Raw genomic sequence first — 72,089 nt, 5'->3', positions numbered from 1 at the left:
ACACAGCTCGGTCGCTCCGGTCGGCACGAGGAGTAGTTCTAATCTCTACACATCGGCATGGGGGAGACAAAGGTCATTAGTGTCGGTCTTGTAAACTAGGAAAAACAGAAGTTTCAGGGGAAATGGTGCAAAAGGGAAATGATCTGCTCATGAAGAGGGACATAATGGGAGTTTCTCCATGAAGGCAAAGCATGCGGGGTTCACTGTAGAGGTCCTCCAGGATCAAGGAATGGGGAGTATAGGGACGGTGACAAAATTCTTTGTAAAAATTATAAAAACGAAGTTCCCAAAATAAATTGGCTTTGCCGACCAACAATTTCCATACAAAAAAAAAATTATACCAAAAAACAAAACTTATAGAAAAAACAAAACTGAGCTTGCAAATTTTTAAAGACTTCATTTACTAGAAATATAGAGAGTATACACAATGTTTCACTTAGGTAGAAGAAGTGTCTTGTGATGAATAGGAGGAGCAAGAGCGTTGCCTTGACAATGAGCACCTTGGCTCCGAGCATTGAGACGACCATGCGTTTGACAGCTGTATCTTTTTCTACGATGTCCCTGCCTACGTAACTGGGAGCTATGAGATAAATAAATGATGATAATTGAGCTCCATAGATGGGACACTAATGTGCCAATTACTCCAAAGTGCCAGAATTATTGACACCAGCCTGAAACCATCACTATTTGGTTACTAGTGGAGCAATTAAAATTACAATGCGAGGTACTCTACCTGCAGAGGGTGAATTCCCTTGTGATTTGGAGACATCCACCTAGTGTTTCCGATAGATGGAAAGGAGATAAAATATCCTAGTTGACAAAAGGTCGAGTAAGTTTAGGCTAGATGACCATCCTGATCCCCGCAATGCCCATGTAGATGCAGGAGTGCATTGGAGAAAAAATAAGAGGTGTAGAGAGATGTATACACACCACCGTCAAGAAAACCAAAGAATGACCAAGGAGGGGCTAACGAATGCAAACATAGCTGCAATGAAAATTGATGACATGATAATTAAGGGCCGACATATCCTACAAAGTAGAGGGGTAAAGAATACAAACTTGGTGTACCCGTTTTTGATCTAAATATGGAAGATTCCATGCTCTGTGGTAGCCTCCTGGTCACAATTCAAGGTTCTAATCTATGCCATTATAGTTGGCCATCATTTCCCTATAATTCAGAGATGAACAAGTGTACCTTCCTACTAAATTTGTTAATGCCCTTGGTGTGTGAGGAGTTATCATATTGTACCTGTGCATTCAGATGCACATGCGATGAGGAAGGTGGCTGGAATCACCATTCAAGTTGATAATTGGCATGACATTTAGCCGATACTAGCACCAGCTATGGGGGACAAATATCACATAAATTTTTACCATAGATTGCGATGAGATGAAGTATTGTGTAAATTAGAAGATCCAATGTTCAAATCCCTTCGAGTAATCTAGTCTATGGAGATGAGGACTACATAAATTGACTTTGTGCCATGCAAACACAATAATAACTCAATTGCCCATTTGTTTATATATATATATATATATATATATATATATATATATATTAAAAAATTTATCAATTAAACCACATTTATAAATAATTTAAATTTATAAATTACTCATTTCTTCACTTTAAATGTATAACATTGTGTTTTAGGGGTAGCCTAATAAACATTATATTTTTATATAAATTTTTAAATTCAAACAATCACCCAAATTTAAACATAATTATAAAATTTACGAAAATGTGTGTCCATAATTGTGAGAGTGAACATATAAAAACATGTAAGAACTACAAATAAAAATCTTAAACAATTTTATAATCTAAATTTTTATTTTAATAATTTATTATTTGAAAATTTTATAATAATACTAATAAACTATTTTTGATAATTTATTTTTAAATTTCATAAATAATCAAATAACTTCTTAAAAAAAATGCATGTTATTAATCATCATACCTACTACTCATATGAAAAATGAATGGTAGATTATGTCACATATATTTGGATGATACCTGAAACTTCAAGAACTATCAAGATTTCTTATGTAGTTAAAGATTTTCTCTGGACTGAGATCTTCATTTCGAATGCTATAGTGTCATTGGCAAATGGTCGACCTTGCTGAAATAGATTGTATGGTCACTCGGCATTGGAGACATCTAGGGTTATTGGAATGACGTGTGTGACAATTAACATTGTAAGTGACATTATCCATGGTAGCTATTCACATCTGTCTAGCAGCTTGTAGGGTAGTTATTAAGTTAAGTAATGATTGGTATAATAATGAATAATGGACCCAATACTTTTCTTTCATTCTATTAATTGAATTATTTACTAAGAAGTACTATAATATTTATTCTCATTAGAAACTGTTATTTTATTTGCTTGGTAACATTATTTTTTAATTTCACCGTTAGTGACTGTAACTAAAAATAGTGGAAATTTCATAATATGTTGCTTGTGCTCGACCGAGCTTGATAGATTTGGACTAATAGAAGACTCAATAATGTAGATTTTGATTATTCGAAGACCTCTCAACTTTATTTGATTATATATGGTTGGATTATTTTAATACTATTACAATACATAGGGGTGTTTTAAGACAATATTTAAGACAATTTTTGGGTAAATTATCTTAATTTGAGACAAAGAAAACTTGTGTATTCTCTTAAATATTGTCTTTAAGTGGGTGTCTCAAATTAAATTGTCTTAAAATATTGCCAGTGTAAAGACAATATATAACACAAGCATTTTTGTCTCTCCAAAGACAATTTCATTTTTGTTACAATTTCATTTTTCATCTCTCTAGAGACAATAGTTGAGATTAAAGACATATTATTTCATTTTTGTCTCTCCCGAGACAATTTCATTTTTATCTCTCTAGAGACAATAGTTGGGATTAAAGACATATTGTCTTTAAAGAGACAATGTATTTAATCCCAACTATTGTCTCTCGAGAGAAAATAAAAATTTACATTCAAAGATAATACATCATCACTTCTGTCTCTTTAGAAACAATATAAAATAATGAATCTAGAAAAATATCTCACCATTGAAATAAACCAATATTAAAAGTATTTAATTAAAAATAAACTACAATATCATTGATAAATTCATATTAGGACACATTGAAATCGGACCACCAACCTCTTGCTTATAAAGCAAGTGCTCTACCATTGAGCTAGCACCCTTTAAAGAATTATGTGAGAATTATGGTAGTCCTTGAAATTGCATATATAGGCATTGATTTTAAAACTATCAATTGCACCAAGAGTGGAATGTCAATAGAGGTGAAAAGGAACACCAATAGAAGTGGGAATGTGGAAGCCAATAAGCAAGTGAAATATATGGAAAGTGAAATTACAAAAAACTCAAAGGCACTATATCAATCCTTTTTACCCCATCTTGCTTGCCCAATAAAACTTTTGAAGTACCTATTCCGGCATTTTATAGGCTACTTGAGAAGAAAAAAAGACAGAAACCAATGTGACCCGCTGCTAGAAATTTATCAACAATTGCAATCTTCTTGGAAGGTAGTAAGTCAATATTACTCCAAGCTTGAACTTTTCTTTTTTAAAAATTGGCTATTATGCATCTCTAACAATCAATAACTGAAAAACTATTTACTGAAGGACCTGCCCAAATAAGAAATAGTCTCCCCAAGATTCATAAGCTTTCATTTATGATTTAGACAAGTAGGGAATTGACCTTGGGCAAAATGAAACCCTATTTTTCCCTTTATAACAACTACTCTTGCTCCTTTTGCAAAAAGGACTGAGAAAAAATTAGTACCCTCCATAAACTGTTGAACAACAAATGTGTTAAATTTGAACCATCTGCAAAGTGGAAATTTGGGTATATTACAATACATATCCTAAAATTTGATATCGTATGGATAACTTACATAAAAGAAATAATGAAAATCTTTTACAAGTGAAGTTTTCGTGGTTGAATTTCAATTATCCAACACCTTTATTAGAGGCAGTAATACTTCGATATTTTTTCCAAAGAATATCTAATATTCAGATAATTGGGTGGATATTAAACACATTTATTAGAGGTAATAATACTTCGATATTTTTTTCCAAAGAATATCTAATATTCAAATAATGAGGTGGATATTGAACACCGTTATTAGAGGTAATAGTACTTTCATATTTTTTCCAAAGAATATCTAATATTTAAATAATGATGTGGAGATTGCAAGTTACCTTTAAAATGGCGTTCATCAGTCAATCCAGCCACTGAAATGGTATATACATCAATGCATGTTTTGTACATAGTAAAAGTGGCCAACTTTTAGGATCTCTTTTTGGTGGACAAATTCTTTGATTAGCCCAATTATCTTACAAGGGTGTGAACAGCTTCACCTAACACTCAATCCATTCCCTACATCCTATCAACATCTAACACCATTTTGTGATCTTTCTTCAAGCATGTATCTAATCTTGCAAAAGCTAAATATCTTCCGTAAGATTGTATCTAGATACAAAAAATCTTGTTGCTCTTTTCTTTCTTGTTTGACAAACAGAAGAAAAGAAACAAAATTTGGGAAAAACTATCTTCTCTAATTCTAATTGTGTCCTCTGTCTCCAGGTCACAAGATACTAGAAATAATTGAAAACATTGGGGCATGAAACTAGATCACAATAGTGCTTGCCAACAGCAAGGTTGGAAGTACCAAGAAAATACAAATTTTAATTACCCGTGTGTTCTCAAAAATATTGCTTGGGATTTGATCCTAAATCTTGCAAGGTCAAGGATCAACATTTTGTTAGTTTAGTGTTGATCATCTTCCAATGCTTGGAGTATACATTTTCGATGAAAGAGGCGAGATATTTGGAATCAATTGGTTTTCCTTGTAAGAGACAATCATATACATATAATTATCTCTTGTTTTAGTGTTGCCAAAAATCCTGAAAAGAACAAATTCCATCATTGAAATGATGATACCAACTGACAACCCTTACAATAAGTTCCCTCCATGCAATTTTAGAAATGAGTTTGGAAGTAGTATGACAATCACCACAAATGCAAACATTATTGATGATTCAAATAGGCATTCTCCGAGGAATACTAATAAGCCCAAAAACAATCACTAATTCTCACTATGATAGGATAAAAATTGTTCTTTCTACTCATCCTCTACATTGTGCAAAACAAAGTTTGTATTGGGCACATTCCTTGCCTCCTTCATCAACTTGGTTAATTCCTCTAGCTTCATATAGATCACTTTTATTTGTGGAAGCCTTCTGTCTTTGATAGTGAAACTATGCACCCTACCTTTGACCTCAATCCAGCTGAATCTTGGTTACTTCTTTCAATCCTTTCTCTTTCATATTTTTCCTTAAATTTGCAAGACAATCCCACCTATTAGCTATAACATATATATTGGACAAAATATCATATGCTGGAGCATCTATTCCAACTTGAGAATGTGTTTTGTTTCTTGTTTACTTAAATCCACATTTCCATGGATTCTACAAGAAGACAACAAGGTCTGGCATACCAAAGCATTTGCTTCAAACAACATTTTATTTATTAAGTCTTCAGCTCATTCAATTTCACCGTCTTTCTAATGTTGCATGTTGTCTGCCACATGACTATAAGGTATGGTCAAAATGACCTTATATTGTGCACTGGATAATCTGGCTAAAGCAAACTTCAGTTGTGTGTGTTGTGATGTTGAGACTCAAGAGAAATAGATGGAATGGTATCAAATGTCTGATGATGGCGTGGAATGAGGGAACCATTAGAGTGGGTCTAGGCATAAGCATAGTGCAAGAAATAAAAAGGATAAATAAGAAGTTGATGAATGAATCCATATGAAAATTAATGATGACGAGGATAGGCAAGAAGATCATAGTTGAATCCATGTGAAAACCACAATTCTGGATTGTATTCTTTAAATGCAGGAGCTAACATCTGACTACATAAAACCTCCATGATTGTATGCAAGAAAATGCCCTGGGATTTCTACGAACCATTTTAGAATGCAAAAAACCTTGGAGAAGATTGCTACATCTTCTCACTCACATTTGTTTTATTTTATTCAACTCCCCAGTTCCTCTGTATCGTCATTCTTCAACCTGCATCTTTCATTAAATAGAAACAGGTTAAGCAAGAAAATTATTATATCGAATTGACACTATGGAAATTCACTAGAATAAATATGATGTTACATGTACCTTTCGCTTTTTCTCTGTGCTATGTTTTTCACAATATGCTTTATGTTGAACCCTTCCACCATGAGTATTCACAATCAAGTAAAACCCAAAGTCGCTTGCACATAAAGCATGAAAAGTACTTTGGTAGTGGCCAAAATTGAACTGTGAAAACAAAAAATATTTTTGTTCATTAGTGCATAAACAAAATATAGATTCTGTGAGAATTACCAAGGACAAAACAATATACTAACCTAGAGAGTGTTATTATAGGTTTCAAACTTTCATATACACTGAATCCTAACCTTCAAACAAGAACATTGTCGATGAAAAATATTGCATGGAAACATATATCATTCTCTAAAAAGTATTTCCTCAATTTCATAACATATCAATCATTAATTTTGACATTGGATAGATACACCTTCATCAATATGTTAATGACCAAACGATTAAGTGAGATGTTAATAGAGGTCTCTAACAACATCTGTGATGTCCCCAAAAAATTGTAATTATTTTATTTATTGCAGTAAAACAAAAGCTGGATCTTATTATTATTATTTGAATTTATGTATTTAAGATTTTATAATTATGAATGAAACAAATATGGAGTGTTAACAAATCTTGTAACTCTCTCATATCAAGAAGTTGGGATAGGTAGTTACCTAACCCTAAATACTTCCTTGAATATGAATTATCCAACAAGGGATCAAGAGGGTAATACTTGAGTACCTGAGAGAATAAAGGAGAAAAAAGGAGAAAAAAGGGAATGTTTGTCATGCTAGAAGGTCAGACGGTTTGAGAGGTAAGTCTGGTGGTGACCAGATAGTTTTGGATTATGTGACTTATAATTCTTGCAAGAAGGCATTTGTCTTGTGAGGAAAATCTCGGGGGGGCGGGAGGCTTGGATCTGAAGCCAAGTCTCCTAGTTAGGAGGATAAATCTAATAATATATACTTGTGACTTCAACAGGAAATTGTCATAAACACTGAATCTAGGTAAGTATTTAAACTACTGTGTTTATTTTGGTTGTGAAACCGTATAGGAAGAAATTAAAGGTTGAGGAATATTAACACTTAAACTAGATAAATAGGTGGCCTAAAGGCACTAGTCTGGACTGTGTTTTTATACACCTATATATGGTAAGGATACAAAGATAAGCCATGTGAATAGTAGAAAAGAAATAGTACAAATTTTAAAGCTAGAAAATAGTAAGTACAAAATTAAGGAAAATCTTTTTCTTCAGTTACATTTATATTTTAACAAAAAAAGAAACAAATTACTAAACAATAGATTTTTAAAATCGGATACAAATAGTTAAATATAAATGATCTAATAAAGTGAACCTGCTCCAATCTGGAGAACATTGTACCGACAAGGAAATTATTTAGTGGGCCGAACACAGTGGCCTCAATCCCTATAAATTGCTGAACTGAATTTAACAAACATAGAATCTCAATAATTCATTTTATAGGAACGCGGCAGGTCACCAGAGACAGAATAAACAAAGAGGCAAGACAGCCTCAAATTATCCGTAGCTGAGAGGATTAGAACCCTTCATGCTTAAAACAATTCCAACAAGGATGGTAATACCATATTCGAGTCAAAACCACCCTCATCAAAGCATATAATTAAATGCTCGGTGGAGCTAGAGCCCAGAACAGAACCCCAGGCCAAGATTGTAAAATAACTAAATTGAAATTAGCCAAAGAAAAGTTGATAAGAACTAATGCAGAAATATAAATACAGAGTGCTAACTGAGATTTTGATTCCGAGACAGATTAGGCTAATCGACCATGAAATTCAAATGCAAGTGAACGAGATCGTTTAGGGCCTGAACTGAAATTTAAACATTACAAGAAAATCTAAAAGCGAAATCTAGAAATGAAACTCATCAACTATACAAGTGAAATTTCAACAAAAAGTCTAGAACTAAAATATTTAACTATATATGAAAATTTACAATGAAAATTTAGAGTTGGTAAGTCATAGCTGGTAACAAAATAAATAACGAGTTCGACTAGGGTCGAAACCCACTTTAGAGCAACCTCAAGGGGTTTAATAAGATAAAACATCACAATGAACCCGAAAAGAACCCTCGCCAAACTATGCTACTGTCAAATAATTATTATTTATTACATTCACGAAGGTTTGCCTCAGAAAGGAAAAGTGGATCTTCAAACCCAGAATCAACCAACGAAGTAATAACTTCATCAAAAACAAGTTGAACGCTTAAAGGTCTAGACATTAACTCTATGGAGGGCACTCAAGAAGAGGCCAGAACCAATCAAAAATCCATAACCGTGACCGTTCAAATCTTGCCGCTTAAAGTCTACTAGAGGAAGAGAGGAGTCTTTCAAATACTTAAAGTAGTAGCTAAGGCCAGAACACAAAGCCATGATAGAACTTTGAAGGAAGCACCTTGCAATGATACCTTGAGTGCTAAGGTGCCTCCGGAGGAACCTGAAACAAACCACGAAATATCGTTACCATGATAGCAGTATAATGAAACAAAATTTCATAGGGTCAAAGCTTAACGAAAAATGAAAATACCTATGAGGGCTGCACGATGGGTGGAACTTGCAATAGGAATAGAGTCATGAAACTGCTCCTTAGCCGGAGAAGCATGGCATAGGGTAACCTGCATTGATTTCATGGAGTAAGACAGACACCGGAAGGCCAAACCAAGCACATAAATGTTAACTGAACACAATGAAACCTTACTATTGAAGGCTCGAAAATCATTGCCTCAACAAGGGGGATAACCACCCGGTCTGGACCTTGGGACAACTCCTTTTCCGTTTGGAATAGTGGCTCCGACTGGTGATGATGGGACTAGTTTCCCAATATATTTTTATGCTTGTGCTAACGGGATGATGTTTTTGAGATTTTTGGAGTAATACTTAACCTCAAACTAATCTAATTTAACTAATAATCACTTGCATTTTGTCCTAATCAAAAATATTTATCTAGCTATAACTATCCCGGGAGTAACATGATATATGTGATCTAAAATGATGTCTGAAAGCAATTGATAATAAATATCATTCAATTACGATAAGAAGTGAATCCGTTTAACAATGATCATTTCCCATAAAAAGTTAGCCGAAACGATATGAGTGATATATCACATAAAAATCATTCATGTATTTAGCATAAATTATAAATCATCATCATACAATAGTGCAATAATGACAATCTAAAATTCAAAGATTCATACATAAATAATTTGAAGATAATGTATTGCTTGATGCATAAGTAAAAAGAATTCAGAGATAAAAGTACCATTTATAATACATTCTACTCATGTGCTCCAGCAATATTGATCTACTTTCAAATCATCCAACATCATCTAAGAGTACAGAAGGGCAATTTCAGTAGAAGATGTCAAATTCAAGTAGAAAATAAATCATGTTCCATTAATTTCACTAGAACTTCCTCAAAGGGAACAGAACTGCATGTTTTGAAGAATGTTTCTAATAAAATTTATGGACCCCTCTCTAAATGCATGAGAGGGGTTTAAATACTAACCTATGAAACTAAAGATAGATTATTACAAAAAAAGTTGAGGAGGTTTAAATGACCTGCCTCAATTTAAGCAAAATAAAACAAAAATAGAGATGTGCATAATGACTAATCCTGCATTCGATCTTTCAGATCGCAAATATCTAGCATGGTTTTGAGGAGTATAGGTTGGTCGAATTTGGCTTTTAGTTGTCCTATAAACACTGCATTGATGAGCGTTGGCACCATTTTCTCGGTAGAAAAAATTAGGCATTTCAGGGTCATACATTGGCTGTGTGGTTTTTCCAGATATTGCCATTAAGCCTCCCAGTTTATCCAGGTCACTTGCCTAATTTCTTCTGGTCTTTGTTCTGCTACCTGTTTCCACTGTAATTCAAGTTGTTTTGGATTCGGAAGGAAACCAAGAGTGGTCTCTTCCACAAGGTTAGCACTATGCAAAGTTTCATTTACACTTTCAATGATGTTTTTTTCCACTACTTTTTCATCCTCTGTTGCCTGTTCTACCTCTTTAAGCCAAGAACCCCAACTTACAAATAAGATTTCCTTATGTGATTCATCCAGTTTAGACATGTCGGCTCTTCTCCCATTCTCAAAATTTTTCCAAGTTATGAAATCTAAAATCTTTTTAAGAATTTCATCATATTCAAGTCACATTTCCATAACTTGGCTTGTTAACTTGTCGCTTACTTCACAGTGAGAGTTCCACTGTGAGATTTTTTAGCATAGCAATTCATTTTCGTGTGTGAGCTGGGAGTTGAGGCTGAGTGCTTTGGTGATAAATTGATCAATCTTTGGGTAGTCCTTATGCAAATCTGTTATGCTCTATATATGTGCCTCCTTACCTGCCAAGCTGCTTTGATGTTCTATTTGCATTTGATGGAACTCCTGGTGTAGCTTAGCCAATTGTATTTATGCTTGTTGGCTAGTTTTGGCTTGTTGTAACTGTTGTTCTAGTGAAAAAAATTTGTTTTCTTTTTCTTTAAGAAACAGTTGTACTTCTATTGCTTTGTCAATGGTTGTTGTATTGTATGCACCTACAAACTGTGAGAGCCTGGTGAGGTTGGCCGATGGGTCGGTGGATGAGTCTTTCCAGAGGACATCCATCAACTCATTGTCTAGAGTGGTAGCAGTTGTGGATTCCAATTTTCCTTTCTTTCTCTGTCTCTTAACAATGACCTTGTGTTGTGGGTTGTAAAATACATCAAGGGGGGGAATTTCTTATATTCTTAAAACAATCCCAGAGGTGGGGGTAAGAGGAATGTGTTCTATTTCTTGAGTATTCACAGTTCCCCCTATTATAATTTTTGGAGTTGTTTCTTGATTTGTCATTTGCTTCTCTGGTGCTTGTTCCTCTGTGTTGATTTTTCTATTGAAATTATCCCATTCCTCTTACAAATCAATTACCAGAGGCTTTAATAGCTATATAGAGGGAGTATGGGTTTCAGTCTGCTTGATGGTCGAAGTCTGTTCATCTGTCTTTGCTGTAGATTGGGCTATATCCTTGAATGATTCCTTGCTTTTGCTTTTATTTTCTGATGACTTCTCGGATCCCATGGTAGATTTCTCTCGAGATTCCTTTGCAGAATTATTTTTAGATTTTTCCTTAGAGTCACCATCTATGCTTACATTGGGAGTGGGCTCCCTTATTGGTTCAATTAACAATTGGTCCAATGGGACCTTTGATAATCTCTTTTCTCTGTAGCTATAAAATGTTTCAATACCCTCTCGATCAAAAAGTATCTGTGCCATATGCTTCACTTCTCTGAAGGTATTCTTATATAAGAAAACATCATCAAATGGGTCCTTCTCATCGCTGAATATCTTTATTTTGACCATATTAGTAAAATCCTTAACAATAACAAATGGGTCATATTATCTTCTAGGGAACTTAGGTAGTTGTAGAGACAACATATTATCTACTTCCCTGAACGCATGTCCAAGGTCATGTAATGCAAACACTTCACATGATACAGGAAATTGAGGCCAAATGGCCTTCTTTGACTCCTTCAGTTTTTTGCTCATCCCTCCTTCACTGCATGTCGGATAGGCTATCTCTCTAGCCATTAATTTATCTGGGACATAGAAAGGGAGAACATGGGGAGAGACGATGCTGCCAAATACTCTGATATATGTAAATGTCTCTTCCCCGAACCATCGGGCTACTCAGAGGATGTCTATCGTGGTTTCTTGGGAGAATCTGGGGGCATCTCAGTTATAAATTTGTTTATGATACGAAGCATAACCTCGTGACAAATATTGAAAAAATGTGGTTCAAAATTGGATTCCCATATGTCTTTGTGGTAGATGTGAATAGGAAGTGGATCTTGAATACCCCACTTCCATCCCATACGAGGGAATTTAGAACCAAAACAAATAGTGTCCATAACATAAGCACAAATGAAAAACAAAGGGTAAACCCTCAAAGAAATACTCCTTTTCCTTCTATACTCTGTAATTACTTTAGCTAAATTATTAGACAGGATTTGTGCCCAATCTATTATTGTTGCATTAACGGCTGCATCTATTAAGGGAAACCATTATGAGGAGAATTTTTTGCTGTCGGGTTTGCCAAATAGTCTACAGAGCATAGCCGTAGAAAAACAGAAAGGGGAACAAACAGATGCGGTGGCGTACATACCATTTTTGTCTTTCTTGATTCTTTCTTCATTATTTGACCAATTCTTTGTGCAGTCCATTGGGTCCTCATTTTCTCTGACGAATTTCTCAACAAATTTCCTGTTGTAGGTAACCTGTGGCTCTGGTAGGTGGTACATAAGCCTTAGGTTATCTGGAGTGAAAGACCCTATAACTTCCTGGCCTCCTGTTTTGAATTCTCTGTCAGATATATCAGCGTCGTCAATGATTCACTTAACCATCTTGCTATAGGGGATTATTTTTGGTCGAGCGGCTATTCGGTGCAGAAATGAGGATGCAAGCTCAGTTATGGAAGCATCAGAGAAATCATGCCCATCAATTGTAATCGTTGTGTCAAGAATACTTGGTTGTTCTTCCTCCAGTAACTGATACATAGCCTCCCATGTAGACGTCCCTGCTTCCCTATTACATGTAGTATCTGTAAACAGAGGAGTCATTTGTGACTTCTCAGAGGTAGTTGCTTTCCCTTTCTTCACCATTGCTTCTGGCTCCCTGTTTTGCAGCTTTTTCCTGAAAGTTTCAAGAGGAGCAGTTTATCAAATAAAAAATGATACTGAATGTAAGAATGAATCGATGAAGAAAACCAATAAAGGTGATAAAGGTGTTTTATTTGAAATCACGTAAGAAGATATCAAATCACTCTAAATGTCCTTTCACACATAAATGCAGTTAATTCTTCATAAATGCCCACTAATGATCCATTATCTTTTAACTTGAATGTCCATAAATATTCACATCGTAAATTAGGAAACAATCTCCTAGGGTGGTGAGCCTTCAAACTGTGATAATAGTGATTTTTTGCGATTTGCAAAGCAATATCGCAGATCGCTATATCACATAATTCGTTTTTGTTTAACTTACCATTTTTTAAGTTTGTGCAAAATGAAAGATGCGAGAAACAAGCGCCATCACTTGTCGGGCTTCTTTTTAACGAATAATATACCTCTACACACGTTGGTGGAAATATTAAGAGGTGGGTCCAGATTGAGATCGCATTTCTCAATATCGGCATATAATAGGTTGAGGCTTGTGTCATATGATTGAAATGTGATGCAAGAAGGCTATTATAACGTCACAATTTTGCAAATTGCAAGCTCGCAGATCGCAATACTTTGGGGTAACCTCTTAAGAGAAGTCTTTTATAATTTGCGATGTGAGACTTTAGCTTTTTTAAAGAAGCTTTAAGGACTTTCTAACATTATGATTGTTTTTCAATATAGATTTCTTTTTTTATTGTTTCATCATAGATTGTGGTGGGTTAGAAAGGTATCGTTTGTGATGCATTTCATGCTAAATAAGAAAATGTAGCATTTTAATGGTTTTATAGGTTTTTTTTGATATCTTGATTTATTCGAAAAATAAGAGAAATACCTACATACTAGAATTGATTTTTTGGGTATATACATTTTTTGAAAGGGTCCCCATTTATTAAAGTAATATTTTACTACTAATGTTAATAAACGGGGGGGGGTGTTGTTGACAAGCACAACAATTGGCGATTCACTTGGAAGAACCAGTTATCTCTGAGAGTTTTTTGAAATTTCTAAAACTTCTAAAATAAAGACAGTTTTGAAAATAAAATTAAATTGCATGGAATACAAGGTAAGTAGTACTGCTCATTTATCAATAAACAACATCTTATCTAACTATCTTTCTTTTGATTTCCCTTTTCTCATAGATAGTCATTTTACCTACATCAGTCATTACTTGGTTATAAAGATAAAAGCAAAAGAATCTCGTTAGACTAGTTTTGGTATACTCATTTGTCATAGGTAGAGCCTCTACTGCCAGCAGGCATTCATAGCCTCGACAGGGTTACCTGTTACCCAACAATGATTCAGTATCCCACTTAAGTAATAATGAAAATTTAAAGATAAATACTTCAGTATACTTGATGCTTTTCTTATTTTTTGAAGTAATTCATTCTTCTTTTATTTCTTAAAGGACAATGTCTTGGTTTGGTGGCCAAAATTGACAATGCCATTCACTTGATTTGTAACTGAACTAAACAAGCTAGCTCTTGATGAGACCCCTTGTCTTTTGATTAATTAATCTCAAGCCATTACCATGTTTTGATATTCAGTATTGGTAATGTTAGTTAGTTATAATATTATAATCATGGTAAGCCAACCCTTGATGTGACCTCCTATCTTTTAAGTTTAAAGTATATTTTAGAATCACTCTAAAATTGAAAGCTACTTAAGTGGGGGGAACCATTGCCTCCTTAAGAGTTTATGGACGAAAATTGTAGAATTTAAAGATGCTTTTCCGCAAAGAAACTTTTCTTTGTTATTGATACTTTTCCTGACTGATGTAAAGAAAATTTCTTTCCGAAGCTAAGTTTTATCAAAGATCAGATAATTTAATAGAAAAATGGGCAGTTTTGGAGCTGTAGCACTCAACTATTTATTTCATGAATGAAGATTAATTTTCATAACCATTTCTACTTATACAAGTGAAAAGGAAAATTAAAAAGAGAAACTATCCTTCAGTAAAGCCAAACGTAAATGTTTTCAACTTGTATTATTATTTCAAAAGAAAATTAACTAAAGAGTATACTATATAGTGATCAGAAGATATCATCTTCTATGGAAAATATTTCTTTAGGACCTGCCCATTAACAAGTATAGGTTCTTTCTTACCTGCTAAATCTTGTAACAGAAAATTTGATGGGCCTATTAGCTCGACAATCTAGAATGGGCCAAGCCACATTCATTGGAACTTAGTATGCTTGTCTTTCTCTTTGTGGGCTTTATCCCATTTTAACACTAAGTCTCCGAGTTGGAAATATTTTGAAGATAGAGAATTTGAATCAAAGGATGCTTTGACTAACTGTTGATAATGTGCATGGGTAATTCTAGCTTTTTCTCATTTCTCTTCAAGTTTAAGGATTTGTAATTGTCTAAGTTGCATAGACGAGGAAGGAGTTTCTTCGATGAATTGAACTAAGGAAAACGAGGGAATAGTTGTGTTTATTGGTAAGATAACTTCTTTCCCATAAACCAGATTAAAAGGAGAAGTGTCGATGGAGGTTTTCTGAGTTATTTGATCTGCCCATAGAGCAAACACTAAAGATTTATGCCAGTTCTTTTGACTTTGATCAACAATTCATTTAATAATCCTGATAAGGTTCTTATTTGTGGATTCAGTTAACCCATTTCCTTGTGGATAATAATTAGCAGAATATTTAAGTTTAAAGCCTATTTTAAGAGCAAACTCTATCATAGCATTGCCTGAAAAGTAAGATGCATTATCGAACATTAAGGCAGAAGGTAAACCAAACCTACTGATGATAGATTGATCTATAAATTAAATAATGTTCTTAGAGTTGGCTACCTTGAGTGGAATTGCTTCAACCCATTTGGTGAAGTAATTAATGGTTGTAAGGATATATTTATGCTGCTTAGAAGAGTGAGGAATGATCTCACCTATTATGTCCAATCCCCACCGTTCAAATGGCTGATCAATGTGGACTGGTTGTAAGGGTAAGGCTAGTTTCTTCTCTCTTCCAGCAGCTGTTTGATATATCTTACATTTCCTTACATAACTGTGTGAATCTTTGAATAGGGTTGGCCAGTAATAGCCTGCACGTATAATTTTATGTGTTGTAATATCTCCTGCAAAGTGTCTACCATCCGGTCCATCGTGAAGTTCCTACAATACTTTCTCTGCTTCATATTTCTCGAGACATCTAAGCAAAACAGAATCATAACTCATTCTAAACAAAACATTGTTGATAATTTGATACTATTTAGCTTTCAACCTCAAGGCTCTTTTCTTTGTGTAATTCAAATGTGGAGGTGAATATCCATTTTTTAAATAGAATATTATATCAACATATGTTGATTTAGTGTCAGTAAGGCTTACCTCACAGATTTGTACCTTGTCACCTGAATGCTATGATTCTGACATATTCGATGCTCCTACCAACATCCTGCAAAAACTTTGACCTTTCACAATGTTTGCTGGTTTGATTTCAATGTCATATTCTTGTAGAGCAGTAACCCAATTTGCTCTTTTTTCACCCACATCCTTTTGTACTAGAAGATTTCTTACTGCTGGGAATGGTACTATCACCTTGGTGTGGGTTTTGAGAAGAAAAGGTCTGAAGTGCTTTATTGATTTGAAAATAGCATAAGCTTGTTTTTCAACGTCTCAGTAATTCAATTCAGCTCCCTGTAAATTTGAGCTAAAGAAAGAAATCGGGGCTTCGACTTTGTCTAGATTTGCTTGGGTCAATATGGCTGCGTATGATTTCTTGGAAGCAAAAGTGTACAAAGTGAAATGATTGGAAAAATTCAGCATTGCTAAGGAGAGAGTGTTTATGATTGCTTGTTTTATCAAGTTAAAAGATTTATGTTCCAACTGACCCCATGTAAACAAAGAATTTTTCTTTATCATGGCTTGAAGGGGTAATACAATTCTTGAGAAGTCAGGGACAAATCATTTGACAAAAAAAATTTGACCAAGGAAGGATTGCATCGATTTTTTGTTATGGGGAAAAGGTATTTTAGAAATTTCTTTAATCCTATCAGGGTTAATATGAATCCCTATTTTGGACACAATAAATCGAAGGAGTTTTCCTTCACTTAAAGTGAAAAAAGACTTCTTGGGGTTAAGGGAAATCCCATACATTTGACAATGTTCAAAGATTTGTTTTAGATCTCTCAGATGATTACTACGTTTTTTGGAATATATAGTTATATCATCTAAGTAGATTACCATTGACCTGTTTACTAAACCCTTGAAGGCAATGTCCATGGCTCTTTGGAAAGTAGCACCAGTATTAATTAGTCTGAACAGCATGTTTTGATAGGCGTAAATGCCCCATTTTGTTTTGAATGTAGTTTTCAGTTGATCATCTGGATGGACTAAGATTTGATTGTAACCTGAGAAACCATCTAGAAAGGACATTAGTTCTGAGCTTGCAACTAATTGCAATATCTATTCCATAGGAGGCAATAGAAAATTGTCCTTTTGGAAAGCTTTATTGAGATTGCGAAAGTCTATATGATGCAGGAGCATACAGCTAAGGGAGGTCATGGCTGGAGTATTTTTCTTTGCAGATGGGAAGGAGTTTCAATTAGTTTTTTTTAAGTTCCATTTAAATTTCTAGTTAATAACATTTAGGACTTTACGCTAAGTTTAAGGTTGTCCCAACCCATTGTTTATTTTTATTTACTGTTCTTTTTATTTTTAATTTATTGTTTCAAATTAATTTTAGAATACAGAAAAATATGAACAGTTATCAATGAATAACTAAAATGTAACTACTGACAGTTTAAATAACTGTACAATAATCTTTAAGAAGGATGGAAAAAGCCACTGTAATCATCCATCATAGTATTGAATAAAAAGAAGCACGCAATCATTTTGAGAAGCAAGAAAATGTGAGTCCATATATTGCAGCCTAATGTTATTTCTTTTTTTCCTCCAAACTTAATTAATTAAGTTCATCTACCCATTTCATAACAGTGATAGAGAGCGAGAAATTATCACAAAGGCAAGAAGAAAATATGGTCGAGTTCCATAAATCATCATAGAGGGTTTGCAGAAGAGTAGAGTATAATTACCAACAAAGAAAGAAACAAGCATCTACGGGTCAAACAATGAAATAGAGGTCATCCATAACAGTGTCGAATATAACTACGAGTTCATAAGTTAACCACAAAGCCGACATAATTACAATTTCATAAGTTAACAGCCCGGAGGCATAATGTTGGTTCCCTATAATACTAGTGATTACCCCATTACTATTGTAGTTATACCCCTTATTAATATTGTTGTGCCCCTATTGCCCCCATATTGTTATTATTGTGCCCCATAGAATCCCTCTACTGTTATTCCTGTGGCTTTATATTATTATTGTTAGGTCGGTTGGGTTATATTGTGACTCCTTAGACTCCTATATATAGAAATGAGGTTTTTTCATTTGAATCATCCAAGAATTTTTCATTTATGTAATGTAAAGGAGGTTTCCACGTCGAAGAGGCTGAATTCTAAGGCGTTGATCTATCTTTTCTACCTTTTCTTGAGCTGGTTTCATAACATTTGGTATCAGAGATTTGGATTCTAGGGTTTCGCTGCTCCAAACAGGTCATCGTGACATTTTCTCTATAACTTTTTTTCTGCGACGTTTCAGAAGCTAAAAAAAAAACCATTTGAGAAGACATTGCGTTGAATCTCGTGTCCGAATTTCAAAGCTTTTTGCAGTAGACTCTTGAATTACATTCCAAACAGGTGACCTGAAGCATTGGATTGAAATTTCGTCATTGTAGTTTCTTGTATGAAAAGACGAAATAGTGACTCGTGGCATGTCTACAAGTTCGCTCTACTGAACCAAGTCCAGACTGGTTTGGATCATAGATTGCAATTTCAGGATGATCCATCAGAGGCAATATCGAGCTCCTACAAAGTGAAAACAAAGTGCCATTGACTGAACCAAAACAGCTCCTTTATCGCCAGATGTGTTGGGACCCACGGATGCAACTCGATGAATACCATGCTCTGAGAGTCCAAAAATGTCATTTTTAGCACAACTCGGATCCACGTAAACCTTACACGCCACATCCTCGCACCGATATCTCCAACCACCGCAATGCATGTAACCGTGGCAGGCACTGCAAGTGTACGCTTTTCCCTTTAAATCACCCGTCAGAATTTTGAGTTTGTGATTTGTGTGCCCACCGTAGTCGAGTATTTTAGGAAGCGCCATACACAAGGGATGGAGCCTTGTGTTATGCCTTTCAGTTTCGAACACAAAACCTTTCATCACCTCGCAGCAAGCACTGCAGTGGTGCCTCAGAAACGTCTTGGAACGAAACTTTATGATCACGTCGCTGCGAAACTGGTGTTGGAGGGCATCTGGGAGAGCGGCGTAGTTCTCGTGCAGAGTGAAATTCTTACACTTAGAACCAGAAGAAATCTTACACTTGTAACCACTGTTGGCTCCGTATTATTTGCAGCCGCTGCATGTGTACACCGGAAGACCCTCAAAAAGCAAGAGCTCATGCTTATGGCGGGTGGCGTTAAACAATACTTGCTGTTCATCATCTCTGGCTGTTGGATTTGGATTTGGCTCCGCCATGAAGGAGGCGCAATCTCAATTAATGACAGACCTATTTTCCCTCTCACTAAATGCAAAGGTGGACGATATTGGGATCGTTGGGCCAGAATTATGGCTGCATTGGCTTATCTATATAAATGGGGGAAGAGCAGCTTTCAACGCTTGTGCTATATTGCTAATAAACAGAGGTTTTAAATATCAAAGTATACTTAGACATGTTAATCTCCCAGGTTAAAAAATAACAACTGGATCGTCATTTTCAACCTTTTAATCACTCCATATAAAATAATCGAATTATTAATATATATTATGTATGAAAATATGGTGTAGCTCTGAAATATTTACGCCGTAAGGCATTCCCTCTGAAATGAACTCCCCCAAATGCCTTTCTGTCCTAATCGTAGCCGTTAGATCTTTTGTTAGACGATTGAACAAAAATCAGTCGTCTGATTTAATAAAAAATGTTTTAAAACATTAAAAAACCTTAAAAAACGTTTCACTTTCCACCTGACATTTGTGCGTCGTGCCAGAGAGTTCGTGGAGTTTATGGAAGGAAATAAACTACAAAGCTAAAACCATGGCAATCTCAGATCCCGCCATGTCTACTTGCTCTACTCTCAATCCCATCTCAGATCATCGATCTTTCTCGCCAGATTCCCTCCTTCCGCCTACAGCCCACAACACCATTCTTCTTCTCAATTGCTCTCAGAAGTATTCTGAGCTGTGTAAGAATACTTCTGTGGATTGCCAGGCTCTGTACAGGAGTTGCCCTGCATTTGATGGGCTTTGGGAGCAGGTTCGAAGCTCCTCGTCCTCGCCGGTTTGCTGCGCCACGGATTTCCAGAGGCTGGGGAAACGGAGCTTGAAGGATTTGCAATGTTCGCATTATACGAGTGTGTATAGGAAAGAGGACAATGACGCTGTTGGGTCATATGGAATTTGGCTATCCTTCTCTTTTCCAGATCGTGGATTGGACCTCAGACTCTATGATGAATGCCAGAGCCCTGATGGGGACTGCGGGATCGCGCTAAGATGCATATGTTACCCCAATGAATGCAGTAATCTTGCCCACTCTCGACATTTTGATTTTTTTTTTTGAAGAATTGATTTCTAAAACATGAATTCTCATGGTTGATAAGCAATGGGAGTAGTTTCAGGCATTTTATTTTTATCAAACATTTGGCTGAATAATTATGCTTCAACCTGGCAATTAAAACTCTGTATTTGAGTTTTTGTACCCATGATCTGTTTCAGACAAACAAGACCCATTTTATCTTTTACAGTTCTCAATGGAACCTTAAACTGCCATTGCAATTTCAATTTGCTGTTTCAGCAATCATACCTGAAATTGTTTGAGATTTTGTAGTGAAAAGTATACTGTTAGCTTAATATCTAATAGATAGGAAGGGCTTATGAAGTTTATCAATGTCGTATTGTTAAAGCAGGATAATTCACAATTTTCCAGATTCAAATTCCAGATCCGAGCAAGTGAAAGATTGGGTTTGACCAAAACCAGCACAATCTATTACTGTTTATGGAAGAAGCCAGTTTGGGGCATAGCTTTAGCAATAATGGCTTAAGAGGTTCCCTCCAGAGTCCACACCTCTGTTGCATGATGAATATAGTGCATCTTTGCTGGATATTTGCAAGAATGGTGTTTCAAGAGTGCCTTGGGTTGTTAGGACAGACCGGAGTGAATGTAAGTGCCACACCGTGGTGATGGAAACATTGTAAGAAAATAGTGTGGACCTCCCTGGCCACAGTGAAATAAAATGTTGGTTCTAGAGCTTTAGCCCTGCACTCCCCAGCTGAAAAAGTAAATGCATCAAATCTTCCTACAATTATACAATTATCATTATTATTTATTTGCATACTAACACAAATTTTGTTGGATTCAATATACTTACGGTTTCGCAAAAAATGTCTATTATTTTCCTGTCAGTCCCCTGCCCCACCTCCAAAATAATGTTGTTGGAGTTCTACTTATTGCCCGTGGGAGAGAGCAATCTCTCTGTCGAGGAAAAATCATCTAGGTTGGCATGCACAAATGCAACAACACTATTGCAGAGATAACCACAATCTGCAAGCTTTGTTGGTGGTGGCACCTGCACACATTCAATTCTACTAAACAAAACCATTTTGTTCTAGGGACGCTGAAGACTTCCATTATGGGTTCCGCAAACATTCTATTGTGAAATTTCTAAGCCTTTCTAAGCTTGATCTACCATTGTGAAATTTCTAAGCCTTTCTTTGCAGAAACCTATGACCTGTGAAATTCCACAAATCTGGCTTCAAATTTTAACTTTTTGCAACACTGCATACTTCAACTGCAACATTGCAAATACTCAAACTCCATTATTATGACATTTTGTGTAGTCCCTAGGGAGAACATCTTCCCTCCAACTCACTGAAGAGTGGCTCATACAAAAATGGCCACTCAACATTTTAAGAATCCATGTCATGGGAAAATATTGGATTGGTCTTATCTCTGGTGCCATTTCCTACCTCACCAGCTATCAGTTTTCACTTCTATCCAATCTGCTATTCGCTGTCACTTGGATCACTAACTTTTACAAGCTATGAAGGATCCTTCATTATAGGCCTGTGATGATATAGTGTTCAAATTACGCTTCAGTTTCCAAGCATGTGAAATAGTGTTCCCATTGTAACTTCGCAGGAAGATATTAGCGAGATGAAAATGTAGATTTCAGATCACATGTTCATAGAGAGAGAAAAAAGTAAATTGTTACTTTGTTGCTCTAGAAAACATTTAGAAACTACATTACTTATTTTATTTTAAGTAGCATAGATTCATTTTAATTTAGAAATATCAAGTATCAAGCAGGATATATAAGTTGTAAAGGTCAATTTTTTTTCTTATTTTTATATATTATTTGCAAATTATTTAGAAATATATTAAAAATGAAAAAAAGAAATGAGAATGGATTCATCTTAATCCCAAATCTCTAAACAATTAAAAATATATATAAAAAAATCTATCCCTCTCAATTTTCAATAAATTCTAAATTTATATAATTTAAAATAAATAAATTTAATATTATATTTAGATTATATTATTTTATTTAAAATACTTAAATACTATAAATAAGATAAACAAACCTCAATCTTTTTGGACTAGCCTCTACTATAAGCAAACCATTTATAAATAGGATAAAAGTGGAAAAATAAAATAACATGTCTGTCTTAATTCCTGATTTTTAAAACAACAAAAAGTTTGCGCCCCTTTTTTTGTTTTTTGTTTCTCTATCCCTCTCACACTCTTCGGCTCAATTGATTCAAAGTTACTGCACATCATTTAAAATGGATTCGTTTAAGTACATTATATTAAAATTTAAAATGGATTCGTTTAAGTACATTATATTAAATATGATAAGGTGGAAAAATAAAATAGCATATCTTTTTTTTATTCCTGATTCATTTAAGATAGATTCTTCCTTAACTTAACCAGAAAAATAAAATAGCGTATCTATATCTCTAAAAATTTATACTTGATTTTCATTTTTTTACTATCCCTCTCGCACTCTTGGTACTCAATAGATGCAAAGTTACCATATCCACTCTATCTCATATAATATGGATCCCTCTGAGTCACATTAGATAAAAGGTTAAGCTCAATTTATATTATGTTATTTGCAGTGGTTTTATGATGGATCCCTCTGAGGCACATTAGGAAAAAAGTAAGATCAATTTATGCTCAGTTTATTTATAATAGTTAACAATGTAAACTATGAAACGGGAACTATAAACTCAAAACGGGAACTCTGGCCAAAAAACCCCAAAAAAACATCAAAAACAGTGCTCAAAACGAAAAGTGTGTATACTGGAACGATGTTTTTATTTTTTAGGCGTCAATTTTGAACATGTTTTAAAATTGGCAGTGACTACAAAATTTACTATGAAATTTTCGTGCAAAATATAACTTCAAAATGAAACTGATGACACTGGAACAATGATTTATTTTTTAGGGTCAATTTTCAGTATTTAAAAAAAATGCTAATAAAACCAAATTTCTATGTGTCAAACAAAGTTGTTTATGCGGGAAAAAACACACTAATGTTTTTGGTAGAATATCATTTTTCTTTCCTAAGTATAAATTTAACATGTTTTCAACCATAACATGCTAGATACAAAAAAAATTGAAATTTTTTCAACTATAAAATAATAAAAAAACATGACATTATGAACAAATTACATCACTAAATGCATTCAAAAGTCATTATTTGTATATTGAATAAAACATATTTTATATCTCTAATTTAATATTGCATTGTAGATATTTTAAACAATAAAATTTATCATAACTAAGACATATAATCCAACAACATAAAAATGCCTCATAACTTCTCATTTAACACCATATGGAAAACATTAATTTTATTTGAAGATACGATGCATACATCAGTTATATAAACTGTCTTAAACAACTATTCAAAATCACTCATGTTTTCTGGCACACCATCAGAATTCACATCTTCAGATGAGTGACTGGATGCTGACGACGATGTTCCATATTCTTCTCTTTCATCAACTAGTGCCCCATCTGAGTCCACATGCATGCCCAACATTTCAGGTCTCAAAATTCTTCTAGATCTACGACTGGTTTCAGGTGACTCCCATGTCAACACTATTCCTTCTGGTAACAACCTTTTTAGAATCTCTATCGTCTTGAAGCGAAGAGTTCCTCTCTTTGTTAAATTGAAGTCATAAACAAGTATGTCTACATCCTCCAATTTTAATATGTCTGTGCGGCGGCGATTTACATTTGTACCCTTTCTTTTTCTTTTTCCGCCATTTTTTTTGTCAACTACCATCTCTGGCTTATACACACCATTGAATGGGTGTGTATTTGTGGCATACCAATGTACTTCAACATTTGTAACATCCTCATTTTCTGTAAAGACCTTTATAACTTTAGCAACCTAAAATGGATAGCCATTGGGATCTCCATCTGCTAGCACTGCAATCATGCAACCCTCCTTAATATCCTGTACTGAACCCCTATAAATGTCTTCCATGGCTTCACATTGTGCACGAGATCTTCTGGAACCAATATACATCTCTCTTTCCTCTGCCTGTGAAGAATTAATAATACCTTGAGATTGTTGATGTTCAACAATGTTTACTTCCTCATGTTCATTCGACACATTATGTGGCCAAATAAATGGATTTTTCAAAGGTATATCTTCATTTATTGTTGTCGAAATGATATCACTTTGATTATTGAAAAACGACTCCCACCAAACAGAATCAGCAATGTCAAAGTACTCATATGTATATCTAATACATTTTTTAATTTCTTCCAGGCAATCGGAATAATTTATAGCCCTGTTCTGTCTACGTGCATTCTGAAATTCACCAACTGATTGTAATAACAATATTTTTGATGCAAATATTGGATGATCTGGAATGAACTTCAAAAATTTCAATCCTGATGACGGTGCCCATTCTGTAGTAGTTGAATACTTCTTGCCCCATATTAGTGTGTTCCCATCAATTTTTTTGATACGAAATTGATGTTGGAAGCTAATGTCATTAAGTTGTTCAATGCATCTCCCCTCACCATATGATCCCAGAATAAACCTTCGCATGTCAATAGTTTCTTCCAACACATCAAAAGTAGGCTCTCGCATGTATGATTTCTTAATACATTCAATTAGTGATGGCAAGCTACCAACTTCCTTCCTCCTCAATGTGACTGAAAAACGGTTGAACATCTGATCAATATGGTCATGAGTGTGCCCAACAAGAAGGAAACCAACCTTTACCTTCTGAAAAATTCCCAATTCAACAAGCATGTTTAGATATCCAAAAACAACCTGATTTTTGTTTTCACGGCAAGTGTTGTCCAATTGTAGATACAAAACTTCAGGAAGATTACCAGACCAATGAGAAATCACATCATGAATTATAGTTATGGTCAGATTTGCATCATTGTGAATATTTGGAGCTGTGAAGTACACCCTTGGCAACATTTTCCCATTGAAGACCATACAACCGACCAAGTGAAATTGAATAAAGTTTTCCTCCTGTAAATTTTTGGGTGTGTGAACAAAATGTGGTAAAAGTGTTTTCTTCTGGTCCATACCATCAATTATCAAACCCAAATATTTATTCGGATTATCATAGCACTTTTTTCGATGCTTGTACAACTTCTTCCTTTCGTTTGTTTGTTGTTCGCGATGCTCCAGAAGTTGTTTGACAATTAAATCTACACAACATAAAAGAGATTCATTAAGAAATATGTTTTCATAGTTGATGACTATACAATTTTAAAAGTTAAAGTTATAAACGCTTACCTCTTTCTGAGCCTTCACTTTTGTCCCTTTTTTATTTAAGAGAAGCACATGTACTGCAAATCCCCATCCTTGTCTTCTTAGGAATACGGACATTGTTGAATTCTTTCTTCCATACCTTCACAAAATATTGATATGTAATAAACTGGCCATGTCCCTCAGCACCTTCTGCATATTCTTTGTATAAGTTGTAGATTTCTCGTCTTGAAAAATTATTCAGGAATATGTATTGTCTCTCCATTTGGCATACACTCTCCATGCTTTGAAAAGAAATCTTTCATCCATGACATTGCAATATTTGATAATGGACCAAAGTGTTTTTTATGACGTACTTCTGAATAAAATGTGGGATCCTTTTCCAAATTTTCTTGAATTCTCGAGAGACGAAAATTCCCAATCGAATGAAACATTTTGAAACCTTTTCTACAGATTAAAAAAGTCCCAATATGATAATCATAACCTGACAATGTAGATTGCATGCACCCAACTAAATATGAATTTTGCATGCTTTTATTCATTGACAAATATCTCTTCCTGCTTTCTAATGCAAATTTGAAATCCATATGTTTCAAGCAATCTTTTTGGCAACATTCACTTGAAATGAGAGCACTGATAGAACTTCTTCTCGTCAGATATTCTGCTCTACCCCTTGTATAACTAGAACAACTTGCATTGATACGAAAAGGCCTGCTCCTACTCCTTGATACAATGTTTCTTGGAAACATCTCCATCATTTGATCATCATTTGTATAAGGATTTTCATCATCACTAAGAGGAATGTTATCCACACTATGATCATCCTTGCTTTTCAAATATTGACTTGGGGGATATTCTTCATCTTCTGCTTCTTCAGTGCTACTGTCGTAGTCCTTAGAATTCAGACTGAATGGAAAATCTGACTCGATGTTTAATGGATATTCTTCCTCATATGCATTGCCAGTGCTACTCTCATAGTCCATAGAATTAGGACTACGTTGAAAATGTGACTTACTTATTGAAGATGCTACATCCCGTCCTTTGTCACTGCTACCTTTATACTCATTAGAATTAGGACTAAGTGCATCATCATGTCCTTCATCACTGCTGCTCTCATAGTCCGCAGAATTAGGACTAAGAGGACACAGTGACACTCTATTATTTTGAAATTCATCATCACGCTCTTCATAACTATTGCTCTCATATTCCGCAGAATTAGGACTAAGTGGACACTGTGGTACTCCAATATTTTGAATTTCATCATCCCACTCTTCATCACTGCTGCTCTCATAGTCCTTAGAATTTGGACTAACTGGACACCGTGACACTCCATGCTTTTGAAAATCAACATCATGCTTTTCATCACTACTGCTCTCATAGTCCTTAGAATTAGGACTAAGTGGACACTTTGACACTCCATACTTTTGAAAATCAACATCATGCTTTTCATCACTGCTGCTCTCATAGTCTTCAGAATTAGGACTAAGTGGACACCGTGTCACTCCATTCTTTTGAAATTTGCCATCATGCGCTTCAAAACTGCTGCTCTCATAGTCCTCAGAATTAGGACTAAGTGGACACCGTGACACTCCCTTCTTTTGAACTTCACCATTATGCTTTTCAAAACTGCTGCTCTCATAGTCCTCAGAATTAGGACTAAGTGGACACCGTGACACTCCCTTCTTTTGAACTTCACCATTATGCTCTTCAAAACTGCTGCTCTCATAGTCCTCAGAATTAGGACTAAGTGGACACCATGACACTCCCTTCTTTTGAACTTCACCATTATGCTCTTCAAAACTGCTGCTCTCATAGTCCTCGGAATTAGGACTAAGTGGACACCGTGACCCTCCATTCTTTTGAACTTCACCATCATGCTCTTCAAAACTGCTGCTCTCATAGTCCTCATAATTAGGACTAAGTGGACATCGTGACACTCTCTTCTTTTGAAGTTCACCATCATGCTCTTCATCACTACGGCTTTCATAGTCCTTAGAAGTAGGACTAAGTGGAATATGTGACTCTCTATTTATATGAAATTCTCCATCCCCTCTTTCATCAGTGCTACTCTCATAGTCCTTAGAATCAGGACTAAGTGGAAGAAGTGACTTTCTATTCATAGTGGAAGAATTCCCGCTATGTTCATCAATATGAATAGAGTTGTTACGCGATGCAGAGGTTGATGGTGTATAAATCGAAACTTCACTATCAGAACAATCCATCCCTTTCAAATAGAAGATGTTGAATGATACAAATGGAGAGTCTCCTAAAGATATTATATAGCTTAAAGAATGGAATTTTCCCTCCAAAAAAATTCGCGAAAATATTTCCCTCCAAAAAGTTTCGCGAAAATATTGCCCTCCAAAAGATCTGTTAAATTTATTTACCTTTATTACTTTGTTCTACAATTTATTGGAAAATGTAAACTAAATTTTTTTATGAAATCATAATTAAAATTGTACACTACAACTTCTACAATTATTATAATAGTTAAACCATATAATATTCGCTTTCCAATACTACAATATTCACTTTAAAATATTTTAAAACAAATTATCCCACATTCAACCTGTTGTAAAACAAATCAATAATATTCACTTTATAATATTGTAAAACAAATTATCCCATATTAATTGTACAGTAAAACATCCCTGTAACTTCACTTACATATTAAAATTTCATTATCACTACTACTAACATCACATCCAGGTTTTTTGAAAATCGTTGAAAGAGGTCGTGAATTTTTGGAGCAGCTAAATCGTTGAAATAGGTCGTGAATTTGTGGAGCAGCTAAATCGCTATCAACAACATAATCAACGAAGAATTCTCGTAATTAAAAGGTAAGTTAAATTTTTTTCTGGAAAACTTTCATATTAAATTAGTTTCATGAAAAATCGTGAGCATGGTGGGCCCGGTCAACCTCATTTTCTTAACACCAGTGGGTGCTCCACACCCCCCCTCGCCCGCCCGCCCGCCGGCCCCTCCAGGCACCTTAACAGCGCCCCCCCTCACCCGCCTGCCTGGCCCCTCCGGGCGCCCTGACAGCCCCCCCAAACGCCCTCCCCAAACGCCCTCCCCAAACGCCCTGACCCACCCGCCCCCGCCCGCCCCGACGCGCCCGCCCGTTCGGCCCACCCGCCCATGGGCGCCCTTACCCGCCCACCCGTTCGGCCCACCCGCCCACGGGCGCCCTCACCCGCCCGCCCGCCACACCTGCCCGCCCCACCCGCGGACGCCCTCACCCACCCGCCCGCCACACCCGCCCGCCCCACCCGCGGGCGCCCTCACCCGCCCGCCCGCCCGCCCCACCCACCCGCGGGCGCCCCCACCCGCCTGCCAGACCCACACCCGGGCGCCCTCAACCGCCCGCACGACCCACCCACGGGCGCCCTCACCTGCCCACCCGCCCGACGCCCGCCCGCCTCACCCACCCTCTGCCATCGGCCTCACCCGCCCTCCGCCCGCCCGCTTCACCCGCCCTCGGCCTCACCCGCCCGCCCCTCGTGCAGGCGCCACCCGGGCCGCCCGCGCCCTCGCCCGGCAGGCAAGGTTGCCCTGCCTGCCGGGCGAGGGCGCGGGCGGCCCGGGTGGCGCCTGCACGAGGTTGGGCGCCCTTGTGTAGGCGCCACCCGGGCCGCCTGCGCCCTCGCCCGGCAGGCCGATTCTGCCTGCCGGGAGAGGGCGCGGGCGGCCCGGGTGGCGCCTGCACGAGGGCGCCCAACCCTCGTGCCGGCGCCACCCGGGCCGCCCGCGCCCTCGCCCGGCAGGCAGGGCGATTCCCGTAATCGCCCAGCCTGTCGAGCGAGGGCGCGGGCGGCCCGGGTGGCGCCTGCACGAGGGGGGGCGCCCTCGTGCAGGCGCCACCCGTGCCGCCCGCGCCCTCGCCCGGCAGGCAGGGTCACCCTGCCTGCCGGGCGAGGGCGCGGGCGGCCCAGGTGGCGCCTGCACGAGGGAGGGCGCCCTCGTGCAGGCGCCACCCGGGCCGCCCGCGCCCTCACCCGGCAAGCAGGGCGACCCTGCCTGTCGGGCGAGGGCGCGGGCGGACCGGGTGGCGCCTGCATGAGGTTGGGCGCCCTCGTGCAGGCGTCACCCGGGCCGCCCGCGCCCTCGCCCGGCATGCAGGGCGGGGCGCCCGGCAGGCAGGGGCCGGCGGGTGAGGGGGTGCGGGGTGTGCGGGTGAAGGGTTGCGGGGTGAGGGGGTGCGGTAGGGAGCCTGGGCGGAGGGGGGTTCGGGTGAGGCAGGCGGGTGGGTGAGGGCGCCGGGCGGGGGGCGGGCGAGGGCGCCGGGAGGGGTTGAGTAGTTGGGTGAGGGGTGCATGATGGGGTGCGGGGTGGGTGGGTTGGGGGAGAGGTAGGGAGCCCGGGCGGAGGGGGGTTCGGTTGAGGCGGGTGGTTGGGTGAGGGCGTTTGGCGGACGGGCGGGCGAGGGCACCCGAAGGGGTGAGGGCGCCAGGAGGTTTGGAGTGGGCGGGTGAGGTGGTGCGGGGTGGGCGAGTGTGGGAAGAGGTAGGGAGCCCGGGCGGAGGGGGGTTTGGGTGAGGCGGGCGGTTGGGTGAGGTTGCCGGGCGGGGGGCGATTGTTGATTAAAATTTGTGATAAGTTTGCGTTGTTACTTTAAGTCAATATGTTTTTATTATTTACTGATTTATGTGTTTCTATTTTTCAGGAAAATGGCATCAAAGAGAATTTCAGTGAATCTTTCTGGACCAAAGACTCATAAAGGTGCATCTAAAAGAAACATTGGTGAACGAACTCCACCTCAGCTCATGACTACAAATCTATCAAGTGCCTCAAGTGATAAGAAGATAATTTCAGACTGGAAGAATTCGAAAGAGGTGAAATTTCCATCAAGAATGTGGTATGTGAAAGAAAGAGAAAGCACAAATGTGAATATATATCTATATATCGATATACCGAATGATAGTGGAATTTTTGAGGTGATGGGAAGAGTCGTAGATATGTGTTCGGTAACGAACACTGAAGTTGTTTACGTACTTACAAAAGCTCCCAAGTCACATGAAAGGGTTAAATACCAACTATCATATTCATTGTATGATACGAGCGAGGTATCTACAAAGTTGTGTAGTCAAATCGTAAATGAGATGACAGATAACATCGTAAGTATTATTATTTATATTTGTATTTTGCGTTTTTTAAAGTGTCTCACTATATTTTTTAACTTTGTTTTTTATTGACATATGATATTTTGTTTGGCAGAATTTCGTTGAAATTTGTTCAATTAGGTTGGGAGGCATTCATTTCATTGAGAATGATATCATGAAAGTTGTCAGCAGTTTTTACTCAGTGTCATAAGAAAATATGGAAAAGAGGCAAAATGAAGTAATTGATAATGCTACAAAACTACATCCAAAGAATCAGAAAAAAAAGGTCTCTGGTGGATAAATCTAGCAAGGGTAAACAAGTTACTTTTGAGAACGATGAAGTTGAAATTGACGATGAAACATATGTTGTCATTACTGATGATGACATTGGAACTGAGAAGAGCCATAAAAATCCAAAAGTAACAATGCCCAAGAATAACTCTGGTGGGAATGTTATGACCAAGAAAAGTAGAGTTGATGATTTTGAAGCAGTCATTACTAGCAGTCAAGAACCTAGTGAAACTTCAAAAGAAAGCAGAGAAATCATTACACCAGGAGCTGATTTAGAAGATGGAATTATCAAAACAAAACAAAATGTCATTCGAGAGAATTTGACAAAGAGAAACTTAATTGATGGTGGTCGCACATTTCAGCTTAATGTCAGGCAAACCTATAAAGCAAGTGAAGGACAATGTCAATATCAAGTTAGAAAGCCACATCATCTGCATGTTCACAACTTGAAGACATTGATGAGGTACAATCCATATGCTCATGTGGTTAGTTATGTGCTTCTTGTTGATCCACTTCAAGTTCCCAACAAAGAAGCATTTGATAAGTCAAAATGTTTTGAATACAATTATTATGTGCTTGGGGGGAACCATTCTGTAGAAGCTCAAAGACAATTGATGGAGGAATATCCTAATAACCCACATTTTGAAACAATGAAATGTATCATTTATGCTGGTTTATCTGATACAGAAGCAAAGTTAGTGGCATGGGATCATAATTCAGATAATGAATATAGGATGTCTATGACTTTCATCCAAAGGGTTAGATTTATTCATAGTGAATTTGAAGAAAAATGTGGTGGGGATAGGACAAAAGTTACTGCAGAGTTCCGAAAGGAATGTTGTATGGAAATAGGATATCAAATTGAAGAGAAAACCAATTCAAAAGGTGGAAAGGGCAACAAACATAGTGATTTATTCAGAGATGTTGATAACATTTTCCAATTGGCATTTAGAACTGGAGATGTTTGGAGGTTGATTGATGAGATTTTTGGCATGTGGGAAGACATTGCCATTAAAAACCAGAAGGTCAAAAAGTCTAAGCCATTCATATGTGGCAACAGTAAATTAGCTCCTGAAATGAAGCATCTTCCAGACGATATGACTATCACACCTTGGAGGGCGATGCAAGGAGTGAAAGATGAGAAAATTGTCAAAACAATATTATCTCGTGTGAGGTCAGGGGAATTATCAATGGAGGAAATGTCTGAAGAATTTCAAAAGTAAGTTTCTTGAAATATTCTTATTTATTTCTAGATTATAATTATATTTTAAATAAAACATGCTGTTCTTGGTAGTATTTGTTATACATATCATTATATTAACTTTTTGTTACTTTATCTATGCACTCACAAAATTTACATGAAAATTCAAGAACAAATGGTTAGATTGTTGAATGAAGATAGTTGGGATGATGTCGTACGCAACTATCCAGATGCAAGTTCTACATCAACATTAAAATCTTTTTATCTTGCATTTAAAAAGGTATCTTGATTTATACATTCATTTTTATTCACCTGTGTACTATTTTTAATTTATAACTTACACATATATTTGTTTATTTTATAAAATATGAGGAAGGATGATAATGGAGTGCCAGATAGTTTCAAAACCTTTATCCAAAAGATAAAGATCGAAAGACTGAGGAAGCAACGTCTTAAGGATATTCAACTTGATCCAACTCTTAATCATTTCATTTGGAATGGGCTAGACACTATTCAATATCAAGTAATACAAGGCGACTGTGAAGACATTGCTAAACTCATACCTAAAAGGGATTATGCCCTAGTCATTGCAGATATTCCCCATGGTTTCAATATTCCAAACATTGACTATGATAGTGACCCTTATACTTATCAAGCTTTTAGTAAAGTGGTTGCGGGATTTGTAGAAGTCACGTCATCACCATTATGGAGATTTGTGACATTTCATTCAGACACACAATTGGCAATGATATTGTCAAGCTTCAAGGGGAAAACAAATTCAAGGATGCAGCTTACATGGTAAGACGTTTAAAATGTATATTTGATTAATGTTGAAAAATTTATTTATGTACAAGTTAATTTAACTTTTACTATTTCGTGTTACAGGGAAAAGCCAAATCTTCTTCACCATGAAGATCAACAATTTATAAATGATTGTGAGTTCATTCATATTGATAGTTGGGCAAAAGATGATAGCCATATGTCTATGATTTTTAATCGGGTAGACAGAAAGAGTCATAGCCAAATACTGAGTTATGATGTTGTTGTGAGAAAACTAACATATGAAGACAAAGAAGCAAAAGGAGAGATAGTTAACATTTATCAAAAACCACAGTTATTGATTAACTATCTTATAGACATTTGTTCAAATGAAGGAGATTGGGTTTTGGATTTATTTTCTGGCTCAGGTAAGTTTTATTATATGGAATTGAATTTCAATATGTTATTTTTTTAATTAATATGTCATTGTACTAATTTAGTTCATTATTTCTTTTGTGCTTGAAAATTAGGTACAACACTAGCATGTTGCCTTCAAAAAGGAAGAAATTGCATTGCAATTGAAAAAGATCCAGTACAGTGCAATTTCATTCAGCAAAGAATTAATGCTCTTCAATTTCTTCCAGATGCAATGCAAGAAATTGGGTTGAAGAAAGGGGACTTTAGTGAATCACGTGTGGCAAAAAAGGCAAAGGAACCCCAACCACCCAACATTGGGAGTTTCGCAGACATCAAAGACCCATTAGAAGAGGAAAATGAGCAAAATGAAACAGAAAATATTGTGGAAGAGGACAATGATGAAACTCTAGAGGACAAAGAGTTTGGATTACGTGACATTGTTGATTAAATTTAAGTTATGCTTGTAAATCAAGCTTTGCAATGTTTTGACTTTGACATTTTATGAGAAGAATAAACACTCAATTATGGTTGTTATGCGTTCAATATTGGTAATATGTGATTTTTGCATTGATTTTTAAGTTAATCATTATTTTTTGAAAAAAAAAATGATTTTTTTTTATTTTTTTGACATGAAATTCATAGAAAAAACTATTATTTAACCATTTTTAGTTAAAATTATCGTATAAAAATTTTGATTTTGACATGTCAATTCTAACAAAAAATTATCAAAACGTGTAGTTTTTTAGTTATATTTATGTTAAAAATGGTTATTTTTATGTCCATTGTTAAAAAATATTGTTTTTTAGAAACAATTATTTCATGTCGATTGAAAAATTAATTAAGGATGTATAAATATGTAGAATATCGAAAAGTCTAAATATCGACCTTCTAATTTAAAAATGCAAAACAGTAAAAACCTCACGAAAAAAAATTTTAAAATTATAATAAAAAACAAGGAAATGTGAAGAAAACGACCATTTCAAAAATTATCAAATTTACTAAATAATTATTTACATTTTATACATTAAAAAATTTAAAGCCAAAAAACAGGGCTTTTAAGAAAGGAGTGTGATGCTGAATGCTCACTTTTTAACATCAGCATGAAAATCACTACCATTCTAAAACGTGATGTACATAAAAAAACTAAAGTGCCAAAAACTATGCTCTAGAAAAAACATGTGCATTCTGCATCACCCATTTTCAAAATCAGGTCACTTTTTAGTTATCTCTACGAAACGGGTAACAGTATCAGTTCCCGTTTCATAGTTTACATTGTTAGTTGTCTAAATATGATCAATAGATGAAATAATACTCTGGTTTTTCTTGTTAGAGTAATTTTAAAAAGTACTTTGGTTTTGTTTACTTTTTATTAACCCTAATACATGGTCAGGGGTACCCACCTTAGCCAGGTTTTTGAGCACCTGGTTATTGTAATTACAGTGAGCTCTCCTTCAGTGAGTATCTAACGAAACTGTTGGTATTTGTTTGCAGAGCATCAAATAATATCAGGGAGAGCAACCACGCAATATGTGTCACCAAAAATTATAATGGGTGCAATGCTGTTTTTGTTTGTAATAGCAGGTAAAGTACGTTATGTTTTTTCTTTTTCCTTTTCATGGTTAATATTCTCATCATCAACATAATATATATCACAAAAAATATAATGGGTGTAAATTTGTTGTTTTGGTTTTGCTGTTTTGGTTTGTAAATAGTAATAGCAGCTAACATACATGATGTTTGTTTCTTTCCTTTTCGTGGTTGATATTCTTTTCATCTTTATTAACTGAGGAATGACATATTTTCTGTATCAACATCATTATCAATTGGTAAATCAGAGATTAAACACATTCTTAGTTTCATATCATATAATTACAACACATACTTTAAACCATAGTTACCAAGTTCGAGTTAGAATTCGAATTCGGATTCGATACGATACGGTTAAAATTCGACTGGAAAAATTTCAATTTGGAAAAAATTCGAAAGTATATATCTTAAACATTTATATATATATCCTTTTTTTCTTGTAACAGCAATGCCTTATCAATTTATTCCCATTCATTTTGAAATTTAAATAATTTTTAATAATTTTAATCAATATAAACAATTTTAAAAATAGAGTTTACTTATCAAAATTATAACCACATTTATCTTAGCTCCAAGATCTCTCTTCTTCTCAAAATTCAAAACTTCCCTCTTACTTTCAAATCTTATTTAAAAATATTTTATGATTAATATTTATCTAAAAATTAAATATTCTAAACTGAGAACTACTTTTCTTTAATTTCAAATTTTATCTAAAATCTTTTATAATTAATACATATTTAAAAATCAAACATTCAAAAATATGTTTATAAGATTTCTCTAAATATAAATATATTATATTTAAAAAATCAATTAATTATTATAAAATTTACTCTTCAAGATTTTGCTTTTTTTTTTTACTATTTCAGCTTTTTAAACTCTTTAAAACAATACTCAAATTAAAAATAACAAATTTTCGCCACTCAAAATTTATTTCCATTTCCTACCTACAATACGGTGGCCTTTCCATTTCCTACCTGCCATAAGGCAGTTATCTATTTTATGCTTAAGGATTACTACTTTACTATTCTAAAAAATGCAAATTAACAAATCCCTGCAATAAACTATAAACGGTACTTAGGGATCACTGAACTTACTATTATCTTAGACACAAATTAACAAATCCGTGCAATAAACTATAATAAATTACAAATGGTGAATTTTATGTCATCCAAACAAAGCTACCATGAACCGAATCGAATTTTCATCAAATTATTCGATGTTTGAATCGAATTGCCAAATTTCCGTATTTATTTCTCTGATACAGACGTATTTGGTAGCTATGCTTTAAACACATTCTTAGTTTCATATCATATAATTACAATACATACTTTATGAATAACAGTTTAATCCAACGACTAGTTGTGTGTTAAGCCTTTTGTACAATATTTCTTTTTCTGATTGAATAGAAGGTTTCGCTCTTGCCTTAGCAAAAAAAATAGTTTAATCCATTTCATACGTTCTGTATCAACATTATCAATTGGTGAATCACAGATTAAACACATTCTTACTTTCATATCGTATGATTGCAATACTTTATGCAGGTTGATTGCCATACTTTATGCAAGTTGAGTCTATGAAACCTCTTTGTCTAAAATGCAACGTGCTACATTACTCTTCTATAAATATATTATGTTCCAACCTAAAAATGGCATGGCATCTGGAAAGCACCAACTTGTAGCTCAGTTAAAGGATGGAAGAGAACTAGACCATGTATTGGTTTGGTTGTTAAAGAATATGACACATCAAGTTGGTCTTTGATCTTACTTGGCAAGGGCAAACATTCAATCTTTTTAGTTTACAACAACCAATATCCTCAAAAAAAAGAAAAAAGAAGTAGAGTTGTGAGTACCTAAACGCAGAGTTGTGAGTGTCTATTTAACAATGTTTTCATTACAATGTGATATTGTAATTGGGCTGATATTGTAATTTCGTAAATATAGAGAAATTGTAATGGGCTAAGTATCAAATAAATATTTGTTTGGTCACTTTTATGTGTATGCGTATCATTAAAATTATTGTATGTTACAATAGGATGAGAATTAAAAGTATATTCTATATATAATTTGCATTTTGTTAGAAAATATTAAAAATGTAAAATAAAAAATCTTATGTAGTTTAAAAGGTTAACCTATGCATCAACCTTATAAAATATATTTGAAATTTTCTAAGCAGTGAAATGATAAATTTCTCTGTGGAAGAATCAAAGATTCCATTCTATGAGAACTTGTGCGAAGTTCTATGGCTATGTATTAGTGAATTCTGTGACAATATGTGTCTATATCTCTTAATGCATTTTTATGTATTAGTGAATTTTGTGACAATATGTGTCTATATCTCTTAATTCATTTTTATGGCGAGATGTTACTCCCAGATATATGCAAAGGACATAAGTTTGTTATCTAAGGATCATCATCCTTGTGACATGTATGAAGTGATGATGTTCAATGTAATTTTAAGTTGACCTTGTTAGAGTGGATGACAGACTCATGACATTTTGGTTTTTTTCTTTTTACAAGATCACGTTGCTAGACCTAAACAGTATGTGGAGGTGACCAAAACAACGTGGATCATATGTATAATTAAAGGAACAAAAACTCAGGTGGCAATTTGGCGAAAGGGTTTGCAACATATGCTACAATAACTCTGTATAGTCCTACTACGACAATCCCCTTTCCTGCAGAAATATTTTGCAAAGATATGTCAACCTTTTGTGTTTCTTGGGATATGTTCCAAGCTCCAAGATGGATATACATTGAGAGCAATGAGTCCAGTGGTATCCTGGGATCAGAAGAGCTAGGATGCCATGCAAATTTTGGGCTTGCAGAAGATCCCATGAACAACTCATTCAAGTTCAAGTCATCAGGAATGAAGGTTTCATTTGGGGCACCTAGCTGGATATCTCCAGAACTTGTGTAAGCTAGCAATTTAAGAGGTCCTCTTTCAAGACATCGCTTTATTTTATCAGATAATTTGGTCCAGTGTTTTCAGTTCCCTATGAGCACAAATTAGTCTGCAGTCCACTTATATAAATCATTAAAAGAAAGAAATTAACGGTATAAACTTCATTTGAACAGATCTACGTCACTAACACCCAAAAGTTCAATATGCTATGCTCTGTTCCATAGGTTAAACCCTCATATTGTTCTTTCTCAAATTGTTAAAAAGATGGGTGAGATTGTTATTCTGTTATTCTTTTCTATAGATTTTCTGCCCTCGCTGCTTAGTGTTTTAATGCAACTCATTTTTTATTATATATTTTGATGCCTTGTATCAGGTAGCCATTTGGCGAAAGGGTTTGCAAGATATGGTAAAATAACTCTGGATAGTCCTACTCCGACCATCCCCTTTCCTGCAGAAATCTTTTGCAAAGATATGTCAACCTTTTGTGTTTCTTGGGATATGTTCCAAGCTCCAAAATGGATATAAATTGAGAGCAATGAGTCGAGTGGAATCCTAGGATCAGAAGGGTTAGGATGCCGTGCAAATTTTGGGCTTGCAGAAGATCTCATGAACAACTCGTTCAACTTCAAGTCATCAGGAATGAAGGCTTCATTTGGGGCACCTAGCTGGATATCTCGAGAACTTGTGTAAGCTGGCAATTTAAGAGGTCCTTTTTCAAGACATCGCTTTATTTTATCAGATAATTTGGTCCAGTGTTGAGTATTCAGTTCCCTATGAGCACAAATTAGTCTACAGTCCACTTATATTACCCTCCTGTTTCAAATACCTCTTAAATCTTCACCATGTGTAAATGATGGAGAGTCAACAATTTGCCTTCTGTGTTTAGAGTTTCGGTCAGTGTCTTCATCATTACTTTGCTCATGTTCATCATGTTCAGGAAAAGCATCAACAATAGCACTAGGAAGTCTCTAATTCTGAAGAAACGAACTCATACCTGCAGAATCAGCAAGGACAATAGTAGTAGTGGAATATACAAGATTCCTAAATTGTATATCATCCACAGAAGCCAGATTCGTGCTATCTTCCATTTCAGTAAAAATAAAATAAAAATCACGAACTGCACATATATAGGCATTGGAAATATTTCTGGTCTATAAGTTCAAATATAACATCAGAAATTCTAATTAAATAATAAGCACAAAAATGTTAAAATCTCCTTAAGTTGAGTAACCCGGATCTTTTGCAACTCCTTCTTGGGCTTATTATTTTTCTGCCACCTCATAATTTGCGACCAATGCAAGATGTGCTTTCGTCCTAGCATTCCACAAAGAGATAAATTTGATACCAAGTTATCCATCTTTGAAAAATTCATAAAGAATGAAGGTCGAAATATAGAAGGACAATAAATCCAAGCAAAGTTCTAGAATTAATCATCTCTACTCTGAAAAGTGATGATGCACTATAATTAATACAAATATGAGGCACAAATTTCTCCGTGACATGCGGATATCTAAAGAATTTTTCATGTGATCAATACGAAGGTTTTGTGGTAATATTTCTCTATGACATCTAAGCTTACTATATCATCAAACCTTTATGGTGACACTAAAATATATTTGAAATTTTCTAAGCAATAAAATGATAAATTTCTCTGTGGAAGAATCCAAGATTCCATTCTATGAGAACTTGTGCGAAGTTCTATGGCTATGTATTAGTGAATTCTGTGACAATATGTGTCATTATATTTGAATCTTGAGACACATTATATGTGAGGACCTGCGAGACGTTACTCCCAGGTATATGCAAAGGACATAAGTTTGTTATCTAAGGATCATCATCCTTGTGACATGCTATAAATAAGATAAACAAACCTCAATATTTTTGGACTGGCCTCTACTATAAGCAAACCATTTATAAATAGGAAAACAGTGGAAAAATAAAATAACATGTCTGTCTTAATCTTTTTGGACTGGCCTCTACTATAAGCAAACCATTTATAAATAGGGTAAAAGTGGAAAAATAAAATAACATATCTGTCTTAATTCCTGATTTTTAAAACAACAAAAAGTTTGCACCTTTTTTTGTTTTTTGTTTCTCTATCCCTCTCACACTCTTGGGCTCAATTGATTCAAAGTTACTGCACATCATTTAAAATGGATTCGTTTAAGTACATTATATTAAATATGATAAGGTGGAAAAATAAAATAGCATATCTTTTTTTTATTCATGATTCATTTAAGATAGATTCTTCCTTAACTTAACCAGAAAAATAAAATAACATATCTATATCTTAATTCTTGATTTTTAAAGAAGCTAAAAATTTATACTTGATTTTCATTTTTTTACTATCCCTCTCGCACTCTTGGTACTCAATAGATGCAAAGTTACCCTATCCACTCGATCTCATATAAGATGGATCCCTTTGAGTCACATTAGATAAAAGGTTAAGCTCAATTTATATTATGTTATTTGCAGTGGTTTTACGATGGATCCCTCTGAGGAACATTAGGAAAAAAGTAAGCTCAATTTATGCTCAGTTTATTTATAATAGTTGTCTAAATATGATCAATAGAGGAAATAATACTCTGGTTTTTCTTGTTAGAGTAATTTTAAAAAGTACTTTGGTTTTGTTTACTTTTTATTTACCCTAATACATGGTCAGGGGTACCCACCTGAGCCAGGTTTTTGAGCACCTGGTTATTGTTATTACAGTGAGCTCTCCTTCAGTGAGTATCTAACGAAACTGTTGGTATTTGTTTGCAGAGCATCAAATAATATCAGGGAGAGCAACCACGCAATATGTGTCACCAAAAATTATAATGGGTGCAATGCTGTTTTGGTTTGTAATAGCAGGTAACGTACATTATTTTTTTTCTTTTTCCTTTTAATGGTTAATATTCTCATCATCAACGTAATATATATCTCAAAAAATGATAATGGGTGTAAATTTGATGTTTTGGTTTGTAAATAGTAATAGCAGCTAACATACATGATGTTTGTTTCTTTCCTTTTCGTGGTTGATATTCTTTTCATCGTTATTAACTGAGGAATGACATACTTTCTGTATCAACATCATTATCAATTGGTAAATCAGAGATTAAACACATTCTTAGTTTCATATCATATAATTACAACACATACTTTAAACCATAGTTACCAAGTTCGAGTTAGGATTCGAATTCGGATTCAATACAATACGATTAAAATTCGACTGGAAAAATTTCAATTCGGAAAAAATTCGAAAGTATATATCTTAAACATTTAAATATATATACTCTTTTTCTTGTAACAACAATGCGTTATCAATTTTTTCCCATTCATTTTGAAATTTAAATAATTTTTAATAATTTTAATCAATATAAACAATTTTAAAAATAGAGTTTACTTATCAAAATTATAACCACATTTATCTTAGCTCCAAGATCTCTCTTCTTCTCAAAATTCAAAACTTCCCTCTTACTTTCAAATCTTATTTAAAAATATTTTATGATTAATATTTATTTAAAAATTAAATATTCTAAACTAAGAACTACTTTTCTTTAATTTCAAATTTTATCTAAAATCTTTTATAACTAAAACATATTTAAAAATCAAACATTCAAAAATATGTTTATAAGATTTCTCTAAATATAAATATATTATATTTAAAAAATCAATTAATTATTATAAAATTTACTCTTCAAGATTTTGCTTGTTTTTTTTTTATTATTTCAGCTTTTTAAATCTTTAAAACAATACTCAAATTAAAAATAACAAATTTTCTCCACTCAAAATTGATTTCCATTTCCTACCTACAATCCGGTGGCCTTTCCATTTCCTACCTGCCATAAGGCAGATATCTATTTTATGCTTAAGGATTACTACTTTACTATTCTAAAAACGAAAATTAACAAATCCCTGAAATAAACTATAAATGGTACTTAGGGATCACTGAACTTACTATTATCTTAGACACAAATTAACAAATCCGTGCAATAAACTAAAATAAATTACAAATGGTGAATTTTCTGTCATCCAAACAAAGCTACCATGAACCGAATCGAATTTTCATCAAATTATTCGATGTTTGAATCGAATTGCCAAATTTCCGTATTTGGTAGCTATACTTTAAACACATTCTAAGTTTCATATCATATAATTACAATACATACTTTATGAATAATAGTGTAATCCAACGACTAGTTGTGTGTTAAGCCTTTTGTACAATATTTTTTTTTCCGATGGAATAGAAAGTTTCGCTTTTGCCTTAGCAAAAAAAAAGTTTAATCCATTTCATACGTTATGTGTCAACATCATTATCAATTGGTGAATCACAGATTAAACACATTCTTACTTTCATATCATATGATTGTAATACTTTATGCAGGTTGATTGCCATACTTTATGCAGGTTGAGTCTATGAAACCTCTTTGTCTAGGATGCAACGTGGTACATTACTCTTTTATAAATATATTATGTTCCAACCTAAAAATGGCATGGCATCTAGAAAGCACCAACTTGTAGCTCAGTTAAAGGAAGGCAGAGAACTAGACCATGTATTGGTTTTGTTGTTAAAGAATATGACATATCAAGTTGGTCTTTGATCTTACTTGGAAAGGGAAAACATGCAATCTTTTTAGTTTACAACAACCAATATCCTCCAAAAAAAAGGCGGAGTTGTCAGTACCTGAACGCATAGTTGTGAGTGTCTATTTAACACTGTTTTGATTAGAATGTGATATTGTAATTTGGCTGATATTGTAATTTGGTAAATATAGAGAAATTGTAATGGGCTAAGTATCTAATAAATATTTGTTTGGTCACTTTTATGTGTATGTGTATGATTAAAATTATTGTGTGTTACAATAGGATGAGAATTAAAAGTATATTTTATATATAATTTGCATTTTGTTAGAAAATATTAAAAATGTAACATAAAAAATGTTATGTAGTTTAAAAGGTTAACCTATGCATCAACCTTATAAAATATATTTGAAATTTTCTAAGGAGTAAAATGATAAATTTCTCTGTGGAAGAATCGAAGATTCCATTCTATGAGAACTTGTGCGAAGTTCTATGGCTATGTATTAGTGAACTCTGTGACAATATGTGTCTATATCTCTTAATGCATTTTTATGGCAATTCCTCTTGTCATTATATTTGAATCTCGAGACACATTATATGTGAGGACCTGCGAGACGTTACTTCCAGATATATTCAAAGGACATAAGTTTGTTATCTAAGGATCATCATCCTTGTGACATGTATGAAGTGATGATGTTCAATGTAATTTTAAGTTGACCTCGTTAGAGTGGATGACAGACTCATGACATTTTGGTTTTTTTCTTTTTACAAGATCACGTTGCTAGACCTAAATAGTATGTGGAGGGGACCAAAACAATGTGGATCATATGTATAATTAAAGGACCAAAAACTCAGGTGGCAATTTGGCGAAAGGGTTTGCAAGATATGCTAAAATAACTCTGTATAGTCCTACTCCGACCATCCCCTTTCCAGTAGAAATCTTTTGCAAAGATATGTCAACCTTTTGTGTTTCTTGGGATATGTTCCGAGCTCCAAGATGGATATAAATTGAGAGCAATGAGTCTAGTGGTATCCTGGGATCAGAAGGGTTAGGATGCCATGCAAATTTTGGGCTTGCAGAAGATCCCATGAACAGCTTGTTCAACTTCAAGTCATCAGGAATGAAGGTTTCATTTGGGGCACCTAGCTGGATATCTCCAGAACTTGTGTAAGCTGGCAATTTAAGAGGTCCTCTTTCAAGGCATCGCTTTATTTTATCAGATAATTTGGTCCAGTGTTGAGTATTCAATTCCCTATGAGCACAAATTAGTATGTAGTCCACTTATATTAATCATTAAAAGAGAGAAAGTAACGGTATAAACTTCATTTGAACAGATCTACGTCACTAACACCCAAAAGTTCAATATGCTATGCTATGTTCTAGAGGTTAAACCCTCATACTGTTCTTTCTCAAATTGTTAAAAAAATGGGTGAGATTGTTATTCTGTTATTCTTTTTTATAGATTTTCTGCCCTCACTGCTTAGTGTTTTAATGCAACTCATTTTTTATTATAGATTTTGATGCCTTGTATCAGGTGGCAATTTGGCAAAAGGGTTTGCAAGATATGTTAAAATAACTCTAAAAGAGAGAAAGTAACGGTATAAACTTCATTTGAACAGATCTACATCGCTAACACCCAAAAGTTCAATATGCTATGCTCTGTTCCAGAGGTTAAACCCTCATACTGTTCTTTCTCAAATTGTTAAAAAAATGGGTGGGATTGTTATTATGTTATTCTTTTTTATAGTTTTTCTGCCCTCACTGCTTAGTGTTTTAATGCAACTCATTTTTTATTATAGATTTTGATGCCTTTTATTAGGTGGAAATTTGGCGAAAGGGTTTGCAAGATATGCTAAAATAACTCTGGATAGTCCTACTCCGACCATCCCCTTTCCAGCAGAAATCTTTTGCAAAGATATGTCAACCTTTTGTGTTTCTTGGGATATGTTCCGAGCTCCAAAATGGATATAAATTGAGAGCAATGAGTCCAGTGGTATCCTGGGATCAGAAGGGTTAGGATGCCATGCAAATTTTGGGCTTGCAGACGATCCCATGAACAACTCGTTCAACTTCAAGTCATCAGGAATGAAGGTTCCATTTGGGGCACCTAGCTGGATATCTCCAGAACTTGTGTAAACTGGCAATTTAAGAGGTCCTCTTTCAAGACATCGCTTTATTTTATCAGCTAATTTGGTCCAGTGTTGAGTATTCAGTTCCCTATGAGCACAAATTAGTCTACAGTCCACTTATATTACCCTCCTGTTTCAAATACCTCTTAAATCTTCACCATGTGTAAATGATGGAGAGTCAACAATTTGCCTTCTGTGTCTAGAGTTTCAGTCAGTGTCTTCATCATTACTTCGCTCCTGTTCATCATGTTCAGGAAAAGCATCAACAATAGCACTAGGAAGTCTCTAATTTTGAAGAGACGAACTCATACCTGTAGAATCAGCAAGGACAATAGTAGTAGTGGAATATATAAGATTCCTAAATTGTATATCATCCACAGAAGCCAGATTCGTGCTATCTTCCATTTCAGTAAAAATAAAATAAAAATCACGAACTACACATATATAGGCATTGGAAATATTTCTGGTCTATAAGTTCAGATATAACATCAAAAATTCTAATTAAATAATAAGCACAAAAATGTTAAAATCTCCTTAAGTTGAGTAACGCGGATCTTCTGCAACTCCTTCTCGGGCTTATTATTTTTCAGTAATGCCACCTCATAATTTGCGACCAATGCAAGATCTGCTTTCGTCCTAGCATTCCACAAAGAGATAAATTTGATACCAAGTTATCCATCTTTGCAAAATTCATAAAGAATGAAGGTCGAAATATAGAAGGACAATAAATCCAAGCAAAGTTCTGGAATTAATCATCTCTACTCTGAAAAGTTCTGATGCACTATAATTAATACAAATATGAGGCACAAATTTCTCCGTGACATGCGGATATCTGAAGCATTTTTCATGAGATCAATACGAAGGTTTTGTGGTAATATTTCTCTATGACATCTAAGCTTACTATATCATCAAACCTTTATGGTGACACTGAAATATATTTGAAATTTTCTAAGCAGTAAAATGATAAATTTCTCTGTGGAAGAATCCAAGATTCCATTATATGAGAACTTGTTCGAAGTTTTATGGCTATGTATTAGTGAATTCTGTGACAATATGTGTCTATATCTCTTATGCATTTTTATAGCAATTCCTCTTGTCATTATATTTGAATCTTGAGACACATTATATGTGAGGACCTGCGAGACGTTACTCCCAGATATATGCAAAGGACATAAGTTTGTTATCTAAGGATCATCATCCTTGTGACATGTATGAAGTGATGATGTTCAATGTAATTTTAAGTTGACCTCGTTAGAGTGTATGACAGACTCATGACATTTTGGTTTTTTTCTTTTTACAAGATCACGTTGCTAGACCTAAATAGTATGTGGAGGGGAACAAAACAATGTGGATCATATGTATAATTAAAGGACCAAAAACGCAGGTGGAAATTTGGCGAAAGGGTTTGCAAGATATGCGAAAATAACTCTGTATAGTCCTACTCCGACCATCCCCTTTCCAATAGAAATCTTTTGCAAAGATATGTCAACCTTTTGTGTTTCTTGGGATATGTTCTGAGCTCCAAGATGGATATAAATTGAGAGCAATTATTCCAGTGGTATCTTGGGATCAGAAGCGTTAGGATGCCATGCAAATTTTAGGCTTGCAGAAGATCCCATGAACAACTCGTTCAACTTCAAGTCATCAGGAATGAAGGTTTCATTTGGGGCACCTAGCTGGATATCTCCAGAACTTGTGTAAGCTGGCAATTTAAGAGGTCCTCTTTCAAGACATCGCTTTATTTTATCAGATAATTTGGTCTAGTGTTGAGTATTCAATTCCCTATGAGCACAAATTAGTCTGCAGTCCACTTATATTAATCATTAAAAGAGAGAAAGTAACGGTATAAACTTCATTTAAACAGATCTACGTCACTAACACCCAAAAGTTCAATATGCTATGCTCTGTTCCAGAGGTTAAACCCTCATACTGTTCTTTCTCAAATTGTTAAAAAAATGGGTGAGATTGTTATTCTGTTATTCTTTTTTATAGATTTTCTGCCCTCACTGTTTAGTGTTTTAATGCAACTCATTTTTTATTATAGATTTTGATGCCTTGTATTAGGTGGCAATTTGGCGAAAGGGTTTGCAAGATATTCTAAAATAACTCTAGATAGTCCTACTCCGACCATCCCCTTTCCTGCAGAAATCTTTTGCAAAGATATGTCAACCTTTTGTGTTTCTTGGGATATGTTCCAAGCTCCAAAATGGATATAAATTCAGAGCAACGAGTCGAGTGGTATCCTAGGATGAGAAGGGTTAGGATGCCATGAAAATTTTGGGCTTGCAGAAGATCCCATGAACAACTCGTTCAACTTCAAGTCATCAAGAATGAAGGTTTCATTTGGGGCACCTAGCTGGATATCTCCAGAACTTGTGTAAGTTGGCAATTTAAGAGGTCCTCTTTCAAGACATCGCTTTATTTTATCAGATAATTTGGTCCACTGTTGAGTATTTAGTTCCCTATGAGCACAAATTAGTCTATAGTCCACTTATATTAATCTTTAAAAGAGAGAAAGTAACGATATAAAGTTCATTTAAACAGATCTATGTCACTAACACCCAAAAGTTTGGTAAACCACTTTGCAGGTTGAAAATGGTTAAACATATGAAATGTTGCAGGGAATCATATGTTCAGTATCAGGGATGTTTTTAGGACTGGTGTATCAGCAAAAGACCTGTTTTCGTTGTAATTTTCAATTCAGTAATCATGATTATCATTGTGATTTTGAAAATTTTATAATTATTTTATGTTTAATTATTTTATATATTTGTTAATATTCATTTTCACTGTAGTTTCACAGATTTAATACTTATAATTCTGAAAGTAAAACAATTAACTAAATTCCAGAACCTTATTTCTCTTTCCATTATTACAAGTTTATTTTAATAACCTATTGATATCCAAACAGTTAGAATGAGACCTGACCCTCTTGTTTCAAATACCTCTTAAATCTTCACCATGTGTAAATGATGGAGAGTCAACAATTTGCCTTCTGTGTTTAGAGTTTCAGTCAGCGTCTTCATCATTACTTCACTCTTGTTCATCATGTTCAGAAAAAGCATCAACAATAGCACTAGGAAGTAGGAAGTCTCTAATTCTGAAGAGACGAACTCATACCTGCAGAATCAGCAAGGACAATAGTAGTAGTGGAATATACAAGATTCCTAAATTCTATTTTTTTTTTTCTGAGAAAGAAAAATCATAATACAAGATTCCTAAATTCTATATCATCCACAGAAGCCAGATTCGTGCTATCTTCCATTTCAGTAAAAATAAAATAAAAAACATGAACTGCACATATATAGGCATTGGAAATATTTATGGTCTATAAGTTCAGATATAACATTAGAAATTCTAATTAAATAATAAGCACAAAAATGTTAAAATCTCCTTAAGTTGAGTAACGCGGATCTTTTGCAACTCCTTCTCGAGCTTATTATTTTTCAACTCCTTCTCGGGCTTATTAGTAATTCCACCACATAATTTGCCACCAATGCAAGATCTGCTTTCGTCCTAGCATTCCACAAAGAGATAAATTTGAAGAACACTTCTGACATTGATTCCTAACATGACATATGTAAAATATGGAAATATAAGAAAAATGTAATACATCCCTCCATAAGAAAAATGTGATACATCCCTTTACAAACAAACATGGAAATGGGCAATAAAATAAAGAGAATAAAATACTGTAGTATAAGAAAATATTTAAAAAATTGATATCAATGTAATACTATGGGTTTTGATCCCTCAATGTAATAATGTATATTTCCAATTTTAAAAATTTGGTAGATCTGTATAAAGCTAAGATGCAGATAATGTATAATTAATTTTGATTTTACTAATTAATATTGTGGAATGAATTTAAACTATAAATAGACATAGTCATATGAAATTGTAATTACACTAATTACACATTGATTGATGATCTAAGCACTTAGAGTTGAGTGGTCAATATTATACATCTAGATCTTCTAGCTTGATTTAAATATTAGTATTGTGTCATTTTAATAATGGGTTTCTCTCCTAATGTTGTACTTCCTTCTCATTATAAATATTGTGTTTGAATGGTACATTGATATTGTTAATTTACCACCGTTATATGTTGTTACAATCACTTCTACCCTAATTCTTATGTTTTATTAGCAATCTTTTAAAGCAATTTAATCTCCTAATGATAAATAGCAATTGTAGATAGAATAATAAATTCAAATAATAAGAGACATGAATTCACACCACACAAGAGGCCATGGAAATATTGAATCCCAAATAAAGTTGGCATATACAAATAGGGTGTGGATAAATTCCAACCATTTAAATAGTAAAATTCTTCAAACAAAAGCATTGCCAATGCAAATATATATGGATGTTTCAACAAAAGGTCAAATCAGGGTCTTTTGGTCAATAAAGGTGCCGTTTGTATATGGGAAATTTCTTGATCATTGTGTGTAATCTTAATGTTGATAGATATGTCTACTAAGTGGTTCCAGTTAATGGGGCATTGATTTGAGCATTCAATATATTTTTATTCTTTATCAAAGTATTCTTTTGTTGTATTTGTGTTCTTCAATTTATGCCTTACGGCATTTCCTTTGCAACATTTGGTGCAAATGCTAGTTAGAAAAAATTAGTGATTATAATATACATCACGTGTGAGGTTGGTATATGTTAACATTATTAATTCTACTTATTATAATAAATGGAGGTTAAATAATAACAAAGGTGTTTTTTTTTTGTTCTCTTCCGGTTTAAGAAAAAATTAGTTGTATAAGGAGTATAATGATCTGTAAAGATATAATTAAAAGTGACAAATATATAGGTTAATTTCATTAATTTTAAAAATAAATATATTAATCATTTTTATTACATTTAATTAAATATTAAATTTTTAATTAAATTTTAAAATTTATATAAATTTTTTTCTTATTTAATTTGAATTGATTTTTTAATTAGATTTTAAAATTATAATATTTTTTTAATGAAAGAATAACAAAATATACAATTTTATGAAATTGAATGTTTTGAATTTATATTAAATTAATACTTAGAATAATAAAGACGTGAAAGAATAACAAAGTTATTTAAATTTTATTGGTTTTTTTAAGATGTTTTAAAAATATTTAAGAATAGTAACTAATTAGATTTTAAAATTAATATTAATTTTAAATTTTACATTTTGTAAATTATTATTTAAAATGTTTTATAGCTTAATTTAATATAACAATCAAAATATGAAATTAATTGTATATAAAAATTTAGATGGTATTAAAACTTATAATTATAAAATAATATGTTAAATCATTTTATTTAAACTTTTTACTTAAAATAAAAATCGGAAGATATTAAACTTTTTACTTAAAATGAAAATTGGAAGATATTGAAATTTATAATTATTATTTTGTGTCAAATAAAAAATATAAGGTTGAAATATTTTGGAGTAAAGTACTAAAATATTTATACTCGTTAAAAACGGTTATTTTATCTGCTTGGTAACCCACATTAATTTTTATCTCACCATCATAGACAGTAACTTAGGAAGACAGTTAAAACTTCTCAACCTAATTGGATAGATTTGGATTATTCGAAGACTCAATAAAGTCGAATTGGATTATGTGAAGATCTTTCAAAATAAGTTCATTAATTGATTATATAGATTTGCATTATTTGAAGACCTAACGAAGTTGAAGACCTAACGAAGTCTATTTGGATTATTTCAAACCTCTCAATCTGATTTGACTATGATTTTGGATTATTTCAATACAATACAATAATACTTAAATATTGTGGTTAAGCCATTCAATGACTCAAATTTAAACATCATTAAACTTTTTGGTTAAACCCATACAATCACTAACATTTACAATTAAATTGAAAATCACTAACATTTACGCAGAATAGACTTTTGTATTTTGATGCAGGGTACGGACGAGTTAGAAATAATAATCACAATATGAACGTCAAATCAAATCAAATTCTTTTTCAACGGAATCTAATACTTTTTAAAATCTTCTTCAAATACGTGAACCGTCCAAAAGCTTTTCTTTCTTCAAATTAATTAGTTATTATTATCCCAGCCAATCAGCAGATATTGTATTGGGTTTCTGGTTAAATTAGTTTGGTTCGACCTGTAATATTTTTATAGTTTAATATTGGAAAGTTTATAAGTTATATTGTATTGAGTTTCTGGTAAAAGTGGTTTAGATCGACAAAAAAATCTAATCTCTAGTTTAATATTCAAAGATAATTTAATTTATCGATGTTCAATTTAATTATTTATAAAATTGAAAATATTATTGCTCAATATTTTAGAAATTATATTATATATTTACCAGTAATTGTACCAAAAAGGTACAAAGAGAGGCCGATAGATTTATGAAGTTGGAATTGTTGAATTTTTATAAAAGGTCGGGCCACCTTCTTCGCTGCTATTGATATTGTACAGTTTATTAAATATGAAATAGAGTAAAAGATATAGGAGACAGTACAGACTGGGAATGTAAGATCTTTATACTGGAAGTGAAAAAGAGAACAAAGCTATTGATATTGTACAATTTATTAAATATGAAATAGAGTAAAAGATATAGGAGACAGTACAGACTGGGAATGTAAGATCTTTCTACTGGAAGTGAAAAAGAGAACAAAGCAGCATGTCAAAGCAAAAATACTTAAAGAAAACCACAAGACTTTCTATTCATTCACATGTATTTAAAAATGCTGACATGACTGAAACAGAAAAGAAGAGAATTAGAAAATTTCATGTAAATGTATTTTATTTTAAAAACAAACAACTAACCACTCTATAAATGTCATTGCAGAAGCCCATGTAAGGTAAACATATTCCTATATAACTTTTTTGAAAAAAGAAACAAAGATAACTTAACGTGAGTAGCATAACATCTAGCATTCCATGAACAATAGAAACCACACTCAAAAGCCCAAATCTATGTAAACTGAGTTTTTTTATTAAAATTGTAGGTACAAAAAAACTTATGACACTCCATAACTATGCATCATGTATGGTGGAACATAGTAGACTTATTACACTTGAATACTTCTAAATATTTTACTTGGTATTCTGTGTTTATCACAAGCAATTATACAGGAGATAGTTAAATGCTTTGCAATGTATTTTTTGAAATTTTACATATGGTCTACACATAGAGACATGTTTGGTAGCTAATAACTAAACATATATACAATGAAATTATTAGTTGGCTTCTAAACATATGTACAATAAGAGCATTTTATTACATATAGATGTAATTGACAATGATCAGGTAATCATATAAGCATGATCAGGCAATGTTTGCGATGCTGAGTTTCTTGGCAATACTCATACAACAATCATAAATAGCCTGTATCCATACCTATTTCCATCAAAAAATAAAATATTGTAAGTGACAATGGATGTGTTTGACAAACGCATGTTTTTTAAAGTGCTGAAGTAAAATAAATGATTTTTTCAAGAAATTTCTAATTAAAATGAATGTACACTAGTGCCATACTCCATGCATCTAAAGCACTGCATCATCAGCCTCACTACCTAGTCACCACCTATAGTACCATGTGTAGAACCACCCCATAAAGGTTGTACAATGCATTACCTTTTGTCAATGAAATTACATATTAAAATGTATAAATAATATATAGCAAAATATGCCATTACATATTAAAATGTATAAATAATATGCAATTACATATTAAAATTTATAAATAATGTGCAGCAAAATAAAATTATGCATAACAAATATGTTCAGAAAGGTCAATTGGGTTTGGTGGGGGTGGTTGGAAGAAATGTTCTTATCTTCCCTATCCCAGTTCAATCCCTGCTTCGGGTTCAATGCAGGTCTCAGGGTCAATTCCTCCCTGATTTGATACGGGACTTCTTGTCTAAACAATCCCTTAGGCACCGAAAACAAAACATGCACATTCCTCAGTGGGAATATAAAAGAACAATTCCCTTTAAAAAGCGAAAAACAAAAAAATGACCGAGAAGAAAAGAACGAAGAGGACGAAGAGGAAAATTGAGAATCCATCTTATTTCATAGCCTTCCAAACCCTTGAGAAAGAGTCTCGAGATGTGACCCCAAGCGAACACCTGGTCTTGATACCAGGGGGATAAGTGGGGTAAGTGGAAAGAATGCATACCATGAAAATGAGAAGCAATGAGTTTAGTTCATGGGAAGATTCGCGCACAGCTTAACTTACTCTGTATTGATAGATAGACAAAAAAAAGCACATATTAGGATCTGAAGTTATAATTTCTGGCAAATTCTCATCCAAATTGACGCCTAAAACCAAAATTGATGAAGGTACCTTAGAATTGATGACTGGATTGAGATCTTCGCTGAAGAGAAATTGGAAAAATCCGTAAAGATGGAGGCCCTGACATTGGAAGACGCTCACGTGCCTGCGCTGCCGCAGCACTTCGATGACATGCTCGGCGTCCTTCTCAGTGGCGTCATTCTGCCCTTGAACTTCGAGGAGAAATCGGTGGAGAGACTTGACGGTCATCTGCCCGCCGCTCTCCGAGTACTCGTTGAACAGATCTTTGACGTCCCCGGGCGGGCTCAGGGCGTCAGATTTGAACTTGCGAGTGAAACAGACGCATACCCTATAGTTCCCCATTCAGCGCAGGTTCGATTCTGCACCGGATCGTCTTCTGCCACAGTCACGGGATCACTGCGATGAGATGTATGGTCACTATTCTCCGTTGGCACAACGCTTAATTCAAATGCTTCAAAATCCCGAGCACACGGTCCGAATTTGTCGAGACTTCGTGTTACGCAAGGAGGATACGCGGATTAGCCACGGAGTACTATGCATCATGATTAATGGTTAGTTCCGTATTTTTTCAAACCGACTTAGTGACCGGCCGTCTAAAAACCTGTTGCGGGTGGAAGAACCGTTCGGACACATGATTAATTCCATATTTATTGACAGCTACTCAACGTAACGTTCAATAAAAGGGCAATATGAACTGACGCTCATATCTTCCACAGTAAAAATATCTTCCACAATGAAAATATCTTGAAGAGACAAAAGAATTGGAAAAAGCAGTAATGCAACTCAAAGGGCCAGGTTCAATGCACACCAGAATTGGAGGTGAAAAGAAAGCAACTCATATATTTGGAAAAAGCAGTGAACTTCAAATCAACGGTTGAAACTGTCAAACTTGATCAAACGGTTGAGGTTAAAAGTGTTGACAATTGTTGATGCATAGGAAAGCCTATCGGCCTAAAAATAATGATACTACCCACACGAGTAAAAAGTTACAAGCATGCATTTGTGACAAATCACATGATATTCCAATATTCCAATATTTTTTTTGGTGACCAAAATGGTGCTTGAAAAATTAATTTAGTCGGTGATGTGGGTTTTAAATGATAGCAGCCATCCGGATTTCCCGCAAATTCATATATTTAATGTGCTCAAATTTCTGCACAGAATTTTTAACATTAGTTAATATTAATGTTGATCTATTTATTTAATATTAATGTTGGGGTTGTTTTTTTTAAATGAGGTAACAATCATTAAAGAGCAAAAGAGTCATTCTATGGAAAAATTGTAGAGTTCAAGTATCATAAATTACAAATTAGTCATAGCATGCAAAAAACCAGAAGGATACTGAGGTGGAGGTACTATCCGGAGTATCAAAAGTTGCTGGAATCTGGGTAAAAATTCAAAAAAAAATCCGTAGTCATGTTTGAACCATGTTCCACGTTTGAACCATGTTTTTGATGGTGGAAATAGATTCAGCACTATCAAAAACCTCTTGAAAACCTAAAATCTTGAAATTTAATAACTATAATCTAGATTTACAAAAATCCCTTCCAATTTTATCAAAATCTTAAAAAAAAAAAAAAAAAAACAAAAACCTATTTAGAAGGCTTTAGGGAAAATATTTATATGTACTCTTGTCACAACAATGTACGTGCCTAGCCTTATCTATCTATGTAGTACGTTGTTCAATTCTCCAATAATATAAGGCTGCCTGCTTTAAAGGCAGTTCTTTTTCTAACCATAAATACTGAAAATTACATTCTTGTAAAATTCATGCATTTAAATATATACATTTTTTAAAATTCAAACCTTTCTCGCATTTTCCTATTTCCGATTGTGTTAGAAATTTCGTAGTATTATTATGATTTTCATGATTCAAACTTTGTCACGTTGTTTTATAGAGAGGTCCAAAGTAGATTTATGAATTAAAAGAAATCTAATGGTGATGAGACACGGAATTGTTTCTATATTTTTTTTATCAAAAAAATTTAATAATTAATAAATTTCTATAAAACTTTTATATTTCATAAAATTATGGATGATGTTTTTAAAGCATTTTTAAATCAAAAATGCACTACGAAGTAACTTGTTTTTATATCAAGTAAGAGTAGGACTTTCTATTAAATTTAGTCAAATATACATAATTTACAAGAAGCCACACCCACTCTGTGAGAGTTCAACAGTTAGTTGGGAAAGCCAAACCCAACCAATCACCCAAAACTAAAAGAAACCTAAACCGGAAATCCGAGGAGAACCGACAAACAGAGCACAAGGTCTTTTGGCAATGCTGTCGTGCATCAAATGAGCCAAGAAAACCATGGAGGGCAAGTCCATGACTCGCCGTGGATCCACAAGAGGTCCCACCACAAGCCAAACTGAAAACTGACACACAGACCCGACGGAAGTTAAAAGCATAACACTCTAAACATTTTTCGGGTCCGACCAAAACGCACAAACAATCGCCACTGTTGATCCACTGATTAAGATCCAACGGTCATCGTGGATATCGGAAGGACGAGAAGCGCAAGAGTTAACCACCCGATGAGGGTGGTTTTCTCTCTCCTTGTTCCGCAACGTGTCGCTCAAAGAGTGGAATTAGAGCCAAACACAGAAAAACCGGAAACCATTTAGACCCTGCCCGATATACCGCTTGTGGTATTGGACCGGTTGACTCGTGGAAAAAACAAACACGTCCTTTCGCCACGTGTTGTCCCTTAATTCCTTCCAGCGGGCAGTACTTGAGCCAATCCTGTTCACCTGGATTCTCTGTCAACCACCACCTAAGCCAAATGATGAGGGCTACCCCATCCTGTGTAGCTATCCGAGTCAAACCTTTCATCATTCAATCAATGGGAATCTAGATCTTGGAAAATAACCGAACCTCCTATAGGTTAGACTGTGTGGAGTTCTCCAACCTCCCGCTGGTCTTTAGGGTCCCTTTGATCCATATTGTTAGTCCATAGTTCCATATCCTAGGTAGCCTGACAAAGACAGTCCTCCCGCAATTTGCTTGGGGGAAGTGAATCCCAAGCATACCGAGAATCCCTGTCCCTAATTGTGACTCCTTCATTTGCCAAATGATCCGCTAACATATTAGCCTTCCTTCTCACATGAGAAAATATGACAATTTTCAGGGTTCACAAGTGAGAATAGATGCGATAAAAAACCTGCAAGAGCTTCCAGTGCTTTGACACTTTATTTAGAGAGGTTCCATTGCTAATCTTCTTAGCCACTCTAATAATTAATTCTGAATTTGCTTCAATTATAACATTGTGTGAACTTGAACTCACCTAGATTTCCAAGCATTTCTCTAATTCCATGAGCTCGGCCATGTTGTTTGTGGCCTTCCCCAAGTGGCCATGGAAGATTATTTGTATTTGTCCTTGATCGTCTCTTATGGCACCCCCAAAGCCTGCTAATCCTGGGTTTCCCTTAGCTGCTCCATCAATATTAACCTTTAAGAAACCATAATTAGGAGGCTTCCATATGGTAGCACACTTGTTTATAAGGCTCACTGCCTTCATTATTCCCAGAGGATTGATAGACTAGAGACCCAAGTGAAGTAAAATTCTCTCCTCATGGGGCAGGGGAGGATCTTTAGGAAGGGTCCTCAGCAAGCTTCTTACTGTGTCTTTGAGTTGCCTTAGAATTTGATCAATTATGTGTTGGGTCCTGTGTGTTTTGTTTTTGAAGATTCGACCGTTCTTTCCACACATTCCAGATGACAAAACCTGGAACCAGAATCCAAGCTTTATTAACTATCTCATTCCCTGAGAAGTTCTTCCTCCAGTTCTTTAGAGTGTTGGATATGCTGAGACTATCCCTATCAGTTTGTCTAAAAATAACAGCCACCCAGTCCCACACCTTTGAAGTGAAAGGACAGAGGTTGAGAAGGTGTTCAATCGTCTCCTCATGAGCGCCACAAAGGTAACACCTGGAAGGACCAATGAAGCCTTTCTTGAGGAGATTCTCCCAAGTTAAGATCTTCCTTTGATGCACTAGCCAGATGAATAGCTTTATTTTCATCCAATGTAGACTTTGCCAAAGTTTCTTCTAGATCTGATTAGGATTCACAAAGTTAAATCCTGTGACTTCCTGTTTGGCCTCTTTGAGGTTAAAGTTGCCTTCAGTGTTCTTTCCCCATCTTAATTGATCCGTTGAGGAAGAAACAAGAATCCTTCTATGCTCTAGCTCCTAGGTGAGGGCTTCTGCCTTGGTTTTCAGCTGGTTTTCATCACTGTATCCTAGATCCTTCCACTCCCTCCATTTTCCATTATTCCTTCCATGATCCCAGAAGTCTTTTACCAGAACCATACCTTTGCTGTCTGTGTCACTTTTGAGATCTGCAAATTCATCCCTATAAAGGTTGGGTTCCTGTTGCCAGTTATCCTCCCAAAATCGAGCAAGATCCCTTGCTCGAATTTCCCAAAAATAATGGTGCTGAACAATGGTTTTATTATCCGAGGCAAGGTTCCAAATATGGGAGCCCCTGATTTGCCCTGACATTCTAATGTGATCCTTCTCCTGCCAGTACTTGGCATATTTTTGTTTCCAAAGCTTAGCCCAGGGGGAATTCGCTTCCTTAATCCATCTCCACCAAAGCTTGGCTCCCGAGACTCTGCTGAGGGTCTCAGGATCATGAAACCCCTGTCCACCATGGCTCTTGGGATTACAAAGCTTGTCCCAGGCTACTAAAGCCCACTTCTTTTTCTCTTCCCCTCTGCCCCACAGAAAATCCCTTTGTATGCTTCTTATTTGCTGCTTAATACCTTGAGGAGAAGGAAGCACTGAAAACAAAAAAATGTGAATGGCCTACATGACCGCCTGTGTGAGCACAAGGCGTCCTGCCAGATTTAGTGATCTGCATGTCCATTTTCTGATCTTGTCCTGAAGTTTATTTAAAATTGGTTCCCACACTTTCTTGCTTAGCGGTTTGTCAGTAAGAGGAATGCCAAGATATTTGGAAGGTAGCTATTCTCTTTGAAATCCAAGAATTCTGGTAATATTTCTCTGAATAGCAATATTAGTGTTAAAGAAAAAAAACTTTGGACTTGTTAAGGCTTACCTCAATGCCTGCTGCCATAGCAAAGTCATTTAAGATGTTTTTGATTACTCTAGACTCCATGATTGTAGGTATGCCCTGCAACATTGTGTCATTGACAAATTGTTGATGAGTGTTTGCCTCTCCATCCGCGGTGAGTTTGATACCCTGAATTCTTCCTTTAGCATTTGCCATTTTAATCACTCTACCTAGCCCTTCCATCATGAGGACGAAGAGGAACGATTAAAGTGGATATCCTTGTCTAAGCCCTTTGGAGGGAGTGAAGGTCCTTGATGGAGATCCATTAAGCAATATGGAAAAACTGGTTGAGGTAACTAATGCCATGACCCATCTTATCCAATTCTGATCAAAACCATAGGCTTTTAGAATTGCTCTTATGTAAGCCCAACTCAATTTTTCATAGGCTTTCACGAGGTCCAAGTGAATGATCATACCAGCTTGTTTGTTGCTTTTGAGAGAGTGTACCACCTCATGAGCTTGGATGATATTGTTGAGGATTTGTCTTCCCTCCACATAGCCTATTTGCTCCTCCGATATGAGAGAGGGTAGAAGTGGTTTGAGTTGATTGGCTATTACTTTGGAGATAATTTTATACACCACATTACATAAGGCTATGGGCCAAAAACCATCCGGAGTCATGGCATTTTCCTGCTTAGGAATCAGAGCTATGAAGGATGCATTTAGAGCCTTTAGAACCTTTTTGGATCTTCTTGAGTCTTCCACAACCTTGAGGATGTCATGTTTGACAGTTTCCCAACAGGCCTTGAAGAAGTCTACATTGAATCCATCCGGGCCTGGTGCTTTTCCACTCTGCATTTCATTAATCACTTCACTGACCTCCTCTTCCAATACTGGCCTGTTGAGATTGTGGTTGTCCTCTTTGGTAACCAGCTGAGGGATATACTGAGTGAAATGGTCAATGAACCTAGATCTGTCCTCCAGAGGCTCCTTTGCAATATTGCAGAAGTGTTGAACAAGGACCGATTCCATATCATTGTGAGAAACAAGCTCAATGCCTTGAGAATCTTTGATCTTTGTGATTCTATTGTGTGCCCTGTGAGCCATAGTGGTTTTGTGGAAAAATTTTGTGTTTCTTTCTCCCTCTTTAATCCATTGTATCCTTGATTTCTGCCTCCAGAAAATTTCTTCTTGTAAGCATCGATCCTCCCATTCTTCCTACAGAGAGTCAGTTAATTTTTGCCGCTCTTCGGTGAAGCCATCTGTGATGTTGATCTGATTGATCTCCTGGAGCTTCAGTTCAGTTTCTCTTTTGGCTTTGAAGATATCTCCAAATTCATTTTTGTTCCAAACTTTAAGACGGGATTTGATATGTTTAAGTTTTTGCTGGAGCATATACATTTTTGTGCCTTGAATATTCAACTCCTCTCTCCACCATTTATCAACGTTATTAGTGAAATAAGGGTGTGAGAGCCAGGAATTTTCAAACCTGAAAGGTTTGTTTCTTGGAGTGCCCATAAAGGTGGCTTCTAGCTGTATAGGCCAATGATCTAATCCTCCAAAGGGCAGAATGGAGGTTGTCATGGTAGGTCCTGAGAGAAAGAGGTCCTTTGAAATCATGAACCTATCAAGTTTGGAAGCAACTTGATGAGCCCCTCCCATTTTGTTGTTCCAAGTGAAGGTTCCATTAATTGTTTCAGTGTCCACCAGCCTCATGTTCATGATGAAGTTCTGGAAGGCCATGGAGTCTCTACCTAACTGTCTAGTGCCTCCTTTTTTTTTCTAAGGAGATCTTATCATATTGAAATCTCTTGCAACGATCCAGGGAAAAATGGGATGTGTCTGTCTTAGTTCCTCCAAGGAAGTGAGAAGCTTGAGTTCCATAAACATTTGTAATCATGTATATCTCCTTGTCCCCTACAGGTTGACATATCAGGGAGAGATAGTTCCTAGATGCTTCAACATGCAGAATTCCAAATTTCTGTGGGTCCCACAAAGTGAGAATCCCCCCTGCTGAGTGATTTGCCTTAACCTCTAAATACTCATATTTTAATAACCACTTATTATGAATATCTCTTATCTTTTCCATCGAACATTTTGTCTCCTGAATAAAAACCATGTCTGGTTTTTCTTCTTTCATTCTTTTACTAAGATTTCTTTGTTTCCTCCTATTCCCTATTCCTCTAATGTTCCAGGTTGTGAACTTCATTATGAAAGGTTAGTAAAGGAATAGCTGGTAAGATCTTTCATCTTACCTAAGTTGATCAACAGTTTTCCACATTCGTCTAGTAGTTCATTCTGTCTCTTTCTTCCTCTTTTCCTACCTAAGTTCTTTGGAGATTGTGCCCAAGGATTCTCCATCATATTGACCCCACTTGGCTCTTGGCTTTCATGATTTCTTTTGACTCCAACTCCCTTCACTTTGACCTCCAGAGAAAGAATTGTTGTACTCTATCATATTTGTCTTTTGGCAGGGAGTCCACCCCTATGTTTTTTCGTTGTTCCATAAATTTCTCTAGGTCCAGATTTTCCCTATCTAGAATCTCCTGTAACTCATGGTCCTCTATTCCTGCTTCACTTGGATTCATCTCCTGGTCCCTACCGATCTTTATCAGGGTTGGTAGATCATCCTTTTGTTGGTTATCTACTGTGATATCCTCCATGTCAGCTACCCTATCATGTTCCTTTGTTGCATTCTCCATGTCATGGACTGTCTCCTTGTTCCCCTCTTCTTCCTCCAGGATCTTAAAGTTGTTTTGTCTTGTATGTCTGTCCTCATTTGCCTTCTTGTGTGGAAGTTTTCCCCCTTTTCCTTTGCACCCAACTTTGGTGAAACCCTTATGATCTCTCTCCATAGTGGTTTTTTGGTTATCTTCCCTATTGATTGAGGAGCGGTCTCTATATAGATGCCCATGTTCATGGCATTTGCGGCATCTAAATGGTATGTGCTCATAGCCCACTGTCTACACCCATTCTTCATCATATAATTCTAGAATGATTGCTTCTGGAAGGGCTCCAGATAGATCCATTTCCACACATATTCGGGCAAAGGAGGTATATCTTCCTTTCAGAGTTGCCTCTGAGATCTTTAGAAAATGTCCCAACTTGTTGCCTATGGTTTTCAAAGATTCTGGTAGGCAATAATCCAGAGGAAGGGAATACAGTCAAATCCAAACCGGTACTGATGTGAATGTTTCATGTTCCGAGACAAAGTTCATCATCCATGGACGCATGTAGAGTCCTGCCGCAGCATAGAAATACGGCCACCCTTCAAACACTCTATCTTTGTCTTCTAGTCTTGTGAACACTACTGTGAAAAAGCCCTTAGAACCCAGATGCAAATGTATTTCTCCCTTTGGCTTCCAATGGCTCCTTATCTAGACATGTAACACCCTCTCCGTCGGCCATAACCCCATGAACTTGCAGATGATTACATGCTCCGTCATATGATCTCTATGAGCTTGTATCGCTGGGTCGCTCAATACAACCCGTGGAATAATGCCTGACTTGGGCTTGCAGACTCCAGCAGTCTTTCTGGAAGCCGGTCTTTCACTACTGCCTCCATTCTCCTTTTCTTTTCTCGTTTCCTATTGATTCCCTTCCTGATCCTGATCTCCGCTTCTTCCAGATGTCCCCTGACTTCGGGCTTCTGAGATTTTGTCCAGTGGTTTTTTGAAATGCTTCTTTCCCGCGTCCTAACTTCCTCCTGTGACTGCTTGGCTGTAGGAGGGAGAAACACTCCCCCCTGCGCTCCCCACCATGGTACCCTGAATCCAAAACCTGTCTTCAACTCCAACCCTAGCTTCTCCGCTCCTCAAACCCTCCTCTCTTGTCTCTCAAGTATTTAATATCACTACGAAGTAACTTGTATTACAATCCTTCTCATGTATTAAATGTATTATGTACTAGTTATATTTAACCTAAGTGGCAGGGACTAGCTACTATGTAGCACTTGCTAGACTTTTTATATTTGATTTCTTTTATAGAAGAAAATAGTTTAGTTCATTTTGGATTAATTATTATTAGAAACCTTATCCATAAGTTCTTGGATAGCCCATGATTAGGTACATTTTTAAGGCTCCTAAATGTTAAGTCCCTCCTATTCCCCTCTTATTTGGTTGTTATTTTTGGACATAACTAGAATATATATATTAGATTTCTTAAATGATTTATGATATTTTTTATATTTAATTTATTTTTTAAAGTAAAAGTAGATTTTTTTTGTGAAGTTCTATTTTCCTTTATAAATAATAATAATAATAATAATAATAATAATAAGTCTTATTCCATTTATCAGGTTTTTTCATATTTGTTTTATTTTCTAGATGAAAATAGAGTTTTTTAATAGGTTTTATTTTTCTTTATATAGGAAAATGGATTAATGGAAAGTAGATTTAAAATCTATCTCTTTACACACTATTAATAAATTATTTTAAATCACTAGGATTTAGCTTTTGTGTGTAACATTATTATCTAACACTTGAAATAAAATAAAAAAATTTAATTTTTTATTATATTTTGAAATAAACGAAATAGAATATTGTCGTAAAAGATTTATATTTTTATAATTAAATACTTATTACAATGAGATATATAACACATATGAATATAGTAAATATGATTCAAGAATAAATTTCAAGTCAATTTACCATCTTAATAAAGTAATTGATCATTTACAAATAATATAATTTTATATATACATTATTTTTATTTTACCTATAATATAATTTTACATATACATTATTTTCATTTTACAGATTTATGTACTTAGAATTGGTGATAAAATGTGGTTTATGTAATGATAAATTCATTCTAAATAAATTAGAAAATTTGTGATATATGTTGTTGGAAAAGCAAATATATTTCTTTGCATAATCTAGAAAATAATTTAAATACGATGAAAAAAGAGATAGCTAGAGAACAAAACTATTGAGCATTCACTACAAAAATAAAATGAGCATTCACTAAGATGATTTAGCGCCAGACTAAACTCAAACCTTAAAAACAGAGACGTGAAGAAAATAGTAAGAGGACTCCCCCAACAAAACTAAGTGATCCCCCAAAACCCCCCATGATATATATTGTATATTAAATTATAGTGTAACTATGAAATATTTAGTAAAATTAAGGGATTATAATATACATCATGCGAGAGAGATTGGTATAGGTTAACATCATTGATTCTGCTTATACTTATAATAATGGAGGTATTTTATTGTATTTTTCAGACGTTTTAAAAAGAGTTTAACTGTATAATGAATATAATGATACGTAAAAGTATAATTAAGATATATTGGTTAATGTTATTAATTTAAAAAATAAATATATTAATTAATTTTATTATATTTAATTAAACATTAAATTTTAATTAAATTATAAAATTTATTTAAGTCTTGTTTTGATTTATTATAATATAATTTTTAATTAGATTTTATTTATTATAAATTAATCTTTTAATTAGATTTTAATTAATTTTTAATTAGATTTTATTTATTATAAATTAATCTTTTAATTAGATTTTAAAATTTTAAGTTAAAGAATAGCGAGTATATACTATTATGATTTTTTTTTAATGAAATTAAGTGTTTTGAATTTATATCACATTATCTAAATTTTATATATATTAGTTGTTATAGGTTAATATCATTAATTCTATTAATATTTATAATAATAATATTTATAATAATAAATATAAGTTAAAGATTAACAAAATTATATAGATTTTATTGTTTTGAAATTTACCTTAATTTATTTTCCCTACCATCCTTGCTACCCTGGTAGGTAGTTGACTTTATATTAATTCATTCAACTACCAAATACTTATTTTTTGAATGAACTAAAGTAAAAATTTAACAAATTTTTTTTTTTTGCTAATTATTTTATTTAGATCTATTTGTCATATAATTGGTTGTTTATTTGTAGGTTTTATTACCAAATGCCTTAATTGACATATTTTCTACAGAGGTTCCCAAGAATTCATATCACCAAGTTGTAAAATACTGCCATCTCATATATATATCAGACTTGGGTTTTAGCGATCTCATATATATATATATATATATATATATATATATATATTAGACTTGTTTATGGAAAAAATCATTTTAAAATATTTCAATGAATTATCTTCTATAATGTTTTCTAGAAAATCGAACTTGAACCATTAAAGAAAACCTTGCATTTACATGCTAAAATTAATACATCTCAACGCACTTATTTCTATGAACAAAGAATTAATGGCCCAAAAAATGGAATCGATGGTACACTGTGCCTTAATGCTTGGTGTATAATTATTTGCTAGTTATGTAGTTTGGCCGACCACTTTATAAACAAGAGGGGTTGCACGACTGCTAGTCTCTGCCTTAAGTGCAGCCAGCCGGTGGTTGAGGATTGCAAGGTTGTCAGGTTTAGACACGTGTTCTAGCAAGTTGGAAAGCAACCGTTGGCTCAGTTTCTCTCGACTAACCCGCCAAGCGATCTAAGTCAGAAGCGATTTCCCTTATCCGTCAACTTGAATAGTCAGAAGCAGGGGTGAGTGGACCAGTTCTATGTGCAGTCCCAAAAGCAGATGCAACCAAGCCCAACAACTTCGGTATACCTGCACTACACCAATGGAGTTAAAACATCTCTTGCGTGCCTCCCCATAATCAAATTCTATTTCAGATAATGCAGTTTAATATGGGTTAACGTTTTTTCTAAATGTACAAGGTCTAAATATTCCAGAACGTTTGCTTGGCACCAAATTTCTTCTTCCATAATTAGAGATCTTTATTTATGAAAAATATTTCATTCCAATTTTGGAATTATGGGTGTAGTTTAAATTAGCTTATAATTACAGATTTAGCTAACGTTTATATGCAAATTTATTCTCCAATTTCAGTTTCTTGGTTTTATAAATTTTTGGCTTATGCAATTCATATTAAGATTTATGGACAAAAAATGGTTTCAGTTTTTTTGGAAAATACATACATATACAGTTTATACTATTTAAATTGCCTCTTGTATGGGCAAAATTTGCATCTCTTAGCCCTATTACTCACTTTTTGGCAAACCTATATGAGACTCCTTTAAATATTGTAACCATGCAAGAGAAGGGCAAAGCTAAAATTGAGGGACCTTATGTAACATATGATCTATTACCCTTTCCAGTACCAGGCACATGGTCCTATAATAGTAGATGAGCTTGTCGTGAATCTTTCCTTTGAGCTTGTTGGCCCTGGTGAATACTGGGTTGTCCACCCTAAAAACATGCAGCCAAACATTGCCATGTCTGATTATACATGAGCTTTTTTTAGAGGCCTCACTCTTCCAAACATTGGTAGCTGCATTTTCGCCATTAATGTAGTGTCTCTTGGGTCAGTGAGTAGCACATCACTCTACTCCCCACATACCTTGGGACCATCATTTGAATCCTTATCTTTTTATGTTCCACATGCTTACAATTTCTATTTAGTCAGTTCGTTAACTCGAGTGATATTCAAATAACAAAGAAAATAAAGATGAAGGCAATCCTGAGTATATGCAATTGTTACGACGACCTTATGTGTGGTAAACAAGAAACCATATTGCCAATAGAACAAACGCTGCAACCAGTATCTTGCCAGCAAAGATTTGTTGTCCAACAACGAAATTGTGGTTTAGATGGTATAGTTTAAATATTCATAGTTCAGAATAATATTTTTATTAAGACAAGGCTAGCCGGGTTTTTGGCCCCACCACGAGAGACAAGCCAAGCGCCACAGAAACCTTGTTGAACATAACAAGAGACGTGGTTGAAAATAACGCATAATGCATGATCGAAACGTAGCTGAAGAGCAGGACAATGGTGACAGGTACCATTCTATGTTAATCTTGCATGTTGGATCGCTGAGCGAAAAAACCTAGAAGCTTGGTTAGTACCTGCAATAGCAGCAAGCATGAGCTGAGGTTCTCTCAGCTGTCATGAAAACCTGGAATGGGTGTAGTAAGTAGCTAGGGGAATGCGTGAATCGAGAGTGTATACCCGTGAGCATAATAGAAGATCTCCCTATTTACATAATAGATGAGTTGTTGGGGAGCCATAGTGTCGGTTCTGCTGTTGGTCGTGTGGAAATTCCGATCATGTGGAATTCTATTGTTCATTCTATCTTGAATGAAGGAAGCTCGAAGAGTAGCATATATGGTTCTTTTAGCTAGAAGCGGATGCACAGAATGGAGCTGCACTGATCCATCCATGTTGATAGTTATATAAACCTCATGCAACATTTCTCAGGAAGCAACATTGACTCTAGAAGAGGCAACGACTTATAGTCGAAGGGTTTAGGCTACGCATCCATGCTCCTCAACTAGCACAGATTCTGTTAGTTCTTGTGTTATTTCTTTGTCTGTGTGAATGCTAATTGTTAGTTTTACGATTAGCCATATTTGTTTCAACTAATTCTTTTTGGGGTTTCCCATGCCTGATTATGATTTCTAGTATTAAAATTAGTTTGAGCTAGAAACCTTACCTCCTCATAATTATTTCTAGGTCCAGTAATGATGGACGGAGGCTTCCATGACTTATGAGGGATTTCGCACTGAGGATCCATGTTTGAAAATGATCCCTGATCATAAATTCCCATGGGAGGCTAGAGTGATGCGTGGTCTCTTCCATAGAAATTCAAGAAGACGAGGCTCTGACATTCGTGTAGGATGTAGCTGAGCTATGCATTTCAGGTTCCAATAATTTAGATGATGTTGATGATTTCTATGCAGACCTTGGGGAACTGCTCAACTCATCTACGATTTCCAGCACAAGGGGTAGGTGGATGATTTTCAGCATAAGGGGTAGATGGAGGATCATAGGGTAATTGTACTCGGATGAGCGTAGTGTAATCGTACTGACTGGTTCTAAGGTGGCCAGGTAAAGCATGCGAACAGAAAGGATGGACTGGGAGTAGGTGATTGTGTCGCTCGCATTCATCTCAGGTAATGTTCTTCCTCCCTAATACCTGGCTTAGCTGCAAGAAAGTAGTCTCATCCTTCTTTTCTTCATTCCTTCATTATGCTCAGGCAGGTTCTCTTCCCTCTGCAGCGTTTGAATATGGCTAGTTAAGATGGCCCGAACCTGAAGTGGTTAATATGGCCCGAACCTGAACCTGGTTTGCTTCATTATGCTCAGGCAGGTTCTCTTCCCTTTGCAACATCTGAATCTTGCAGCGTCTCTTCCCTCTGCAGCATCTAAATTTGGCTTGTTAAGATGACCCGAACCTAAACCCGGTTTGATTCATTATGCTTAGGCAGGTTCTCTTTCCTCTGCAGCGTCTGAATCTCACAGTGTCAGAATCTTGCTAGTTAAGATGGCCCGAACCTGAACCTAGTTTGTTGGCTTAGAAATGAAACAATAGTGGCACTGGGTAATTGGTTTGCTCGCTTAGAAATGAAACAATGCGGTGGTCTACTAGCTCAGAATGAAACAATGCAATGGTCGACAGTAATGACAATGTAGGCAGGCGCTAGGATGGAACCTAGATTGAAGCGGTGGAAAGTGGCAGGCGGGCTAGACATGCAGATAGCGACAAACGGACATGTAGACATCAGTGGCAGACGTAGACGTTCCAAAGTATCTGATCTTCAGGGATTAGGCTAAGTCTCTCACCTTAATTTAATTCAATTGTTATAACATTTAATGTTTTAAATTAATGCTCACATTAGTTTACTCTGGTAAGAAAATTTCCAAATGCCAAGGGAAAAAATGAATATAACTTATGTTTTTAGCCTCTTGCCTCGGGAAGAGGCTAAATAAGACGATGAAATTCATTGGTCTTAAAAAGTTTGGTTATTCATAATAGTAACTTGTCATTTGTCATAGTAAGCAGGTTAAATAAATGTTAAAGTCCATCTTTTCGATTACTATAGTCCCATGCCATTGCCAGATGGCATGGACTAATAATAATTATTTACTTTAATAAGTATAACAATTAATTCTCATGCTTACAATTAATTATCATGTGAGCTACTTTGGCAAGGTAGGCATTGAGTTTAAATAATCACGGTGAAGTCCTTTCTAGCTTGCTTATATTTATGTTGTGTAGAGTTGTGATTAGTGTGACATTTGATTTTGAAGATATTTTAAGTAATTGTTCAAATTATACCATCCTCCTTTATTATTAACATAATTTATTTTAGATTAATTTTTAAAACCACTGATGTTTATTTTAAATAAATATAATTTAATTTACAAGATAAATTATATTAATAATAAAAGAAGATGGATTAATAGAAAAGTAGGATTTAAAACCTGTTTCTTTCCACATTATTAATAATTTATTTCAATTAACTATAATTTAGTTGGTGTGCAAGCATGATTATTTAACACTTAAAATAAAATTTAAAAAATATTAATAAAAAAGATTGGATTATATTTCGAAATCAATTAAATAGAATATTTTTATAAAAGTTTTAAATCTGCATGATTCAATAATAGATTTCATGTAAATTTACCTTAAGTATTAATAAAATAATTAAACATATTACCAATATTCTAAATCTATATATATATTTTCATTTCGCAGTTTTATGTAATTGAGATTGATAATAAAATGTGGTTTGAATGAAGCAAATAGATTTCTTGGCATAAACTAGAAAACAATTTGAATAAAGTGAAAGAAGAAACAAGGAGATAGTGACCCGTGAGCATTCACTACTCTAATAAAATTAGTGTGAGATAGCCACTCTCGAGCATTCACTACACTATTTATTCAATTTAAATTGATAATAAAATGTGTTTTATGAGGTGCCATATAAATGTTAAACCAATTAGAAAGTTACACATTATAAAGTTTTGTAATATATGTTGTTTTAGAATAAAATATATTTCTTTGCATAATGTAAAAAAAGAAAATTGAATGCGAGATAGCTACTTCTTTACTATAAAATTTAAAGAAATATTGTTTAAAAATGCATTTATAAAATTAGGAATAATGAGATGTTAAAGTTAATGGTAGGAATGCATTGTGTCAATCAATTCTTCTATATTAACTTAGTTAACCTTGTTAGTTTGTAGCATTAATTTATAGCTATATCACCATTATCTTCTATGTTGATACCATTGTCATAAAACGATACTTTATTATGTGGTATATGTATGTGCTTCAATTAATAAAATTTCTTAGTTATCTAGTTATTCTATTTCTCTATGTTGTCTTTGTTTTTCTTGTTTTGTCAGAGGTGGTGTGACATGTGACAAACAATATTGCAGCATTGTCCATTGGAGGTTGTGAAAGTTGGACTTTCTATGTTGTAGCCATAGGTTCATAGAATCTACTGCATGAAGTATAGAACCAACCACATGAGGCATGTGATGTATGAAACTACATGGAATGTTTTTAGAAATCTTGTCTAATGCTTCCTACAACTCTTGCAGCTACATGGAGTACTTGGTGATAGTACTATTGTAGCCATTAAGCAACTATCCTCCATAGATATATTTACACATTTCTGTGCTTTCTCTTCTAGATTTAGGATATTTATGAGGGAATCGAGAGTAAATATCAACTTCAGATATGACCCCAAATTCTATACCTCATAGTGAACAATCTACTCTTGAATCTCTATTGCCAATTCTATCTAATGGGAAAAATAATCAATGGGGGAATTAACTTCTTCCACATTAATCAAAAAGGATTTATTTGTAATGGGGATCATGAGATTCTCATCACACTAAGGGTTTGCATCACACTCAAAATCGACCCTGGTGTAGAACTTGTAATGGGGATTGACCCACAGAACAATGTGTGATCTATCATTCTTAGCTCCGAGATAATTTATTGTTATTTTGTCAAGAATTTTGGCTGATTATGATCCTCAGTCAACTCAATATTCCTGGAGCTAAGAATGATTCTCATGATTTGAAATTCTAGCTTTGTTTTATTAGCATTATAGTTTTCATCTTCGATTTTTCCTTTACAAACTTAGGACTTTGTGAAGGTTTGATAGATTTAGGAGTGCTAATTCCATAATCAAAGGTGTCAATATCAGATTTTGGGGTCCTAATTTCTAATTTTAGTATCCTCCCAAGGGTTGCAAGTTGAGTTGTTGATTGCATCAAATTGGAATCAGTTGTTTGAATGCCAACTCATTTGTTTGAATATTTCCTTGATTGAGTGATTATGTTGAATTTTTTTGTGAGAAAATTTTGATATATTATATCTAATAAATCTATTTCCTTAAGAGAGTTTGTATTTTTCATGATTTTCAATATCTCCCCTAGTAGAGAAACCCATACCAAAATTTGTGTGGCATAATTCTCTAAGGAGGTTGAAACTGCAATGTGGAGCTAAGTTAATTGGCCAAAGGAGAATGAGGTGCCACAACATTCATTGGTTTTGAAGATGCCTAAAATAAGAGAAGATGTGTAGGGTTACAATATGTTTAACAATGAGATAAACAAGTGTGGATATCGTAACTGAGATAAACAATTGTGGATATATTTAAGAGAGAATGAGGTGCCACAACATTGATTTCTTTTGAATATCCCTAAAAGAAGATAAGTTTTGGAGGGTTTCAATAGGTCTAACAATGAGATAAACAATTGTGGATATCTGAACTGAGATAAGCAATGTTGATATATGTAAGAAAATGGATTAATAGATTAATTATTACTATAAATATTATTAGTCCCTTCCTTCGCAAGGGGTAGTTTTAGCCTCTTTTTCTTACTGTGATTAATTATTTTAGTTATGTCTTTTTTTAAATTATTAAACAATTTTATAAAGTTTGAAAAATGTATTTCTAATTTTTTGATTGGCATAGATCACTTTGATGGGACTTAACAAGCCTTGTGGTGTGTATTTTTATTTTCATATGTGTCAGTTCTGAACAAAAAATTTTAAAATGAAAAAAGACTAATTTTGTAAATGGCCATTCCAACGTTGAGTACTCTAACACTAACATTGTATGCCTATTTCTCTACCCAATGATGTTATAACCTCATTCTCACATATTTTGGCAATACCTCATCGATTGGTAGTGTGGCTAGTCTGATGATGGCATGGAAACTTGCATCCATACAAGTAAAGAGCATATGTTTTCTTATTTTTTATATTGCTTTGAATCTCTGTGCTATAAAATTCCTAAATGCAACTCTTACAACAACGACACCTTCCCTTGCCCCCACTAAAACATATCAGTTCTATGAAAGACAAGAGTTGAGCTAGTTTCGTAACTTCTAATAGCAGTTTATATGGGAAAGTTTGAAACTTCATTATACAATACCGTGGAAAGTGCCAATTTCGCTAACATGGCCTTTATCTTTTGAAAATATTTATGATATGGATGATTTTATATTTTTCAACACCGGGAATTCATATAATTCAAACAATCTCCTTATTTTTGGAGGTGTACTTTGCACTAGATTTAGTGACTAAGGGTTTTGTCAACATCGATCTTTCTAGCACCATTTACATCCCTAACATTGACTATAGATTTCATATGAAATTATAGTAATTTTATTATCAAGCCTTCCCCACCTAAATTCTCTAGATTATAGGGAAGCATTTCCACCTAAATTCTCCATAGAAGAATTTCGATGCGAATGTGAGTGACATCACCCATAAGTTTTGGCATCTCTAGGAAACAAAATGGTTGGTCAAAAGCTTCCACCATTCAATTAGCTGCCACCAGTCAATTAGCTGCCACTAGTCAATTAAATTAATATTTTAGGTGAATTTCCTCTAGATTAAAGGAAAAAAATTTACTGGAAAGGGGATGGCTGATTGACTCCATTAAGTTTTTCCTCATAAGTCTATTATTTCATTTTTTTACCAGAAAGGTAATGAGTGAATTACTCCATTAAAATTTTCCTTTTAAATCTATTATTTCAAAGCTATGGTATGTTTTTAGTAAGAACATTCAGGAATAAACATAAAGCACACAAAAAGGTCCATATATTGTATTCAAAGCCAAATTACAAGCCATATAAATAGTGCTCATGAGATCGAACAGATTCCAAACAAGGAGAATATTTTTGAGAAAATATCTCAACAAATTTCTACAACCAGCAAACCTAATCTATCAATTTACTAATGTAAGAATTATTTCCAAGTCCCCCCTTTAATGCTTACATTACATCACTTCAAATACTATTACAAGAATTATAAATTACATATAGTCACATAT

The 72,089-nt window shown here is 34.8% G+C and overlaps 1 protein-coding gene and 1 pseudogene across 1 annotated transcript; one reads left to right on the top strand and one right to left on the bottom strand.

The window, feature by feature from the left end:
* Positions 1 to 18,728: 18,728 nt before the first annotated feature.
* On the bottom strand, positions 18,729 to 19,427 carry LOC149200603 (uncharacterized; annotated as a pseudogene).
* On the top strand, positions 19,426 to 44,654 carry LOC149200602 (uncharacterized). Its single transcript, XM_089400999.1, has 4 exons — positions 19,426 to 19,594; positions 19,937 to 20,464; positions 40,718 to 40,807; positions 44,563 to 44,654. The coding sequence occupies exons 1-4, from the start codon at positions 19,426 to 19,428 to the stop codon at positions 44,652 to 44,654; spliced, it is 879 nt and encodes a 292-aa protein (XP_089257125.1).
* Positions 44,655 to 72,089: the final 27,435 nt, after the last annotated feature.

This window comes from Pinus tabuliformis, chromosome 2_1, assembly GCF_031772625.1.
Source record: "Pinus tabuliformis cultivar Carrire ecotype Pingquan chromosome 2_1, CPIR1, whole genome shotgun sequence".
In the NCBI taxonomy this organism is placed as follows: domain Eukaryota; kingdom Viridiplantae; phylum Streptophyta; class Pinopsida; order Pinales; family Pinaceae; genus Pinus; species Pinus tabuliformis.
The sequence above is the reverse complement of the archived record's forward strand: the minus strand, read 5'-3'. Positions and strand labels throughout refer to the sequence as shown.

Bases quoted from the DNA above. Each gene is read 5' to 3' on its own strand.
- LOC149200602 (XM_089400999.1), top strand. From the start codon at position 19,426: ATGAAGGAGGCGCAATCTCAATTAATGACAGACCTATTTTCCCTCTCA. The intron at 19,595-19,936 runs GTTTTAAATATC...GCGTCGTGCCAG, and splicing joins TATATTGCTAATAAACAGAG to AGAGTTCGTGGAGTTTATGG. The intron at 20,465-40,717 runs GTAATCTTGCCC...ATTTGTTTGCAG, and splicing joins ATGTTACCCCAATGAATGCA to AGCATCAAATAATATCAGGG.